Here is a 72,089-nt window from a genome sequence, read left to right as displayed (position 1 = left end):
TGTGTTTATTTTTGATATGTTCCTAGAGAAAAATTATGTTGAAAGATGTTAGTAGCAAAGATGCGGATTGGATCCGTGATCTGAGGATTATCCTCATTGCTGCACAGAAGAATTATGTCCTTGATGCACCGCTAGGTGACAGACCTATTGCAGGAGCAGATGCAGACGTTATGAATGTTTGGCTAGCTCAATATGATGACTACTTGATAGTTTAGTGCACCATGCTTAACGGCTTAGAATCGGGACTTCGAAGACGTTTTGAACGTCATGGACCATATGAGATGTTCCAGGAGTTGAAGTTAATATTTCAAGAAAATACCCGAGTTGACAGATATGAAGTCTCCAACAAGTTCTATAGCTAAAAGATGGAGGAGAATCGCTCAACTAGTGAGCATGTGCTCAGATTGTCTGGGTACTACAATCGCTTGAATCAAGTGGGAGTTAATCTTCCAGATAAAATAGTGATTGACAGAATTCTCTAGTCACCATCACCAAGTTAGTAGAACTTCGTGATGAACTATAGTATGCAAGGGATGACGAAAGTAATTCCCGAGCTCTTCGTGATGCTGAAATCGACGAAGGTAGAAATCAAGAAAAACATCAAGTGTTGATGGTTGACGAGACCACTTCAAGTGTTGATGGTTGACGAGACCGCTAGTTTCAAGAAAAGGGCAAAGGGAAAAAGGGGAACTTCAAAAAGAACGGCAAGCAAGTTGCTGCTCAAGTGAAGAAGCCTAAGTCTGGTCCTAAGCCTGAGACTAAGTGCTTCTACTGCAAAGGGACTGGTCACTGGAAGCGGAACTACCCCAACTATTTGGTGGATAAGAAGGATGGCAAAGTGAACAAAGGTATATTTGATATACAGATTATTGATGTGTACTTTACTAGTGTTTATAGCAATCCCTCGGTAATTGATACTGGTTCAATTGCTAAGAGTAGTAACTCGAAACGGGAGTTGCAGAATAAACAGAGACTAGTAAAAGTGAACAAAGGTATATTTGATATACAGATTATTGATGTGTACTTTACTAGTGTTTATAGCAACCCCTCGGTAATTGATACTGGTTCAGTTGCTAAAGAGTAGTAACTCGAAAACGGGAGTTGCAGAATAAACAGAGACTAGTAAAAGGCGAGGTGACGATGTGTGTTGGAAGTAGTTCCAAGATTGATATGATCATCATCGCACACTCCCTGAACTTTCGGGATTAGTGTTGAAACTAAATAAGTGTTATTTGGTGTTTGCGTTGAGCATGAATATGATCTGATCATGTTTATTGCAATACGGTTATTCATTTAAGTTAGAGAACAATTGTTGTTTTGTTTACATGAATAAAACCTTTATGGTCATACACACCAACGAAAATGGTTTGTTGGATCTCGATCGTAGTGATACACATATTCATAATATTGAAGCCAAAATATGCAAAGTTAATAATGATAGTGCAACTTATTTGTGGTACTGCCGTTTAGGTCATATTGGTGTAAAGCGCATGAAGAAACTCCATACTGATGGGATTTTGGAATCACTTGATTATGAATCACTTGATGCTTGCGAACCGTGCCTCATGGGCAAGATGACTAAAACGCCGTTCTCCGGAACTATGGAGAGAGCAACAGATTTGTTGGAAATCATACATACAGATGTATGTGGTCCGATGAATATTGAGGCTCGTAGCAGGTATCATTATTTTCTGACCTTCACAGATGATTTGAGCAGATATGGGTATATCTACTTGATGAAACACAAAGTCTGAAACATTTGAAAAGTTCAAAGAATTTCAGAGTGAAGTGGAGAATCATCGTAACAAGAAAATAAAAGTTTCTACGACATGATCGCAGAGGTAAAATATTTGAGTTACGAGTTTGGCCTTCAGTTAAAACAATGTGAAATAGTTTCACTACTCACGCCACCTGGAACACCACAGTGTAATGGTGTGTCCGAACGTCATAACCGTACTTTATTGGATATAGTGCAATCTATGATGTCTCTTACCAATTTACCACTATCGTTTTGGGTTATGCATTAGAGACAGCTACATTCACGTTAAATAGGGCACCATCAAAATCCGTTGAGACGACGCCTTATGAACTGTGGTTTGGCAAGAAACCAAAGTTGTCGTTTCTTAAAATTTTGGGGTTGCGATGCTTATGTGAAAAAATTTCATCCTGATAAGCTCAAACCCAAATCGGAGAAATGTGTCTTCATAGGATACCCAAAGGAGACAGTTGGGTACACCTTCTATCACAGATCCGAAGGCAAGACATTCGTTGCTAAGTATGGATCCTTTCTAGAGAAGGAGTTTCTCTCGAAAGATGTGAGTGGGAGGAAAGTAGAACTTGATGAGGTAACTGTACCTGCTCCCTTATTGGATCACAGAAATCTGTTCCTGTGACTTCTACACCAATTAGTGAGGAAGTTAATGATGATGATCATGTAACTTCAGATCAAGTTACTACCAAACCTCGTAGGTAAACCAGAGTAAGATCCGCACCAGAGTGGTACGGTAATCCTGTTCTGGAGGTTATGTTACTAGACCATGACGAACCTACGAACTATGAAGAAGCGATGGTGAGCCCAGATTCCGCAAAATGGCTTGAGGCCATGAAATCTGAGATGAGATCCATGTATGAGAACAAAGTGTGGACTTTGGTTGACTTGCCCGATGATCGGCAAGCAATTGAGAATAAATGGATTGTCAAGAGGAAGACGGATGCTGATAGTAGTATCACTATCTACAAAGCTAGAATTGTCGCAAAAAGGTTTTCGACAAGTTCAAGATGTTGACTACGATGAGAGTTTCTCACTCGTATCTATGCTTAAGTCTGTCCGAATCATGTTAGCAATTGCCGCATTTTATGAAATCTGGCAAAGGGATAAACAAAACTGCATTCCTTGATGGATTTATTAAAGAAGAGTTGTATATGATACAACCAGAAGGTTTTGTCAATCCTAAAGGTGCTAACAAAATATGCAAGCTCCAGCGATCCATCAATGGACTGGTGCAAGCATCTCGGAGTTGGAATATACGCTTTGATAAGTTGATCAAAGGATATAGTTTTATACAGACTTGCGGTGAAGCCTGTATTTACAAGAAAGTGAGTGGGAGCACTACAACATTTCTGATAAGTATATGTGAATGACACATTGTTGATCGGAAATAATGTAGAATTATTCTGCAAAGCATAAAGGACTGTTTGAAAGGAGTTTTTTAAAGAAAGACTTCAGTGAAGCTGCTTACATATTGAGCATTAAGATCTATAGAGATAGATCAAGACGCTTGATAAAGTTTTCAATGAGTACATACCTTAACAAGATTTTGAAGTAGTTCAAAATAGAACAGTCAAAGAAAGAGTTCTTGCCTGTGTTACAAGGTGTGAAATTGAGTAAAGACTCAAAGCCCGACCACGACAAAAGATAGAAAGAGAATGAAAGTCATTCCCTATGCCTTGGCCATAGGTTCTATAAAGTATGCCATGCTGTGTACCAGATCTATTGTATACCGTACACTGATTTTGGCAAGGGAGTACAATAGTGATCTAGGAGTAGATCACTGAACAGCGGTCAAAATTATCCTTAGTGGAATAAGGATATGTTTCTCGATTATGGAAGTGACAAAAGGTTCATCGTAAAGGGTTACGTCGATGTAAGTTTTGACACTAAATCTAGATGACTCTAAGTCTCGGTCTAGATACATATTGAAAGTGGGAGCAATTAGCTAGAGTAGCTCCGTGCAAAGCATTGTATACATAGATATTTGCAAAATACTTACGGATCTGAATGTGACAGACCCGTTGACTAAAATTATCTCACAATCAAAACATGATCACACCTTAGTACTTTTTGGGTGTTAATCACATAGCGATGTGAACTAGATTATTGACTCTAGTAAACCCTTTGAGTGTTGATCACATAGAGATGTGAACTATGGGTGTTAATCACACGGCGATGTGAACTAGATTATTGACTCTAGTGCAAGTGCGAGACTGAAGGAAATATGCCCTAGAGGCAATAATAAAGTATTATATATTTCCTTATATCATGATAAATGTTTATTATTCATGCTAGAATTGTATTAACCGGAAACATAATACATGTGTGAATATATAGACAAACAGAGTGTCACTAGTATGCCTCTACTTGACTAGCTCGTTAATCAAAGATGGTTATGTTTCCTAGCCATACACATAAGTTGTCATTTGATTAACGAGATCACCTCATTAGGAGAATGACGTGATTGACTTGACCCATTCCGTTAGCTTAGCACTCGATCGTTTAGTATGTTGCTATTGCTTTCTTCATGACTTATACATGTTCCTATGACTATGAGATTATGCAACTCCCGTTTACCGGAGGAACACTTTGTGTGCTACCAAATGTCACAACGTAAATGGGTGATTATAAAGGTGCTCTACAGGTGTCTCCAAAGGTACTTGTTGGGTTGGCGTATTTCGAGATTAGGATTTGTCACTCCAATTGTCGGAGAGGTATCTCTAGGCCCACTCGGTAATGCACATCACTATAAGCCTTGCAAGCATTGTGACTAATGAGTTAGTTGCGGGATGATGTGTTACGGAACGAGTAAAGAGACTTGCCGGTAACGAGATTGAACTAGGTATCGAGATACCGACGATCGAATCTCGGGCAAGTAACATACCGATGACAAAGGGAACAACGTATGTTGTTATGCGGTCTGACCGATAAAGATCTTCGTAGAATATGTGGGAGCCAATATGGGCATCCAGGTCCCGCTATTGGTTATTGACCGGAGACGTGTCTCGGTCATGTCTACATAGTTCTAGAACCCGTAGGGTCCGCACGCTTAACGTTACGATGACAGTTTTATTGAGTTTTGATGTACCGAAGGAGTTTGGAGTCCCGGATGATATCGGGGACATGACGAGGAGTCTCGAAATGGTCGAGACGTAAAGATCGATATATTGGACGACTATATTCGGACTTCAGAAAGGTTCCGAGTGATTCGGGTATTTTTCGGAGTACCGGAGAGTTACGGGAATACGTATTGGGCCTTATTGGGCCATACGGGAAAGAAGGAAAAGGGCCTCAAGGGTGGCCGCACCCCTCCCCTTGGTCTGGTCCGAATTGGACTAGGGAAGGGGGGCGCTTCCTTCCTTCCTTCTCTTTTTCCCTTCCTCTTTTCCTATTCCATATGGGAGGTGGAATCCTACTAGGACTAGGGAGTCCTAGTAGGACTCCACACTTGGTGCGCCCCCTCCTAGGGCCGGCCTCCTCCTCCCTTACTCCTTTATATACGGGGGCAGGGGGCACCCCAGAGACACAACAATTGATCCTTGAGATCTCCTAGCCGTGTGCGGTGCCCCCCTCCACCATATTACACCTCGATAATACCGTTGCGGAGCTTAGGCGAAGCCCTGCGCCGGTGGAACATCATCATCGTCACCACGCCGTCGTGCTGACGAAACTCTCCCTCAACACTCGGCTGGATCGGAGTTCGAGGGACGTCATCGAGCTGAACATGTGTAGAACTTGGAGGTGCCGTGCGTTCGGTACTTGATCGGTCGGATCGTGAAGACGTACGACTACATCAACCGCGTTGTGATAACGCTTCCGCTATCGGTCTACGAGGGTACGTGGACAACACTCTCCCCTCTCGTTGCTATGCATCACCATGATCTTGCGTGTGCGTAGGAATTTTTTTGAAATTACTACGTTCCCCAACAGCTATGTATTGGGAAAACGAATAATAGGATGACGCGTGTAGGCAGCAGCAGCCAAGCTTGTGAGGATGTCCTTGTCCGTCGCTCCGCAAGGCAGGCAGGACATTCCCCTGAGCCATACCAGCCACCTCCATCTCCACCGCCACATCCGCCTTCCACTGAGCAAATCCTGCGATTGTTTGAAGAAAGAAGGAGCAATGATCTGCTGGAAATATTGAAAAGGGTGCAAGTTATGGTTGGGCAGAATGGAAACCAGAATGGTCATCACTCCAAGCTATCAGATTTTCAGCAAACCAAGCCTCCCAGCTTCAGCCAAGTTATTGATCCATTGGACGCCGATGATTGGTTAAGGACTATTGAGAGGAAACTGGAGATTGCTCGCACTGAAGAGGGAGACAAGGTTCCCTTTGCAACGCATTATCTCGAAGGAGCTGCCGCTATTTGGTGGGATAATGCTAAGGCCATATGGCCCGCAGACAAGGAAATTACTTGGACTGAATTCAAGGATCAGTTTCGCAAGTATCATATTCCCACCGGGATTATGAAAATCAAGCAGCGCGAATTCCTCGCCCTCAATCAAGGCAGCATGACAGTCAACGAGTACCTGAATAAATTCAACCATTTGGCTCGCTATTCTCTCTACGATGTGGCCATAGAAGAACAGAAGATCGACAGATTTCTTTGAGGACTGAATCAGCATCTCAGGTGCACCCTCAGAATGTTTGATTTTCCGAACTTCCTGGCTCTGGTGAACAAGGCCCTCATTGCAGAAAGGGAACACAAGCTCCTACACGACAACAAGCCAGCTATTAATGACCACAAGCGCAAATTCGAGCCGAAGAAGGATATGCAACCAGTGCAGAAGGCTCGTACTTGGCAACAGACTCAGGTTGAGTATAAACCCAACTGGCAGCAGAATGTCAACAAGACTACCACTCAAGTCAAGAATATCGTGACCAGTCCGGTGCGCGAAGATTGTCAGTGCAACAATTCCTGTTTCAGCTATGGGCAAACAGGACATTACGCCAGACAGTGCCCCAAGAACAACAAGCAAACAACTCCAATCCATCCGCAAGTCAACTACATGGAGTCGCATTCCGCCCTAGAGATGATCCAAGGGCAAATCCATCATATCTCCGCAGACGAAGCCCAAGAGGACCCGAAAGTCGTCATTTGTATGTTCCTTGTTAATAACATACCCGCCATAATTTTATTTGACTCTGGGGCTTCCCACTCTTTTATTTCGCGGAGTTTTGTTGCCCAAAACAAATTTCCTTGCTCGATTTTGGGAAAACACATGCTGGTACAATCCCCGGGATCCCTGCTCAGAAGCAATCTAGTCTGCCGCAATTTGGAAATTTACATCAAGGGCGTCAAGTTTCCAACATCTCTGATAATCATTGATTCTAGCAAATTGGATATTATTCTAGGCATGAATTGGTTAACCCAATACCAAGCATGCATCAACTGTGCAACCAGAGAAGTTACCATGAGAAATACGGAAGGTCGCACCATAAGTTTTTATGCCCGCAAGAGCATACCCAAGAAGGATATGATTTTCACAGCCATGGCAGAAGAGGTGGAATTAATTCCAGCGGTCAGTGAGTATCCAGATGTATTTCCTGAAGAATTACCAGGCATGCCGCCAGACAGAGAACTGGAGTTTGCAATTGACTTGGTGCCTGGAACCGCACCAATACACAAGAAATATTATCGGATGCCTTCCTCAGAATTGGTGGAATTGAAGAAACAACTGGATGAGATGCTGCAGAAAGGATACATCCGCCCAAGCTCTTCACCATGGGGATCACCAGCGATATTCGTGGATAAAAAGGATGGCAGTCTACGAATGTGTGTGGACTACTGACAGCTGAATGACGTCACCATCAAAAACAAGTATCCACTGCCAAGGATTGATGATCTGTTTGAGCAACTCATTGGGGCCAAAGTATTCTCCAAAATTGATTTGAGGACCAGATATCATCAGCTCAAGATAAAGAAGGAGGATATTCCCAAGACCGCGTTCACCACTCGGTACGGTCTTTATGAGTATACTGTTATGTCCTTCGGCCTCACCAATGCCCCAGCCTTCTTCATGCATATGATGAACAAGGTGTTTATGGATTTCTTGGACAAATTTGTGGTGGTGTTCATTAATGACATCCTCATTTACTCCAAGAGCAAAGACGAACACAAGGAACATCTCCGAGCAGTTTTGCAAAGGCTTCGCGACCATCAACTTTATGCCAAGTTCAACAAATGTGAGTTTTGGCTCCAGCAAGTTGGATTTCTTGGGCATGTCCTCTCGGCAGAAGGAATCTCAGTGGATCCAAGCAAGGTGAAAGATGTACTTGATTGGTCCGCACCCACGACAGTCTCAGAAATCCGGAGTTTCCTTTGACTAGCCGGATGTTATCGCCGTTTTATTGAAGGATTCTCCAAGATTGCCAAGCCAATGACCGAGCTCCTAAAGAAGGATAAGAAGTTTGAATGGACTGAGGACTGCGAACGGAGTTTCAATGAGTTAAAAATCAGGCTGACGTCAGCACCAGTATTGACACTTCCAGACATCTACTGCAGTTTTGATGTCTACTGCGACGCATCCAGGAAAGGGCTTGGATGTGTACTCATGCAAGATGGCAAAGTTGTGGCTTATGCATCCCGACAACTGCGACAACACGAAGGAAACTATCCCACCCATGATTTGGAATTGGCCGCGGTGGTGCATGCTTTGAAGATCTGGAGACACTATCTGATTGGAAAGAAGTGCCAGATATTCACCAACCACAAGAGTCTCAAGTATATATTCACTTAGCACGATTTGAACCTTCGACAGCGAAGATGGCTCGAGTTGGTTAAGGACTACGACCTCGGAATAAATTAACACCCGGGCAAAGCTAATGTGGTGGCTGATGCCCTCATCCACAAACCAGCCAACCTTAATGCTCTCATTGATTCATTGCCTCCTGAGCTTTATGAAGAAATCACTCAGCTCAATTTGGTGATCACCGATGTCCGTCTTGCCAACATATTGGAAGTTGCCCCTACTCTCGAAGAAGAAATCCGCAGTGCTCAGGCAGATGACAAACTATTGAAAATATATGTCCAGAAGATGCACAAAGGCCATGCACCGAATTTCTCTAGGGATCAACAAGGTACGCTAAGGTTCCGAGGAAGGATTTGCATACCCAACCTCGAAGGTCTGAAGAAGAAGATATTGGCAGAAGCACATGAAGCGCCATACTCAATTCACCCAGGTGGTACCAAAATGTATGAAGACCTTCGTCGGGTATTCTGGTGGGATGGAATGAAGAAAGACATCGCATACTTTGTGGCCTGTTGCGATATATGCAACAAGGTAAAGGCGGAACACCAAAAACCAGCCGGACTCCTCCAACCTCTGCCAGTATTCCAATGGAAATGGGATGATATCTGCATGGATTTCATCACCGTATTACCAAGGTCTCACCGAGGAAACGACGCAATATGGGTCATAGTGGACACCTTAACAAAGGTGGCACATTTCCTTCCCATCAGGACCACCTATCGTGCGAATCAACTTGCACAATTATATGTGTCACGAATTGTCAGTCTGCATGGAGTACCCAAGACTATCACTTCCGACAGGGGATCTCTCTTCACCTCCGCATTTTGGTCCCGACTACATCAAGCCTCGGGGACTGCTCTGAAGTACAGCACGGCTTATCATCCCTGGACAGATGGACAGACTGAGCGAGTAAATCAAATACTCGAAGATATGCTCCGGGCATGTGCTTTGGCCCAAGGAACCAAGTGGGAAGACTGTCTGCCCTACGCCGAGTTTTCCTACAACAACAGTTTCCAGACCAGCTTAAAGATGTCACCCTATGAAGCTCTGTATGGCCGGAAATGCCTCACTCCGTTGAACTGGTCTCAAACTGGAGACAGCAGTATTTTCCGAACTGATTTAATGCTCGAAGCAGAGAAGCAAGTCAAGGAAATCTGAGACAGACTGCAGTTGGCTAAATCACGACAGAAGAGCTACTATGATGCCAAACACCGTCAGATCAGCTTCGAACCCAGAGAACACGTATATCTCCGAGTCACCCCTATGAAAGGAGTCAAGAGGTTTCAGACCCGTGGAAAATTGGCACCAAGATACATCGGTTCGTTTCCAGTCATGGCCAGAGTCGGAACAGTTGCATATCAGTTGGAATTGCCACCGGAACTATCAGAAGTACACAATGTGTTTCATATCTCGTATCTAAGGAGATGCATCTCGCCACCGGAGAAAAGGGCTGATATGGTAGAGATAGAATTGGCTAAGTATTTGACTTATGAGGAAAAGCCAATCAAAATATTGGATCAGACAGAAAGGGTCACTCGCAGCAAAGAGATAAGGTTTTACAAGGTTCAGTGGGAGCATCACACCGAAGAGGAAGCAACCTGGGAAAGAGAGGAATTTTTAAGGACTGCATACCCAGAATTGTTTTCCCAAGCAACCGAATTTCGAGGACGAGATTCATCCTAAGTGGGGGAGGTTTGTGACAGCCTGGATTTTGCATTCTCTCTTTTTCCGGACTTGCCTTCTCTCTGTTTCCGGACTTGGTTTTTGCCTTGCCTTGATTTGGGTTTTGGAATAATTTCAAATGGACTTGTCATTTGGGCATACCCTTGACTTTCACCCAAGTGACCTATCTTCTCCTCCTTCAACCTTATTTCTCTGATAAACCCCCAAAATAATCAAATGAATATTTTTCTTTATGAAAAATATTCATTTTCCTCTGTGAGACTCTATTCAGAAACTAGTGCTCCAAAGCAACCCGCATTTTTATTGCTCCCAAAAATCTGAAATAATTCCTAAATATTCTTTGGACCTTGGCACACCTTCCCAAACAAAAATATTGCATGACTTTTTGCAATATTTTTGCTATAGAAAATAATCTCTCTTCTGGCCCAAAATTTCAGATTGTACAGCAAGTGCATTTTTCCTTGATCTTTTGGCCCTGATCTTTCTTGAGCTTAATTACCCTCCTAAGAAAACCTAAACCCCAGGAGATCAGCCCAAATGGCCATCTAGAAGCCAGCTTAACTTGGTGACCAAGTTTCTGGTCAGAAACTTGCCAACTTGGTTGCGTCAAGTCTGGTCGGCCTCGCTATGTGTTCTCAACGTTCCTAGACTAAACACTGCATGGACTAGAGCATAGACAAGGTTTGGCAGCGCTTGGACGTCGTCTTGACCATGCCAGGGCGGTGACCGCGTGAGGACACGACGCTTGGCATGCGTTCGACGCGCTCTGGATAGCGCCAACGCCTCTGTTCGGCGCGTGCTCGAGCCAGCGCTCGCCGACGACTGCCGCGCCGCGCCACCAGCCCCGACCCATCATCCTTGACCCCTCCCTGGTGCTCGCTGACGCCGCAGCGAGCACGGGCACATCGCGGCCAAAAGCCACAGTGCGCATGTGCCCTTGTCCTCTTCCCCCTCTGTGTCATGTGCTCGTCCACGAGCGTGGACAGCTCCCGCATTGACGTTGCAAGCTTGCCCCCTCGCACTGGAGCATTTCGTCGCCATTGGCTGGCTTCCAGAGAACTCCAGCGGCGACACGATACCCCCCTCGCTCCTGCTATAAATAGGGCCTCCCTCCTCGATTCCTAGCCACGCACCACTCCTTACCACCTCCACGAAAACGTAGAAGGGCCACAACACGGTCGGGCAGCCCTCTGGCTGTCTCCCCCGGCCAGAGAACTCCAGCGACCTCCGCAGCTCGGCCACCTCGCTCCGGTGCCTCTCAAGCTCGACCAACTGCTCTGGCGTGGCATCGGGGGTCCTCTGGTGTTGCCTGGACGCTGCTAAGCCCCTGGAGTTGCCTCTCACCGTCGCCTTCTTCCTCTCCGGCGAATCCCATCCGCCACCGTAGCTTGCGAGCTTGACCGCGAGCAGCTCCGGCCATCCCACGGCAAGCCACGGGTACGGGCAGGTGCGCCGTGAACCCAGCTTCATTTCTATCCCTCTCATCTAGCCCCAAACCCCTTCCTCGCCGGCGTAAGCTCCGGCGAAGCGCCGTCGCGCTCGGATCTCGCGCCCCCCTCTCTCTCCTAATGTGTGGGGCCCAGCCATCAGCCTCACCACTCGCGCCCGAAGCGGTACGAGTGGAGGCGCACTTTGCTTTTATGCCTTCGACGTCACCCCCCAGGAATTTCTGTTTAATTCAAATTTAATCAGAAATTCACCCAAACTTTGACCAGCCACCATTTCTAAACCACAAGTCTAAATGATTTGATTCTTTTTGCATTGTCTTTGTTTCAGAAAGCTCTAGAAGCACACCAAAAGGTGGATTTTTCCTTGCTGCTTAGAATTTCTGGTGCTATTCAGAGAGGTTTTTGATATTTGTTTTTGTAGTTTTTAATTATTTTCAGAAGGAGAGACTTGCCTTGAATCCAACCAAGAGGGGTGTGATCCTCCTCTACACTTAGTAAAGCCACACCAGCATTTGGATGGTGTTATTTCAATGTCTATGATTTTCTACTTGAATATGAGTTTTAATTTGCATTTAAAATTTGATAAATAAATTTTGTTAATTGCTAGTTACTTTATCATGCTTGATATGCTTGTTTTAGTTACTAGTAAATTGCATGAACTTGTTTGGTCAAGTAGAATAAAATTTTGCATTAGTTATATTGTTATGGTAGAAAATGATACTTCTTTTATTAAGTGATGTTTTCCTATAAATGATGAGCTAATAAAAATATTGCTTGATGATAAAAATGAATTAGGACCAGTGAAGTTTTTGACCCTGAGTATTGCAAGATAATTATGTTGATAAGTTTGATCCATATCCATGTGTTGTTTGCTTTACATGTCGATTAGTTACTTGATTACGTCAAAGTGTGATTGTTATTTTTAAAAAGTATTTGTCAAAGTTAAACCTGATTAAGTTCAACTTGAATATGATGTTGATCACATCATGGTGCCACTGAATCAGGTTTTTTATTCAGTGCGACCACATTTACCTTGTGGGAAGGTCTTAATTCGGTCCTTTGTTGTGCCTCTCACCGGTGCCTCCCGCGAGGGAAGGTTATGGGCGTGCATACCCTGGACCGGTAAGCAGACATAACCTTGTGTGTTGGTTTTTGTTTTTATGATACCTTGTCCCCGGTTGGGACCGTTTTGCCACGACAGTGGCCGTTGGTGCCTTTGGTAGGCACGGGGCCACCCAAGACCTAGCCCTGAGAGGGAGTTGGTCGGAGTGGCCGGGAGAGTGCCATGACAAAGGGAGGGTTTCGTCGGAACGCTTTGGTCCACCCGAATGGGAGTGCGAGGCCAGGAGTTCCGTAGTGCGGGTAAAGTGTGCTACCTCTGCAGAGTGTATTTAATCTATCGATAGCCACATCCTCGGTTATGGGCATAGCTCGGAAATAAGTCACACCATGGATCAACTTTTATAATTAACCTTGCAAACTAAATGATTGTTGTGATGCATTGTGTTTCGTGGTGATTCATGAACTCTTGAGTTGTTCATGAGTGGTTTGTTTCAGTTGTGTCCCTGGTATGGTCACCGTTTGGTTATGAGGTAACCGTCTGGTAAGCGAGTCTATGAGACTCGGTGCGCGTATTGGTTTCATTGCATATTTAGTAGTTCTTGTATTGCATTAATTTGATTAATTGTCTTGATATTGTCTGTCATCGTGCTTATGTTTATTGTGAGCTTGCAAGTGCATTCAATGTATTAACCTGGCGTGCCATGCCAGCTTTCAGGCAAGTCAGTTCGCATCGGAGCGCATCTCGCGTCTAGGCCGTGTCCACATCGGTGTCCCTGTGCTATGGAGTTTCCACTTCGTCGTTCTTCCGCTGCCGCGTAGTTCGTGTGATCGAGGCCCTCGTCATGTTCATTAAATAATGTACATACTGTTCAGCAGCACCGTGTGTGCCGCTTGGCCTCGTATCTCGATGTAATATCAGACTTATGTAATCCGCTAGCATCAATAAAGCGGTTGTTTCTGTACCATGTTGTTGTGTATTGCCAGAAGACTTGATGTCTGGGCTGGCAATGCAAGGTAAACTGGTTGCTCTGAGCCGGGGTACCACAACACTCCAGCGCCACCGAGAGAGAGAGGGAGAGTCTCTCCCCATTGTGCTTCCTCCTCAATGGCCTCCCCCTAAATGGGGAGAGGTTCTCCCCCTGGTCCTTGGCCTCCATGGAGATGATGGCCCCCTCCGGGATCCTCCTCCATGGCCTCCGGTGATGATGGCCACATCCGGTAGGGTGCCGTAGAGGGCCTAGATTGATTTTTCATGGCTACAGACGCTTGCAGCGGCGGAACTCCCGATATAGGTTTATATCTAGGGGTTTTGGTATTTATAGGAATTTTTGGTGTCGGTCTCGCGTCAATGGGGTCCAAGAGGCAGCGACAAGGTAGGAGCACCCTCCCAGGGGGTAGGGCGCGCCCCCTACCTTGTCGTTGCCTCGGGACTCTTCTGGTCCAACAATTGTGCTTCGGGGTTCTCTTTTGGTCCATAAATATCACCGTAAATTTTTAGCCTATTCCGAGAACTTTTATTTCTGCACAAAAAACGACACCACGGTAGTTCTGCTGAAAACAGCGTCAGTCTGGGTTATAATCAAATCATACCAAAGTTGTAAACATGGCATGAATACTTCATAAATTATAGATACGTCGGAGACGTATCACGGCGGCTGGAATTGTTTTTCATCAACTCCCCTTGGGTTTCTGGGATATTGGGGTATTTATAGAGCAAAGAGGCGGTGCGGAAGGCCACCGAGGTGGGCACAACCCTCCAAAGTGCGCCTAGGCCCCCAGGCGCGCCCAGGGGCACCCCTCCGGTACTTCTTCGGCCCATCTTGTGTCTTCTGGTCGAGAAAAATTCACCAAAAAGTTTCGCTGCGTTTGGACTCTGTTTTTTTTATTGATTTTCTGCGCAGTAAAAAACAAGCAAAAGAACAACAACTGGCACTAGGCACTATTACAATAGGTTAGTCCCAAAAAATAGTATAAAGTAGCTATAAAATGAATGTAAAACATCCAAGAATGATTGTATAACAGCATGGAAGAATAAAAAATTATAGATACATTGGAGACGTATCAACCACCCTGACCGAAGCAACGTTCGAGTCAAAGGGTGGGAGCACCTATGTTTCGAAGGTCGTGAGGTTTTCATATGCACAAGTTTAACTTTACAGAACAAGTATGGATAATAAGGAACTTATCTGTTTGGCTTGCCGGGGATCGCTACGTCAGCTTGTCTTTGTTTCTTCTATTCGGGACCAAGTCCGCGGTAAGAACCCTGCAATTTAGTGCAGACGAAAACAGAGCTACATGCAATCTTATCATCATGATCATGCTATGCTCATGATATGGTTATGCACGCATACAATTTCTTTGGGGCCTCCAGCGCTTCATTTATTTATCTGTTCCTTAGGGTCTGCGCCTGGCTTTGTACAAAGGGTTACATGCAACATCCACAAGGCTTGTACAAAAGGGTGGCTGCCGGGCAGGGCCCAACAGTCGCATCTTACGGGTAGAACTTACGGAGATGCTCAATGTTCCATGAGTTTTGCAACTAAATGCCATCTCCGGTCTCCAGACGGACTGTGCCAGGTCTGGTGACCCATACCACCTGGTAAGGGCCTTCCCACTTCGGCGTCAACTTGTCTGTACCCTTGGCGAAGGTCCCGGCAAGGCTGGCTGGCACTAATGGTACATTTACTATCAGTGTCATCCTCGACGACAAATAGGAAAGCGCGCTTGTTACCTTCCTGCGGGTGAATGTCGATGTGTTTGCCTGGCAAACATCTGATATCCCCGGTGTTCCTAGGAAGGTAATCGAGCACCACCTTGTTGTCTGCCCACATGCCCGACCCGTCAAGCAGAAGGTCCGGAAGCAAACTTTGGAGTCGTAGCAGTTTATTGCCGAAGAGATCAAGAAACATTAGGCAACTAGTTTGGTCAGAGGAGTATTGCATCCAACGTCGTTGGAAAATCCGGTGGTGGTGCGCAAGGGAATGGGAAGTGGAGGCTTTGCATATATTTCACGGATCTAAATAAAGCATGCCCGAAGGAGCCATTCTCCTTGCCGTGCATTAACTAGATTGTGGATTCCATCTCCGGGTGTGATCTGCTTTCCTCCCTGGATGCCTACTCCGGATACCACCAGATCTTCATGTCCAAGGAAGACGAAGAGAAGACTGTGTTCATAACCCCATGCGGCACGTACTGTTTTGTACGGATGCCCTTCGGGTTGAAGAGCGCCGGATCCACTTTCGCAAGAACAGTACAGGGCTTTGAATCCCAGCTGCACAGAAATATCGAAGCCTACATGGATGATATAGTAGCCAAAACCAAGGACATATTGACTCTCATTGAGGACTTGGAAGAGACCTTTGCAAATCTACACAATATCAACTTGAAGCTGAATCTGGAGAAGTGTGTGTTTGGCGTTCCTTCCGGCAAGGTACTTGGCTTCTTCATGTCCCACTGGGGGATAGAGCCCAACCCCGGCAAGATCAAGGCTATCGAGCAGATTCAAGCACCCAAGATAGTTAAAGACGTGCGGCGTTTGACTGGATGTGTTGCCGCGCTAAGCAAGTTCATTTTCAAGTCCGCCGAGTGCGCCCTACCATTCTTTAAAATCTTGAAGAAGCTAGGGCCCGTGGAGTGGACCCCGGAGCCAGGCGCTACGCTACAAGATTTGTAGACCTACCTTTCCTCTATTCCCACCTTAGTCGCTCCCAAACCACAAGAGCCGTTGCTGCTATACTTAGCGGCAACCAATCAAGTGGTTAGTGCAGCACTGGTGTTGCAGCGGGAAGTAGATGAGGCAGCAGCCGCAACCACCGTCCCCTCTAGAGAGGAAAGCAAACCCATCCCGGCAAGGTCGGATGCAGATCAAGACATGGAAGAGCAGGGCAACGGTGACAGTTCCAAGGTTGCGACAAGGAAGAAGGTGGTGTAGCGGCCAGTGTACTTCGTAGCTCCCTATTGCAGGGGGCTAGGTTGAGGTACTCTGGCGTGCTAAAGTTGATTTTTGGCCTCATCATGGCCTCAAGGAAACTGTGCCACTACTTCCAAGCCCACGAGATCACAGTTGTCACCTGCTTCCCCTTGCAACGCATACTCAGAAACCCCGAGGCCACTGGCAGAATAGTGGAATGGGCTTTGGAGTTATCTAGCTTTGGTTTGAAGTTTGAGAGCACGTCAACTATTCAGAGCAGAGCACTAGAAGAGTTCATTGCGGAATGGACGCCTACCCCTGACGAAGAAATGCTGGAGACAATTATCCCTGGCAAGGAAGCCCCCCAAGAATGGATCATGTACTTTGATGGTGCCTTCTCCCTACATGGTGCAGGAGCTGGCGTGCTTCTCGTTGCTCCCACTAGGGAGCACCTCAAGTACGTCGTTCAAATGCATTGCCCCCGGGAGAAGGCTACCAACAATATTGCAGAGTATGAAGGGCTCCTTGCCGGGCTCAGGATTGCAACAGAACTAGGAATCAACACGTTGATCATCCGTGGAGATTCGCAACTTGTGGTGAGGCAAGTTATCAAAGACCATTGATGGAGGCATACGTCGAGGAAGTGAGAAAGTTGGAGGAGCGCTTTGACGGATTGCAAACAGAGCACATGCCACGTGCGGAAAACATCATTGCTGATCATCTGTCAAAGTGCGCTGCGCAAAAACTCCCTGTTGAACCAGGGACTTTTGTTCTCCATCTGACTCAATCCTCGGTATCCCCGGCAACAATGGCCAGAAAGAGAAGGAAACTGGACTCTGGCAAGCCCCCCTGGCAGAGCTTCTCGAAGCCCTCGGCAGACAGGTTGGCGGGAGCAACTCCCCTTCGATCGATGAGCTGCAGCCTCCCGCCAAACTACCAATCTTCGTGGTTGACGCATGCGCTCTCGTGAACGAGGAGGTGCCGGTGATCCTCGTTGTCGAGCATCTGGCTTCAACTTGGGCACAACACATACTCCATTTCCTCCAAATAGGAGAACTTCTCGAAGAGCAAGAAGAAGCTGAAACAGTAGCCCGGAGGGCCAGTATGTATCAGTTCGTTGATGACACGCAATACAGAAGAAGGCCCAACGGTGTGAAATTGAAGTGCATTTGCCGGGAGGAAGGAAAGGAACTGCTGGCACAGATACACAAGGGTATGTGTGGCTCCCATATTGGATCGAGGGCCTTGGTTGGAAAAGCTTTCCGGCAAGGTTTCTACTAGCCCACGGCCCTCCAAGATGCAATTGAGCTAGTTACCAAGTGTGAGGCCTACCAGTTCCACTCCAAGAATATCCATCAGCCTGCTCAAGCTCTCCAAACGATCCCTTTGTCATGGCCATTTTCGGTCTGGGGGCACGACATCTGGGGCCCCTTCCCCCGTGCTACCGGGGGCTTTAAATTCTTGTACGTTGCAATCGACAAGTTTACAAAGTGGCTAGAGTGGCCTTTGACGGAAAAGGTTCAGCGGGGGGCTGGTCCCTATTTTGTACCTTTGTGCCCGGCAGGCCTAGCCCCGCGGCAACAAACTGAGGGCACCGGCAGGATAGCCTACCGGGGAAAACTTGTTTACTTTAATGTATAAAGGCATCTCACCTTTGCATGGATATGATACATGCACAAGTACCCGTCAACGCTTGTCTTTTCATTAATATGCTGATAAGCAAGTATAGATCTTATAGAACACAAACATGGATAAAGAAGATTACATAATTTAGACTAAAATTTGGCCAATGCCTACATATTTTAGACTGAAAAAAGATAAGTGCCCTGTAATCCCCTTTCTTGTCCCTCTCCTCCTAGGCACAGCGGTGGGAGGTGAAGAGGGCAAAAGGAGTGCCTGCGCAGAAGCCCATCCCGACAAGATCGGGAGTGGCGAGGCTGCAAAGAATGAGGACGGAGGGAGCAGCTCGGCAGTGCCCTGGTCACTTCCCCCAAGGCCAGCAAGAAGCCCCAGCTCAAGATCCGGCGAGGAGGGCCGCTAAAGCTCGGTCCGAAGACTGCTGGAGGAGGCGAACACACCAAGAGAGCGACCCCCTCCCCGGAAACCGTCCCGATGAGGCTGGTGATGATAGTGCTTGGGAGGGAGGGGAAGAGTGGAAAGACGAGGCAGCGGGCCGTCAATACGAGATGAATACGTTGGTGCCATTGTACTCTGACCTGACGACCTGCCACCCGCCTTCTCCATCTTCCCTCGTTTTTTCCTCACACCACTGCTCCAGGAAGATGCCAGACCTTCGGCCCGTCGCCTCCCCTGGAGAAACAGAAGATGAGGTAATGTCCAAGGCGCGCGAGGAGCACCACTCCCCACCTTGGCGGGGAGGAAGGCGCTGCTGTCTTCAACGATGACCCCGGCTCCGCTGGGGGGAGCAGTGTTGGGATTACCAAAGATCCCGAGCACCGCACCCCAGGCAGGCACTGGAAGCCCATGAGCTCCACCATCGTGATGACGGGCCTCGACGGCCTGTAACCAGGACAAGCGCTCCCCATCATACGAGCGACTCGTGTGGGGGCGATGGGCGTTTCACCACTCTAGGGAAGCGCAATGCCTCACTACAGGAATCAGGAACTTTCCCGTCAGCCAGGGTAGACGGCAAAGGCATGCCTGGCAGATGTCAAAGGCCTTTGCCGTCCGCCATCCGACGGCAACAGGTCCGGCTGAACGAGCTACGGCAAAGGCTTCTTTGCCGTCTGTTGGCGGACGACAAAGATGAAATAGTATTTGCCGTCCGCCAGTAGACGGCAAAGGACCTGAACGGCAAACGTGTCAGCTACAGGCCTTTAGTGGGTTAACAGCAATATTTTCCGTCTGCTGGCAGACGGCAAAGACCTTTGCATATTTGCCGTCTGCCAGCGGACGGCATAGCGGTCCACATGGCAGCACCTGGGGGGCTGGCCTATTTGATTTCTTTGCCGTCTGCTGGCTGACGACAAAGATGCAATGGTCTATACCGTCTGCCAGCGGACGGCAAAGCATCCAAATAGCCAGCCTATTGCCCCAGGTTGCATAGGTAGCTGACACGTGGCAGCTTGCCGTCTGCTGGCTGACGGCAAAGCTCTTTGCCGTCTGCCAGCGGATGGCAAAGAGCTTGTATAGCCCCTGTTTTTTCTGTTTTTCTTAAATTCATTCAATTTATACCTAAGCTGGGATCATAGAATAGATAGCAATTTTATTGCTAAGCTAGGTAAAAATGCTAAGTGTAGGTCATTTTAGAGCTAAGCTAGGTAAATAGGTCATTTTGGAGCTTAGTAAGGTTATTATGTCATTTTCGAGAAAAATAAGCTAAGTCTATATCATTTTGGAGGTAACAAAGATTATCATGCCATTTTTGACCTAAGTATGCTAAGTATGTCATAAATGAACTGAAAAAGCGAAGTATAGCTCATTTTTTACCTAACCTAGGTAATTATGCCATTTTGGAGGAAAATAAGCTAAGTATCCATTTGTAAAGCAAAACAAAAGAGAAAACTTACCCTCATCACAGCAAATGTGGTGAAGATCGCAACTAAGGTAACAATTGATCCAACGACATAATGATACCAAGCCTCATTATCAATGGCATATTTTGTAATCTTCTTAAGCTTCAGGCGCATTGCATCCATCTTCAAGCGCATTGCATTCATCTTCGTCTTGTGATCATCGACGACATCAGCAACATACAACTCCAATGTCATCTTCTCTTCTTCAATTCTTTTAATTTTTTCCTTCAAATACTCATTTTCTTTTTCAACTAAATTTAACTTCTCCACAAGAGGGTCGGTTTCAAATTTCGGTTCACATACCTCCTAGATTAAATGATCTCTATGTCAACTTGATGGCCATAATTGTCATAAATGCGAAATGCAGCAAACAGTTATGAAAGAGAATATACCACATCCGAATCATAAAGCAGGCGAGGGCCAACGGGGACGGACATCAAGACCATGGCACTATGTATAAGAAACAATCATGCAAAGTAATAAAATTATACATACCAACTATATAAATCATACAATCATACAAGTAACTATATAAATCAAGTAGAACATAAAAAATTGAATACCTAATAATAATCTGGATCATCGGGTTCAATAAATGATCCGGGATCAATAAATGCATCATCACCATCACTATCGGTAATGACGTGCTCATCATCATCATTAATAGATGCATCATCATGTGGAAGTCCACCTTTACATAATCGGTCAAGCATTCACAGGTCATCCATAGCACTAACCTCTTCTAGTTCAGGCTCTTCTTGTTCCAGCTCAGGGGTGAAGTCCGGTTCACAGTCGATGTCTACTTCAATGTTCTACGGTGAAGTAGAGCGGTTCTTGAAACATTTTTTTGAAAGACATGTTTCTTGGAAGAATTCTCCTTCATATGTGTCTGGGTTAATGTGAGGTTCATAATCCTCTTCATTGGGGGGAGGTGGTCTAACACGTGGCGACACTTCATAAACGACATCCCAACCATTGAGATTTGGATCACTTTGTCAGGCTCACGGTAGATAGAAAACTTGGATTGAATGTTGAACCATAATATAGACATCGGGAACATCCAAATGGGTGCTTTGTTTGATTTGCACTAGCCCTAAGTGTTCATGAGTCCTTCTAGTCTCCTTCGGCTGGAACCAATAACATTTGAAGACTACGATGTTTGGTGGGTTTGCACCATAGAATTGAAGTTCATAAATTGCTTCAACTCTTCCATAATACTCGATATCTCCTTCGCCGATAGCAGAGACACAACAATTTGTAGACTTTCGGTCGGCCATAGATAGCTCTTTGCCATAGGTACGAAAGCGATACCCGTTGATGTTGTATTTGTCAAATGAAGGGACCTTAAAGTCAAAACCATTAGCGACTTGTCTGAATTTGGCGTCCATTAACTCCGAATTAGCCTACAAGTTTAATATGAAAGGGATTGTTGCATTAGCCACAAATTAGATGAAGAAACGAAATGGTCTAATGGAAATTACCATTTGTTTGAACCAAGAGATGAAACCGGGATAGCCGCCTCCATGCTTTGCCAGAAGCTCGAACTCTTCGACAGAATCCTTTTGGATCACCGCTCCATACGAGAATTTGGTGACGTATCAACTGTATCAAAATTATCCAGGAATAAGAGCATTTCAAAGGAATTAGAAGTTGCGAAACAATGTACCGAGAACTTACTCGATGTACGGCCGCACTTCTGTTAGGTTGGTGAAGATATACAAAAAAATGATCCGCCATTCTTCAAAATCCAACATTAAGGAATTAGAAGCACCGTCTGGTGTGAGATCCCCTTTGAATATGTTGAGGTTGGATCCACCCTTTCTAGGGTCGTCAGCATTTTACCGAGGCTTCGGATTATGCAAATGACGATTTTTGGCTTCTTAGTGTGCTGTCATGAAGTTTGCCGCCTCCTCAGTAATGAATGCCTTAGCCATTGATGCTTCAATTCTACGTTTATTTTTACATTTTGCTCGTAGCGTCTTCTGCATCCTCTCAGTGGCGTAGCACCAAAGATTTTGTACAGCCCCCCCCCCCAATCTTGCCTTGGTTGGGAGATGCAAAATCAAGTGCTGCATTGGATTAAAGAAGCCTGGCAGAAAGATCTTCTCTAACTTGCAGATCAACTCCGGTGCCAACTCTTGCATTTCTTCTAGCAGGCCAGGCGATAGTTCTTTCGCACATAGAACACGGAAGAAATAGCTCAGCTCTGCCAGTACTAGCCATTCATCCTCAGGGACGAAGCCATGCAACATCACCGGCATTACCCGCTCAATCCATATGTGCCAATCATGACTCTTGAGACCAAATATCTTCAATTTATCAAGACTCGCTCCCCTCTTTAGATTCGCTGCATACCCAACAGGGAACATCAACTGCTGTTGCACCCACAAGATAATTTCCCTCATAGCTGGCCTTCCAAGATTGAACCATGCCTTTGGCTTCATCCAGTTCGGCTTTCCTTTCGGTTCTTTCATGTTTTGTAATGGCCCATCACATAGCGCCTCCAGATTGACTCTAGCCTTAGTATTATCCTTTGACTTCCCATCTATGCCGAACAATGTACCAATAAGTGCCTCGGCGATATTCTTCTCAGTGTGCATCACGTTGATGTTGTGTGGGCAAAGGAGTTCTTTGAAGTAAGGCAGATCCCACAAGCATGTCTTGTCAGTCCAGGCATGTTTCGAATTATACCCCTTGAAATACCCTGGACGCTCCGGATCTGGCTCGAGAGCGTTTAACTGATCCAGGGTCTCTTGGCCTGTCAACGCAGGTGGTGCAGAGTTTTTGGCAACTCTACCTCTGATGAAGTTCTTCTTGTCTTTCCTGAACTTATGGCGAGGATCCAGGAACTGTCTATGCATGTCGAAGCAAGAAAACTTGCGACCGGCCTGAAGCCAACGAAACTCAAGAGCTACCTTGCATGTGGGGCACGGGAACGTTCCATGCACACACTAGCCAACGAATAGCGCATACGCCGGCAAGTCATGCGTCGAGTAGATGTACCAGAAACGCATTATGAAGTTCCATTTGCTAAAGGCGTCGTATGTCTTGAACCCATTATCCCAGGCTTCTTGCAATTCATCCTTCAGCGACTGCATGTACACATTCATATTCTTCCCCGGATAGTTGGGCCTTGGAATTGTCAACGTCAGGAAAATGTTCTTTCTTTGCATAATCTGTCCGGGGGGAGATTGAGTGGAAATTCAAATACGGGCCAACAACTGTATTGGGCTGCCGTCAGACCAAACACACTGAACCCATCCGTGCTAATGCCGACTCGAGGATGCCTCGGATCTGCCGCTTTGTCATCATGTAATGCATCGAAGCTCTTCCATGCTTCACCGTCCATGTGTGCACCATCTTCAGCTTCCCATCTACATCTAGTTGGGTTCTTTTGCCCGTTTTGTGCCATGTCATCTGTCTCACCGTCTCATCGACCATGAAAAGACATTGAAGTCTTGGTACGATTGGCATATACTGAAGAACATTTACGGGGATTTTGTTCCGCGTCTTCTCACCCATACCGTTGTCTACCACAACATACCTGGATGACTTGCAAATGGGACAATAGTTCAAGTCCGCATACTAAAGCCTAAATAAGGCACATCCTTTCTCACAGGCATGTATCTTCTCATAGGGCATCTTAAGAGCGCGGAGGATTTTGTCTGACTGGTACAGGTTTGTAGGTAGTACATGGCCTTTGGGTAGAAAACGTCCAAATACTGTCATCATTGTGTTGTAGCATTCTCTGCCCAAATTGAATTGAGCCTTTAGATCCATTGTTTGTGAGATGGCATCCAGCTGACAAAGCTCAGTGTGCTCGTGGAGAGGACGTTTTGAAGACTCCAACATTTCATTGAAGGCCTTTGTAGATTCCTCCATCTCATCGTCCGAGTCCCGAGCATCATCAAAGTCTTGCACCATGTCTTGCATCCCGATACCATGCTCGTCGGTGCGACGACGAAGCACCTCAGCTCTGGCACGTTGGGCAGACTCGCCATGAAATGTCCACACTGTATAATCTGGCATGAAACCTCACTTCTGCAGGTGTTTGCCCATTTCATCCTCTGTCCTCTTGTGCCAATTGTTGCACCCAGCACAGGGGCACCATGTTGTCCTCTGGCCATTTGCAAATGCGGCTCTCAGAAACCCCTTGGTTTTTGTTAACCATTCAATGGTCATGTCTTTCTGACTAGTGTGACCGGTGTACATCCACGCACAATCAGTCATCTTGCCTAGCTACTGGACACATAAGAATATATTCATCAATTAATGGAGTTTGTCACTTTTATTACGTCCATGGAACCTAGACGCTAATAGGTAAAGATAGGTCCTAATCCCACCCGAGTATGTGTAGATTGGGTTCGTTTTCCCATGCTCTGCTCCGGATCCGACGCAAAATTTTAGCAGCACCTCCCCGCTGTTCTCATGATACACGTCTCGGCAATAAGCAGAAAGGATGTGTACCCGGAGAACAACAGGGAGGCACTGACGAAATTCTGCATCGGATCTGGAGCAGAGCATATGGGAAAACGAACCCAATCTACACATATACTCGTGATGTCCATGGATAACGTTGGACAATTCAAAAGAATCACGTTTATAAATAGGCAAATGCATGGATATTTATAGATGTAACCCTTTCGAACGGGAGACGCATAGTGGTCACGCATAGTGATGATTGAAGACACCTATAGCTAGCAAGTTTCATCGTCACGAAGACCGGAATAGAGAAAATGAAGGGGGGAGGAGGAGGTGTCATTTGTGCTCACCCACGAACGCAGGGGCAGAGCTCGTCGAACACTAGACCCTCGCAACGACGAAAAAACTGCACATTTAAATCAAAAGATGAGTAACATAGAAATTTTGTTTTTTCCGTCGACCTAACTAAATATTTACAACTGGACGAGCGGGTTAGGGGGTTCCTTGGCGTCGATGGAACCCTAAATAGCAAGTGTCATCGGTGAGAGATACATGTGGCGCTCGGCATTGAACACTAGATCCACATCTCACAAGTGAAGCCGGCGCCCGGCGTCCCGCAACAATAGTTCTGGTGGCCGATGATGGTCGAGCACCTTGGCGAATTTGTGTGGCAGCCTTTGCGATGAGGATTAAAGCCAACTTTTGAAATTTCAAACAACCAAACCAACTTGAGTCAGTTTGGGTGTTTCAAGTTTCAACACTTGCCTTTTAATCGTCATCGCAGAGGCTGCCAGACAAATTCTCAATGGTGTTCGACCGCTGTCGATGCCGAGAACTATTGCTGTGGGACGTCGGACGCCGGCGTCAGTTCTGGGATGTGGATGTAGTGTTCGACACCGACGGCTACATGTATCTCTCACCGGCGATACTTGCTATTTAGGGTTCCATCGACAACGAGGAACCCCCTAACCCGCTCAACCCCAGGCGCTCCCTTTTCCTACTTCTTTTTTTCATCTTCTACTTCTACTTCTTTTTTCCATCTTCTTCTTCTTCTACTTATTGTTCTTTTTTTTCTTCTTCTTCTTCCTCTTCTTCATTTTCTTCCTCTTCTTCTTTTACTTCTTTTTTTTCATCTTTCTTGTTTATTCTTAAAAAACAGAAAAAAAAACATAAACTAAACTATAAACTAAATGTAACCTAAAATAAACTAAATGAACCTAAACTAACCTAAACTAACCTAACCTAACCTAAACTAAACAAACATGCATGAACTAAATCTAAAGAAAAGAGAAAAAATCTCACCACGACGAGGGGCGGAGCGGCGGGGCGAACGACCCAGCGTGCACGTTTTCGATCGCTACATCTTCTACGACCTCGGACTGGTCTCACTCCCCGAGCGTCGACGCGAGCGTTTGTCATCGTCGACCCTAAGCTAGAGCCTGGGCCCTGACCCCAGTCTCTCCCCATCAACATGACAAAGGAGAAGGCAAGGGACGGAAAAGGAGAGGTGCGTGGATGAGCACTTCTACTCCTCCCCGCTCCGTTTTATAGGCAGATAGGGGCTGGCTCTTCACCCCCACCGAGAGGGGTTCTTTCTGGTCCAACCCGTCCAAACCACCACCGATAGCCGGCTCCGATCGCTGTCTCCTCCCACCAATCAGAGGAGATCGGGCCCCTGCCATGGCACCCTCTCCGCACCACGCGCCTCCGTTACCTACCCCACTCAATGCATGCAGCATACGTGGCAAGGGATAGGGATGTGGTGGGAAGAGTGAATTGGCAGTTACTCCCTCGTGCGTTAAAGTCATTCATGGGCCATTACAGACATGGCCCCACTACAATTGGCGTTATGCGACACATGAGAAAACTGGAAGCTGGCCCGAGCACAAGTTAATGAAGAAGCAAAGAAGATCTCAAAGGACAAGCTACTGCAACCTCCTCGCCTGTGTACTAGATAGGGCCTACCCCGACGACACCCGATAGTGTGTTTAGGCTAGGCCCGGGGGCTCCTGTCGATGCAACAAACCCCAGGTGTATTGCCCAGACTATACACAGGCTTAAGAGCAAGGTTGTAGCATCCAAGACCATACCAAGCAGAACAGATAAGCTCTTTGATAAATCAAATGGCGGATCAAGAAGACCAAGACCAACCAAAGGAGCAAGATATCACTAAGGAAAAACCTACCTTGTCGGGCAGGCGAGCCTGGCGGGATCGAGGTTATCCCAAGGACAAATCTCAAGACTGCCCAGGCAAGTTTGCCGGGGACGCTGAGGGTGGATTACCCCACCAAGGCTCCACCGCTCCACCTCACAGCAACGCAAGTCACCGATCAGTGCGGTGTCGAGCCCCCAAGTGACTAAGTGGCCGTCGTTTGGCACATGGCAGCCATTTCCGAAGGAAATCACCTCCAAATGACACCCGTCCAGGGACGTGTCACGCGGGCAGGCGAGAAGGTGGCCGAACGGCACGGCAAGGCTTGTCGGGATCCGGTACGATGTGACACTAAGCGGTGCATTTAATGCACCTTGTCCTGTCTACAGAGTTAGGTATGATAGCATTGTTTGCTATCTAATCAATACGCAATGACTGATTTGCAATTGTTGTGACCCCTTGATCTACAAAAGAAGGGTCGTGGCAACCTTAGAAAGGATTCAGACCCTTGTATGCTCATACGCGCGTAGCTGCTCTCGCCCCGAGGCGATGTTGCCAGGCTAGAGCGCCGCGTCTCCACCACCGCCCTCTCATCAATCCACCAAAACAGGAGTAGGGTTTTACGCCTCACGGTGGGCCGAACTTGGGTGAAAACTGCCCGTGTGATCGCTGTCGTGCTGCTTTGCGCCCTCCGCTCATTGTGCAATGTGCCCTTCCCCCCAGCTGAACCACAAGGGGCTGATGGCCCCATAGGTGTCCGTGTTTTCCCACGACATTGTTGAGGCCAGCATCAATATTAACTCAATCGAACCATGGTGAATCTTTATCAAAGCATGCGACAACACCATGAGCACATATTGTCTTTACCGAATAATCTAGAATGTTTACAAATGAAAAATACCAAAAGAATAATGAATTTGGCTAAAATTCATGCCATGCTAGGATCCCTCACATATTAGTAAAGAGTGGTATTAAACATTTCCTCAAGCATGATTTGTTTATCAAATCATACATAAATAATAAAGAAACTGCAAAGGTGCTCTACTCGTCTTTGAGTAATATCCATAGAGATGGACTAGACCGTTGAATCTGAATAAAAGGTATCTAATCTCTTTAGCCGAAAAGATTCATTCTCATCGTAGCAGTAAGAAACAAATAAACGAGTCTATACAAAGCCACTGAATTAAAATCAACAATTAGGAGTTGTTTAAATATATGTACTTTTCTATGTACAAAATTGGGCCAAAAACACTACAAATGGAAGCAATAGTTAATCTCACCTTCTAACACATTAAAACAGCTCATCTGTTTCATGCCAGGACTACATTTGTAAGGAGACTAGTGATTTTATCGAAAAAGTTGTCCCTAGAAGATCCTGTGATAATATGACTGTTTGATTGTCTTTTCCCTTGTTTCCAAAAAATCCAGAAACTAGGAAGTGGGAGCAGTAGATAGAGCTGCTAGAACATAGGCTAGAGCTTCATTCACTGCAAAGTGAAGTTCAGCTCTAGTCTTGTCAGAAAAATGTTTAACCCGACATACAAATTTGTATAGAGAAACTGCAAGCCACTGATGAATAAATATTCAACCAATCATAAAAAGGCAACCTTCCTGAGTGGCATAAGTACAACGTTGGACCACTTCCCAATAGAAATCCTAGTTGAATGAAAATGTGGAATGAAGAGAAGCATCAGAGGTGTACCGGTTACACTATAAATAACAAACACACCTTATAAACCAAATATGTGATAGATAACATTTTGACTGCCACCAACACAAAATGGAGTGACAACATACAGTGTTATACAAGCCATAGTACGAAAGGCCCAATCTGTCACTAACAGGTTTGCTTCAGATAAATCCTGATGGAATATGTTAATAGAAAGTAGAGCTTTGTTTTTGCACGTGCAGCAATAGCAGAAAGAAATAACCTCATTGTTCAATGTTTAGTATTCCCTCCGTCCCATTAAATTAGTGTAGTGTCAAAAAACGTCTTACATTATGAGACGAAGGGAGTAGTTGAGGCCCAAGATGCAAACTCATGCAGTAGCATAATATTCATCTCCAGGACATCCAAAAGAATTTGTATTTGCATACCAATTACACAATGCCAGTAAATTCTTGTTCCAATTGAAACGTAGAAAAGTTTTTAATGTGCACTTCATATTGTTTCTCATGTTCCACAACCTATGAATGACCACCAGCACAGCGAGCTGCAGGAGGTTCCGCCTAGCGGAGGAGGTACAATCGAGCTTCTTCGCATCCGGTTACTGTGCTGCCACGTTCGTGACCACCTGCACAACGAGCTGCAGGAGGAAGAGCCGGTAGTAGAGGTGCTGCCGCTGCATATAGATTGCGTTGGTGCAGACCACATGCTCTCTTAAGATGAAGACTTACTCTATTCCTATATAACATTGTTTGCTTATTGTTCTTTCCCTGACATTTTTCCCTGTTCTTAATGCAAAGACAGTAACAAAAGGGTTAATTCCACATTTCTTTCCCTCACATTTTCCCTGAACCTCTATCTTTTCAATGCAAAGAAACACAAAGGTTTCAAAATTACATCTTCCTTACACCACGAAGATTAGTTTAAATTGCAAAATTGATTATAGAATTGGACAATGGGGTACCTTGGATGGAGCACGCGCAGACGATGTTTCAGCATACTCGGCGGAACAGCGAGATTGAAAGCTTCGAGCGCGGATGCAAATGATGTCTGACGACGTACATGAGGAGTTTGTTGTAGTCGATTCCTTGTCCCGCACCTACAAAAAAAACAAAGATGTGCACTAAAACTCGTGTTGAGTTGCAGAATTATACAGATTACATGTTTAAGAGTCACATACATCCTATATGACGTTCATACAATACAGGTTAAGTTGTACCTTTGCTAACACGATGTGCAAGCCATTGTTCTGGTTTCTGAACATAAGTAGCGAGTTACTCAAGTATCATCCCACCAAATCCTCTTAGGGTGCTTATTATGGCTTCAGAGATGTGGAGAAAACTGATTGGGATTTTCACTTGGAGATGCCTCTCATAAACCTGCTCACGCAACCAAACGCTAAATGTGTGGTTCCAGCATGACACCTTCCCTGCTAGCGAGGTTGCTCCCGCTAGCAAGCTCGCATTCATCATGTTTAGGTTGTGCTAATTATGCATGGGCTTCACAGTGGAGGCAACAATAGCAAGGTCGATGAAGAGCAAGAACGCCCATGGCGAGTTCACTCCTGCTGCACCTCCTTGACGGGGCCTCAGGGATCGAGCCACTGCAGGCACATGCTCACAGCTAGGAGGCGAGGAGGATTGAGGCTAGGAGCACGGGAGGCCATGCTGGTGTGAGCGATGCCTTGCGCTGTTAGGCTAGAGACTGAGGCAGCAACAATTAGTAACTAGTGTACGACACTCCACTTTAATTTGGCGAACCTAGGGATACATACAAATAAGTTGTCCCCGAGCGCGTGCTCGTTACCAGCCGCATGCCCAGCAACTCAGCATCCTCCGCTGGGTCACCACCTATGTTGGCTCCATGAGGTTGATGATGGAAATGCAAGAAGGTGAGTGATAACCCACAAGTAAAGGGGATCACAACAGTTTTAGAGGGTAGAGTATTCAACCCAAATTTATAGATTCGACACAAGGGGAGCCAAAGAATATTTGTAACTATTAGCAGTTGAGTTGTCAATTTAACCACACCTAGAGATTAAATATCTGCAGCAAAGTGATCAATAGCACAGTAGTATGATAGTTTGATAGTAGTAGTAGTAACAATAGCAGTGGTAACGGTAACAACACTAACAGTTTTGTAGGAGTTGTAATAGTGGCAATAGCAATAGTAACTTAGCAAGAATTATATGTGAAACGCTCGTAGGCATTGGATCGGCGATTTCGTTGGATAATATTCATCATATAACATTCATAACCTAGGGCAATACAAAACTAGCTCTAGTTCATAAATATAATGTAGGCATGTATTTCGTAAATAGTCATACATGCTTATGGAAAAGAACTTGCATGACATCTTTAGTCCTACCGACTCGTGGCAGCGGGGTACATAAGGAAACTAAAGGATATTAAGGCCTCCTTTTAATAGAGAACCAGAACAAAGCATTAACACATAGTGAATACATGAACTCCTGAAACTACGAACATCACCGGAAACTATCCCAATTATTTTCACCTTGGGGTTTACGGATCATAACACGTAATAGGTGCCTATAACTTGCAAGATCGGATCACGAAGATAGATATAATGGTGAAAATATAAACGGTTCAGATATGAAATCATGGCACTCGGGCCCTAGTGACAAGTATTGAGCATAGCAAAGTCATAGCAACTTCAATCTCAGAACATAGGATACTAGGGATCAAGCCCTATCAAAACTAACTCGATTACATGATGAATCTCATCCAACTCCTCACTAACCAGCGAGCCTGCGAAGGAATTACTCACTCCCGGCGGTGACCATCATGAAATTGGTGACAGAGGATGGTTGATGATGACGAAGACCGAGGATCCCCCTCTCCGGAGCACCGAACGGGCTCCAGATCTGGCCTCCGAATGAAGAACAGGAGGTGGTGGCAGCTCCGTATCGTAAAACGTGATGAAACTGCCTCTCCTATTTTTCTGGAAAAATAGAAGTTTATAGCGTCGGGATTAGGGTTAGCGGAGCCTCGTGGGCTCCACTACCCACCAGGGCGAGCCAAAGGAGGGTAGCGCGCCCTAGTGCCTTGTGGGGAGCTGCCCCCATCCAGTGGGTCTTGGTTCCAGTAATATTTATTTATTCCAAAAAAATTCTTGAAAAAGTTTCATCCAATTCCGAGAACTTTTATTTCTTCACAAAAACAACACCATGGTGGTTCTGCTGAAAACATCGCTAGTCCAGGTTAGTTTCATTCAAATCATGCAAATTAGAGTCCAAAACAAGAGCAAAAGCATTAGGAAAAGTAGATACGATGTAGACATATCAACTCCCCCAATCCTAACCCATTGCTTGTTAAAGAAAAACTTTTACAAACTCATTTGTTATTATTTCCACATATATGCTTAAATAGCACCCAGGTTTTCAGCAAAGATCATGACTAACCATGCCAACAATAACCATAGAAATTATATTAACTCAAATCAATGGCATAATCAACTAGCGAGCAATAATAAGATATCTCAAATGCAAACACTTTGTCAAAACAATCATGATATAATATGGCAATAATGGTATCTCGTAGCCCTTTACAAAGACAGCAAAACATAAATGCAGAGCACCCACAAAGTTCAAGCAACGACTAAACATTGTAATTCATGGTAGAAGAGATCCAGTCATGATGCACTCAACATTAACTATACACAATGCATGAGGATGACAATAGTGCTCTCAGGACTGCCGCTTGTTTGAGAGGGTGATGACTCAACATAAAATTAATATAACACGAAAGTAAATAGATAGGCCCTTCGTAGAGGGAAGTAGGGATTTGTAGCTGTGCCAGAGCTCGAAGCGTAAATCAGAGATAAACATAATTTGGGAGGTATACCCTTCCTGTCAACGTTACGACCAAGAGTTCTCAATATCTTCCATGCTAAACACATTAGCAGCGGTTCCCAAGCGGTAAAAGTAAAGTTTACTCCCCTCCACCATCAAACACAAGCCATGGCTAGTCAAATCCTCGGGTGCCTTCCATACCAACAACAGTCCGGGGGAGTTTTAATTATTTGCAATTTTTTATTTCGGGATTGGGCATCTCTATTACCAACCCCTCTCGTGCAAGGACGAGTGAATAAACACTATCATGAGAATAACCCGCTTAGCATGGAAGATACCGACCACCCCCTGTCGCTCCATGAGCCATCCAGGCACACAAAACAGATGTTCATTTGAATCTTTAGAGGTGTCACATGCAAATTTACTTGGAACGGCAGGGTAATACCGCATATAGGTAGGTATAGTGGACTCATCTAGAATAATTTTGGTTTAAGGATTTTCATGCACAAGCAGTATTCTCGCTTAGTACAGGCGAAGTCTTGCAAATAGGTTGAGAAGCTACCAGCTAGAGAGCGAAAACGGTCATGAACATGCATTATGAACAATCAACAATGAATACGAGCATGAGTAGGATATAAACACCATAAGCATATATATCGTGGAGGCTATGTTGGTTTTGATTCAACTACATGTGTGAACATATGCCAAGTCAAGCCACTTGAAACATTGAGAGGAGGATACCATATCATCATACTACATCACAATCATTTTAATGAATGTTGACATCTAAGATAAATCATTATCCACTCCTAGCTACTTAAGCATGGCATGATCAACTATAATCTCTAATTGTCATTGCGAACATGTTTAATCATAATGTGTTGAATCATGGATACTGAGTTAAACATATTTACAATAACAAAAACAAGTTGAGTTCATACCCACTTTTCTCTGCCACAGTCACTTCATCAAATATCATCATTATTGCCTTTCACTTGCATGACCAAATGATATGAAAATAATAATAGTGCAAGAGTGCTGTGGACTAAGCTGGAATCTGTAAACATTTTATTCATAGGAGAAGACAAAATAATATGGGCTCTTTGTTAGATCAACAATAATGCATACGAGAGCCACTCAACATTTTCAATGTGGTCTTCTCCTTAGTACGATTCAACAAAACAAAACAAAAGAATTTCAGAGAAACACACTGAAATATTTTGAGTTTTTAGTTTTTCTTGAAAAGGAAATAAAAGAAAGAAAAACAAAGAACAAGAAAAACTATTTACACTGGAAAGCTCCCAACAAGCAAAAGAAGAAATGGGAAATAATTTTGGGTTTGATTCTAATACTACAACTAAACTAAACTAGAAAGAAAAACCAAAAATAAGCAACACACAAGATGAAGAGAAAAAATAAATCTAGCATGGATAATACAATGAAAAAGTATTAACACCGACAAATGGAGTGAAATGTGTGAACATGAATGTAATGTCGGTGGAAATACGTACTTCCCCAAGCTTAGGTTTTTGGCCTAGCTTGGTAATCACCATCTGCGGCCTGGATAATAGTCAGAGTGATAACTCATGGAGGCTGGTGAAGCGGCCTCGTCAGCCCGTCGAGCAGCCTCGACCGCCGTGTTGTAATCACGCGCCTTGCTCTCGTAAATATAATATCTTCTTTTATTCTTGTAATCAAAGAGAGCAGGTGCAGGCAAAATAACAGGTATAATGTGTTTTTTTATTGAACATCAAATTATAATTATAGTTAGTGGTTGTAGCCTTAATGAACTTGATGAGGACATCAATACCATTGTTACACCCACATCCCCTACTGCTATACATACTGGAGCAATCACTAGAGCTCGCACACGCCAATTGAATTACCAGGTACTTCCGTTTCTTGGTAACAATTCTAATGTTCATGAGAATATGATGCTGCCTAAATTGGATACATTTGTGTCGATTACTAATGAAGGGCCTAGGATGGACAAGAGGGAATAACACTGAAGTAGAAACAAGCATGGAGATGAAGGCGTGCGCGAAGGGAACCAGAACGACGTTTCTAGTGCAGATTTCAGTACTTTGAAGCCTCCTTGATGACATACAAGGACATGGACGAAATATACAAGATACCCTTTCATACATTTCGTCCATAGCTTATAATAGGTGCTGCGCCACTTTATTTTTGTGCCAGGCCCATGTAATTTCGAAATACTTGAGTACAGGTTGTTTTTAGAGTCCGTATGTGTGGGGAAGCAAGAGTTAGGGTTGGTTTCGGATCCCTCCTGCAAGGGGTCACGAAATTCCCCTCTCTTCCTCCATATATATAGCCCTTAGGGCGTCCTTTAGACTTTGGGTTTGATTTAGATTAAAGTTCACCATAGCTGCAACTTCCCGTACTTCGTTTGTGTTCAACGACCAGACCAAGACGTAACAGAACCCCATCGTGAGCAATAAAGCTTTTCTCTTGTATTCACAATATCTAGATTGCAGTCCCAGTTTATTACTTGTTCTTTGTTTGCTTGCAGGAAATAGACCCTCGTGGTCAGATTGATCATGCTCTAGCATGGTCAATAACCTCTCGGAGTTGGTTTAGTGATTGCTAAGGCGCGACTTGCTCGCATGTTCGTAGTCAGATTGTCAAAGTCTACTCCTGCGAAAATGATAATCACCATCTCATTGAAAGACAGGACACCTTTGCCTCTATCAACTGGTATCACATATCCAGGTTACTCGGTGAGATTTTCCAGTTTTGTTAGTTTAGATCGAGTCTGTTCTTCATACCTACAGTCCACGAAAAAGCCAAAAAAATAGGGTTAGTTCATCATATCCGAACCAATCTGAGCTTTTGCATAATCTTTTTAGGGTTTTGCTTGGTTGAATTGGAGGTTGCATCATTGTATCGAGTTGCTGGTCTTAGCGTCTAGTACTTAAGAGTTTTTGAGTTCTGTCATAGTTTGTCATGCCGTCGCCGCACCATCTTCATTGCGGTTGCCATATACCACCACCCCATATCCGCCACTAATCCGTGTTCCTATACACCACCACATATCTGGGCTACAGATTGCAACAGAACTAGGAATCGAGAAGTTGATCATCCGTAGAGATTCTCAACTTGTGGTGAGGCAAGTAAACAAGGATTATCAAAGCCCATTGATGGAGGCATACGTCGAGGAAGTGAGAAAGTTGGAGGAGTGCTTTGACGGATTGCAAACAAAGCACATGCCATGTGCGGAAAACAGCATTGCTGATCGTCTGTTAAAGTGCGCTGCACAAAAACTCCATATTGAAATTGGGACTTTTGTTCTCCATCTGACTCAACCCTCCGTATCCCCGGCAACAATGGCCAGAAAGAGAAGGAAACTGGACTCCGGCAATTCCCCCCGGCAGAGCTTCCTGAAGCCCCCGGTAGAGAGCTTGGCAGGTACAACTCCCCTTCGATCGGTGAGATGCACCCTCCCACCAAACTACCAATCTTTGCAGTTGAGGCATGCGCTCCCGTGAACGAGGAGGTGCCGCTGATCCTCATTGTCGAGCCTCTGGCTCCAACTTGGGCACGATACATAGTCCATTTCCTCCAAACAGGAGAACTTCCCGAAGAGCAAGAAGAAGCTGAAAGAGTAGCCCGGAGGGCCAGTATTTATCAGTTCGTTGATGACACGCTATACAGAAGAAGGCCCAACAATGTGAAATTGAAGTGCATTGCTAGGAAGAAGGAAAGGAACTGTTGGCAGAGATACACAAGGGTATGTGTGTCTCCCATATTGGATCGAGGGCCTTGGTTGGAAAAGCTTTTGACAAGGTGTCTACTGGCCGACGGCCCTCCATGGTGCAATTGAGCTAGTCACCAAGTGTGAAGCCTGCCAGTTCCACTCCAAGAATATCCATCAGCCAGCTCAAGCTATCCAAACGATCCCTTTGTCATGGCCATTTTCGGTCTGGGGGCACGACATCTAGGGCCCCTTCCCCCGTGCTACTAGGGGCTTTGAATTATTGTACGTTGCTATCGACAAGTTTACAAAGTGGCTGGAAGTGGAGCTCGTGAGGAAGGTGACCGCACAGTCAGCTATCAAGTTCTTGAAAGGATTGGTGTGCCATTTCGGAGTACCCCCAGGATCATCACTGACAATGGCACCCAGTTCACAAGCTGCGCCTTCATGCAATATGTTCATGCCCTCAGAAGCAAGATCTCATTTGCCTCTATTGCCCATCCTAGAAGCAACGGACAAGTTGAGAGGGTAAACGCTGAAGTGTTGCAAGGACTCAAGACAAGAACATTTGATAGGCTGCAAAACTGTGGCACGCAATGGATTGACAAGCTGCCGGTGGTTCTTTGGTCCCTCCGTATGACACCAAATCGAGCTACCGGCCAGACTCCCTTCTCCCTGGTCTATGGGGCAGAAGCAGTTATCCCCACGAAAATCGTATACGGATTACCTCGAGTACTTGCCTACGATGAAGTAGCGCAAGAACAGCACCAACGTGACGACGCTGTGCTACTTGAGGAGAACCGTCTCCGGGCTGCTACGCGTGCTACACGCTACCAGCAAGCCCTGCGTCGCTATCACAGCCGCGGGGTTCATACCCGGAGTTTTGAGGAAGGCGACCTTGTCCTTAGGTGTGTTCAGTCCGCCAAGGGTACAAACAAGTTGACGCCAAAGTGGGAAGGCCCTTTTCGGGTGGTACGAGTCACCAGATCCGGCGCAATCCGTCTGGAGACCGGAGATGGCATTCAGTTGCAAAACTCATGGAACATTGAGCATCTCCGTAAGTTCTACCTGTAAGGCGCGGGTTTCGGGCCCTGCCCGATAGCCACCCTTTTGTACAAGCCTTGCCGATGTTGCATGTAACCCTTTGTACAAAGCCAGGCATAGACCCTGAGCAACAGATAAATAAATGAAGCGCTGGGGCCCCAAAGAAATTGCATGCATGCATAAGCATATCATGAGCATATCATGATCATGTAGATAAGATCACATGTAGCTCTGTTTTCGTCTGCACTAAACTGTAGGTTTCTTACCGTGGACTTGGTCCCGAAGAGAAGAAACGAAGACAAGCCTATGTAGCGATCCCCGGCAAGCCAAACAGATAAGTTCCTTCTTATCCATACTTGTTCTGTAAAGTGAAACTTGTGCATATGAAAACCTCGCCACCTTCGAAACATAGGTGTTCCCTCCCTTTGACTCGAATGCTGCTTCGGTCAGGGTGGTCGTAGTGGCCTTTGACGGAAAAGGTTCGGCGGGCGGTTGGTCCCTTTTTTGTACCTTTGTGCCCGGCAGGCCTATCCCCACAGCAACAAACTGAGGGCACCGGCAGGATAGCCTGCCAGGAAAACTTGTTTAGTTTAACGTATAGAGGCATCTCACCTCTGCATGAATATGATACATGCACAAGTACCCGGCAAGGCTTGTCTTTTTCATTAATATGCTGATAAGAAAGTACAGATCTTATAGAACACAAACAAGGATAAAGAAGATTACATAATTTAGACTAAAGTTTGGCCAATGCCTACGTATTTTAGACTGAAAACAATAAGTGCCCTGTAATCCCCTTTCTTGTCCCTCTCCTCCTAGGCACTGCAGTGGGAGGTGAAGAGGGCAAAAGGAGTGCCTGCGCAGAAGCCCAGCCCGACAAGATCGGGAGTGGCGAGGCTGCAATGGACGAGGACGGAGGGAGCAGCTCGGTGGTGCCCTGGTCACTTCCCCCAAGGCCAGGAAGAAGCCCCAACTGTGTGAAATTGAAGTGCATTTGCCGGGAAGTAGGAAAGGAACTGCTGGCAGAGATACACAAGGGTATGTGTGGCTCCCATATTGGATCGAGGACCTTGGTTGGAAAAGCTTTCCGACAAAGTTTCTACTGGCCCACGGCCCTCCAAGATGCAATTGAGCTAGTCACCAAGTGTGAAGCCTACCAGTTCCACTCCAAGAATATCCATCAGCCTACTCAAGATCTCCAAATTATCCCTTTGTCATGGCCATTTCGGTTTGGGGGCACGACATCTGGGACCCCTTCCCCCGTGCTACTGGGGGCTTTGAATTCTTCTACATTGCAATCGACAAGTTTACAAAGTGGCCGGAGTGGCCTTTGACGGAAAAGGTTCGGTGGGGGGCTGGTCCTTATTTTGTACCTTTGTGCTCGGCAGGCCTAGCCCCGCGGCAACAAACTGAGGGCACCGACAGGATAGCTTGCCAGGGAAAACCTGTTTACTTTAACGTATAGAGCCATCTCACTTGTGCATGGATTAGATACATGCACAAGTACCCGGCAAGGCTTGTCTTTTTCATTAGTATGCTGATAAGGAAGTACAGATCTTATAGAACACAAACATGGATAAAGAAGATTACATAATTTAGACTAAAGTTTGGCCAATGCATACATATTTTAGACTGAAAAAAGATAAGTGTCCTGTAATCCCGTTTCTTGTCCCTCTCCTCCTAGGCACTACGGTGGGAGGTGAAGAGGGTAAAAGGAGTGCCTGCGCAGAAGCCCAGCCCAACAAGATCGGGAGTGGCGAGGCTGCAAAGGACGAGGACGGAAGGAGCAGCTCGGCGGTGCCCTAGTCACTTCCCCCAAGGCCAGCAAGAAGCCCCAGCAAAAGATCCGGCGAGGAGGGCCGCCGAAGCTCAGCCAGAAGACTGCTGGAGGTGGCGAAGGCACCAAGAGAGCGACCCCCTCCACGGCAAGCGACCCGATGAGGCCGATGATGATGGTGCCTAGGAGGGAGGGGAAGAGCGGAAAGACGAGGCAGCAAGCCGGCAATACGAGACGAAGGTGTCGGTGCCATCGTACTCCGACCTAATGCCTTGCCACCCACCTTCTCCGTCTTCCCTTGTTTTTTCCTCACACCACTGCTCCAGGAAGACGCCGAACCCTCGGCCCGTCGCCTCCCCTGGAGAAACGGAAGAAGAGGCGACATCCAAGGCACGCGAGGAGCACCGCTCCCCACCTTGGCGGGCAGGAAGGCACCGCCGTCTTCAACGATGACCCCGGCTCCGATGGGAGGAGCAATGCTCGGATTACCAAAGATCCTGAGCATCGCACCCCAGGCAGGCACCGGAAGCCCCAGGAGCTCCACCGTTGAGATGACGGGCCTCGGCGGCCTACGACAAGGACAAGCGCTCCCCATCAGAAGACCGGCTCGTGTGGGGGCAACGGGTGTTTCACCACTCTGGGGGAGCGCAACGCCTCCCACACGGCAAACGACCCAGCGCGCGCGTCATCGATGGCCGCATCTTCTACGACCTCGGACCGGGCTCACTCCCCGAGCGTCGACACGAGCGTCGACATTGTCGACCCTAAGCTAGAGCTTGGGTCCTGACTCCAGTCTTTCCCCATCAACATGAGAAAGGAGAAGGCAAGGGCCGAAAGAGGAGAGGTGAGTGGATGAGCGCTGCCGCTTCTCCCCGCTCCCTTTTTATATGCAGAACGGGGCTGGGGGCTGGCTCTTCACCCCCACCCCAAAGGGGTTCTTTCTGGTCCAACCCGTCTAAACCACCACCGACGGCCAGATCCGATCACTATCTCCTCCCACCAATCAGAGGAGACCGGGCCCCTGCCATGGCACTCTCTCCGCACCACGCGCCTACGTTACCTACCCCACTCAATGCATGTAGCATACGTGGCAAGGGATAGGGACGTGGTGGGAAGAGTGAATTGGCAGTTACTCCCCCGTGCGTTAAAGTCATTCATGGGCCATTACAGAGATGGCCCCACTACAATTGGCGTTATGCGACACACGGGAAAACCGGAAGCTGACCCGAGCACAGGTTAATGAAGAAGCAAAGAATATCTCAAAGGACAAGCTACCGCAACCTCCTCGCCTGTGTACTAGATAGGGCCTACCCCAAGAACGCTCGACAGTGTGTTCAGGCTAGGCCCGAGGGCTCCTGTTAGTGCAACAAACCCCATGTGTGTTGCCCAGACTGTACACAGGCTTAAGAGCAAGGTTGCAGCATCCAAGACCATACCAAGCAGAAGAGATAAGCTCTTTGAGAAATCAAAGGGCGGATCAAGAAGACCAAGACCAACCAAAGGAGCATGATATCACTAAGGAAAAACCTCCCTTGCCGGACAGGCGAGCCTGGCGGGGTCGAGGTTATCGCGACGCTGAGGGCGGATTACCCTGCCAAGGCTCCACCGCTCCACCTCACAGCAACGCAAGTCACCGATCGGTGCGGTGTCGAGCCCCCAAGTGACTATGTGGCCATCATTTGGCATGTGGCAGCCATTTCCGAAGGAAAACACCTCCAAATGACACCTATCTAGGCACGTGTCACGCGGGCAGGCGAGAAGGTGGCCGAACGGCACGGCAAGGCTTGCTGGGCTATGCTACGATGTGGCACTAAGCGGTGCATTTTATGCGCATTGTCCTGTCTGCAGAGTTAGGTATGATAACACTGTTTGCTATCTAATCAGTAAACAATGACTAATTTGCCATTGTGGTGACCCCTTGAACTATGAAAGGAAGGCCGTGGAAACCTTAGAAATGATTCGAACCCTTGTATACTCGTACGCGTGTAGCTGCTCTAGCCCTGAGGCGACCTTGCTGGGCTAGAGTGCCGCATCTCCACCACCGTCCTCTCATCAATCCACCAAAGCAGGAGTACGGTTTTACGCCTCGCGGTGGGCCGAACCTGGGTGAAAACTACCCGTGTGATCGCTGATGTGCTACTCTGCACCCTCCGCTCTTTGTGCAATGTGCCCTTCCCCCCAGCCGAACCACAAGGGGCTGATGGCCCCATAGGTGGCATGTTTTCCATTGACATTGTTGAGGCCAGCATCAATATTAACTCAATCCAACCATGGTGAATCATTATCAAAGCATGCGATAACACCATGAGCACATATTGTCTTTACCGAATAATCTAGAATGTTTACAAATGAAAAATAACAAAAGAATAATGAACTTGGCTAAAATCCTAGCCATGCTAGGATCCCTCACATATTATTAAAGAGTGGTTTTAAACATTTCCTCAAGCATGATTTTGTAAACACATAAATAATAAAGAAACTGCAAAGGTGCTCTACTCATCTTCGAGTAATATCCATAGAGATGGAATGTACCGTTGAATCTGAATAAAAGGTAACTAATCTCTTTAGCCGAAAAGATTCATTCTCATCGTAGCAGCAAGAAACAAATAAAAGAGTATACAAAGCCACTGAATTAAAATCAACAATTAGGAGTTCTTTAAATATATGTACCTTTCTATGTACAAAACGGAGCTAAAAACACTACAGATGGAAGCATAGTTAATCTCACCTTCGAACACATTAAAACAGTTCGTCTGTTTCATGTCGGGACTACATTTGGACTAGTGATTTTATCGAAAAAGTTGTCCCTAGAAGATCCTGTGATAATATGACTGTTTGATTGTATTTTGCTTTGTTTCCAAAAAATCCAGAAACTAGGAAGTGGGAGCAGTAGATAGAGCTGCTAGAACATAGGCTAGAGCTTCTCCACTGCAAAGTGAAGTTCAACTCTAGTCTTGTCAGAAAAAAGTTTAATCAGGCATACAAATTTGTATAGAGAAACTGCAAGCCACTGACGAATAAATATTCAACCAATCATAAAAGGCGACCTTCCTGAGTGGCATAAGTACATTGGACCGCTTCCCAATATAAATCCTAGGGGAATGAAAATATGGAATGAAGAGAAGCATCAGAGGTGTACCGGTCACACCATAAATAACAAACACACCTTATAAACCAAATATGTGATAGATAACTTTTTGACTACCACTAACACAAAATGGAGCGACAACATACATTGTTATACAAGCCATAGTATGAAAGGCCCAATCGGTCACTAACAGGTTTGCATCAGATAAATCCTGATGGAATATTTTAATAGAAAGTAGAGCTTTGTTTTCGCACGTGCAGGAATAGCAGAAAGAAAAAACCTCATTGTTCAAAGTATAGTATTCCCTCCATGCCATAATATAAGACGTTTTTTGACATTAGTGTAGTGTCAGAAAACGTCTTACATTATGAGACGAAGGGAGTAGTTGAGGCCCAAGATGAAACTCATGCAGTAGCATAATATTCATCTCCACGACATCCAAAAGAATTTGTATTTGCGTACCAATTACACAAAGCCAGTAAATTCTTGTTCCAATTGAAACATAGAAAAGTTTTTAATATGCACTTCATATTGTTTCTCATGTTCCACAACCTATGAATGACCACCAGCACAGCGAGCTGTAGGAGGTTGTCCGCCTAGTGGAGGAGGTAGAAGCAATCGAGCTTCTTCGCATCCGGTTGCTGTGTTGCCACGTTCGTGACCACCCGCACAACGAGCTGCAGGAAGGAGAGCCGGTAGTAGAGGTGCTGCCGCTGCATATAGATTGCGTTGGTGCGGACTACTGGCTCTCTTAAGATGAAGACTGACTCTATTCCTATATAACAATTTTGGTATTGTTTGCTTATTGTTCTTTCCCTGACATTTTTCCCTGTTCTCAATGCAGAGACACCAACAAAAGGATTAATTCCCATTTCTTTACCTCACATTTTCCACTAAACCTCTATCTTTTCAATGCAAAGAAACACAAAGGTTTCAAAATTACATCTTCCTTACACCATGAAGATAAGTTTAAATTGCAAAACCGATTATAGAATTGGACAATGAGGTACCTTGGATGGAGCACGTGCAAATGATGTTTCGGCATACTCGGCGGAACAACGAGATTGAAAGCTTCGAGCGCGGATGCAAATGATGTCTGACGGCGTACATGAGGAGTTTGTGGTAGTCGATTCCTTGTCCTGCACCTGCAAAAAACAAAGATGTGCACTGAAACTCGTGTTGAGTTGCAGAATTATAAAGATTACATGTTTAAGAGTCACATATATCCTATATGATGTGCATACAATACAGGTTAAGTTGTACCTTTGCTAACACGAAGTGCGAGCCATTGTTCTGGTTTCTGAACATAAGTAGCGAGTTACTCAAGTACCATCATACCAAATCCTATTATGGTGCTTATTGTGGCTTCAGAGATGTGGAGAAAACTGATTGGGATTTTCACGTTGAGATGCCTCTCGTAAACGTGCTCACGCAACCAAATGCTAAATGTGTGGTTCTAGCCTGACACCTTCCTTGCTCTTAGTGAGGTTGCTCCCGCCAGCAAGCTCGCATTCATCATGTTTACGTTGTGCTAATTTTCCATGGGATTCACAGTGGAGGCAACAATAGCAAGGTCGATGAAGAGCGAGAACGCCCATGGCGAGTTCACTCCTGTTGCTCCTCCTTGACCGGGCCTCAGGGATCGAGCCGCTGGAGGCACATGCTCACAGCTAGGAGGCGAGGAGGGTCGAGGCTAGGAGCACGGGAGGCCACACTAGTGTGAGCGATGCCTTGCGCTGATAGGCTGGAGACTGAGACAACAACAATTAGTAACTTGTGTAAGACACTCAACTTTAATTTGGCGAACCTAGGCATACATAAAACGAAGTTGTCCCCGAGCGCGTGCTCATTACCAGCCGCATAACAGCAACTCAGCATACTCCGCTGGGTCACCACCTATGTCGGCTCCATGAGTGTCGCGGGATATCCGCGGCCACCTATGGGACCCGGCGGCCCCTTGCTGGTTCGGCAGGGGGACGTCGCGTTGCACAAAGAGTAGATCAGCGCACGGCAGCACGACAGAGAGCACACAAGCAATTTACCCAGGTTCGGGCCGCCGCGTGGCGTAAGACCCTACTCCTGCTTTGGTAGATTTATGGTGGAATGAGTGTGGTGGTGCGTAGTACACTTGCCCGGCAAAGTATGCCTCAGGGCTGCAGCGACTACGCGCGTATGGTGGCTTAGGTTCGTCAGCTTTCCAACCTTCCAACCCCTTCTACGAGTGCCATGGGCCTCCTTTTATAGATTAAGGGGTCACCACAGTGGCAAAGTGGTCATTATCCACTGATATGATAGCAAACAGTGCTACCATACCTAACTCTGCGGGCTGACTGTGTCACATCACTTGTTGCCTGGCAAGGCCTGCCGGGTTATCCTGCCAGCTCCGTGCCTGTTCTCTTGATACGTCGCAGGATGGGTGTCATCTCTGGGTTTCTTCTATAGGGAATGGCTGTCATGTGGCGAATAGTTGCCACTTAATCATCTTGCGTCTTGGCACCGCACTGATTGACGGTGTGGGTCATGCTTGAGTGGTTGGTGGGGTGGTTCGACCCCCATGAGCCCTGGCAGGCTCTACCGAGGAGTCTTGGCTGCTTGCTTTTGGTGGTGGCCTCGCCCCTTGCCGGGCTCGCCTGCTCGACAAGGGAGGCCCTTCTCTTGCTGATATCTCGCTCCTCTGGCTTGATCTTGGCCTTTCTGAGATGCGTATTTGTTTTTATATCTCTTGGTTCTCCAATCTTTGTCTTGAGCTGGTGCTTCAATCTTGATCTTGTGCCTATGCATAGTTGGGCAACAGACCCAGGGTTTGTTTCACCGAGAGAAGCCCCCGGGCCTGCCCCGAACACGCTGCTGAGCGTCGTCGGGGTAGGGCCTAATAAGTGCACAGGCAGGATCTCCGAAGGGGTTGGCCCCTTAAGGTTTCCATTGTTGTTTTATTAGTCTTGACCTCAGTGCAGTTTCCGATTTCCCCGCGCGCGGTGTAAAGCCAATAGGGTGGGGCTGCTCCAGTGATGGCACATGAATGACTTTAACGCACGGGGTAAGAACTGCCAATTTACTCTTCCCACCGCGCGCCCTTATCCTTTGTCCACGTATACTGCATTCATTGCTCGGGGTAGGTAATGGAGGCGGGTGGCGCGGGAGAGCATCTTGGAGAAGGCCCGTCCGCCTTGAATTGATGGAGGAGGGCAGTGGTCACCCGTTGATGGAGCAGCTGCCCCTCCCCGCCCGGCCTATAAAAGGGAGGGGCGGAGGAGGGCAGAGTCATCCATTTCTGCATCCCCCTTCTTCTTCTCTTGTTTTCTACTTCCGCCAGCGATGCCGAAGAGAGGAGCCTGGGGCCAGCCCCCGGGCTTCCGCTTGGGGTCATTGTCGCTCCATGCTGGTACTGGCGCTCGGGTAGCGAGCCTAGTCCTTGGCATGGTGAATCCCTTGGTCTGTTCGAGGTTCAACTGGGAGGCAGGGCAGGAGATCGTTGGTAATCCCAGCATTGCCCCTCCCGGAGGCCTTGGGGCTGTTGTCGATGAGGGGCGCCTCTTCCGGTCCGCCGGAGCAATGGTAGCGTCGCATGCCCGTTGTGGGTGATGCCGCTACCGTCCCTATCCCTTCCCCATTTTCTTCCCTTCTTCTTTTTGTTCGGGGAAGGGCGGCGGGCCTTGCTCGTCACCTTGCACAGCTCCTGGGTGCTCACCACCTGTGGACCACGGCGGATGACCACTCCACCGGTCCCTTCGTCGCCGCCCTCACCCAAATGCTCCTTTTATTATCCTTTCCCTCTCGGCTTAGCGCCCTGAGAAAGAGGAGCAGAGAAAGGAGAAGAGGGGTTATAGGGTTTTTATCTTTTTTCAATCTTAAACTAGCCGGCACTATCCAAATTTTAATCCAAATAATGTAATCTCTGAAGTCCATCTTTGTGTTCTGTAATGCTTGTACTTGTATAAGCATATGAATGAAAAAGATGAACCTTGCCGGGAACCCGTGCATGTATACGTCCATGCAGAGGTGGAGTGCCTCTTTAATGTAAATAAATGAGTTTTCCAGGTAGGATATCCTGCTGGCACCCTCTTAGTCTGCCGGAGAGCTACGTCTGGCGGGGAATAGACAGAGGGGCCAACCCCCCGCCAACTCCTTTTTATCAAAGGCTACTGCGACCATCCTGACCAAAGCAACGTTCGAGTCATGGATGGGAGCACCTAAGTCTCCAAAAGAGAGGCGAGGTTTTCTCATGCGAAGTTATAGCTTTACATAACACTAATGGACAAGAGGTAAACTTATCTGTTTGGCTTTGCCAAGGATCACTGTGCCGTGCAATCTTCTCGTCCATTGTCGAAGCCAAGTTCATAGCAGGAACCTGCAACTCCATGTAGATGAGAAATAATGCATGATGCAATCCTATCTATATGCATATGCCAATGCTCATGAAATTCGTATGCAGTGATCTGGGTGTGCTCGTGCATGCATGCAATCTTAGTTGGGGCCCCCCTACAACGTTCTTTATTTTATCTTGCACGGGGTCATCGCCCCGGCTTTGTACAAGGGGTTACATGCAGCTGAAGCAAGGCCTGTACAAAAGGGTGGCTGCCGGGCAGTGCCCGACAGCCTCGCACCTTACGGGTAGTACTTGCGGAGATGCTCAATATTCCATTAGTTTTGCAGCTGAGTGCCATCTCCGGTCTCCAGACGGACTGCGCCAGGTCTGGTGACTCGTACCACACGGTAAGGGCCTTTCCACTTTGGTGATAGCTTGTTTGTACCCTTGGCAGACTGAACGCGCCTAAGGACAAGGTCACCTTCCTGAAAACACCGGGCGTGAACTCTGCGGCTGTGATAACGACGCAGGCCTTGCTGGTAGCGTGCAGCACGCGTAGCATCCCAGGGACGGTTCTCCTCGAGTACCATAGCATCGTCATGCCGATGCTGATCTTGCGCTACTTCATTGTGGGCAAGCACTCGAGGGGACCCGTAAATGAGTTCCGTGGGGATAACTACTTCTGCCCCATAGACCAGGGAGAAGGGAGTCTACCCGGTAGCTCGGTTTGGTGTTCTGAGGGACCAGAGAACTCTCGGCAACTCCTTGATCCACCGCCTGCCGTGCTTCTGTAGCGTATCAAAGGTTCTTGTCTTGAGTCCTCGCAGCACTTCAGCGTTTGCCCTCTTAGCTTGTCCATTTCTCCAGGGGTGTGCCATAGAGGAAAATGAGATCTTGCATCCGAGGGCTTGAACATATTGCATGAAGGCGCGGCTCGTGAACTGGGTGCCGTTATCGGTAATGATCCTTGCCGAAACTCCAAAACGACACACCAATTCTTTCAAGAACTTGATAGCTGACTGAGCAGTCACCTTTCTCACGACAGTCAATTCTGGCCACTTTGTAAACTTGTTGATGGCAACGAACAAGAATCAAAGCCCCCGATTGCTCGGGGGAAGGGGCCGAGAATATCGAGCCCCCAGACTGAAAATGGCCATGATAGAGGGATTGTATGAAGGGCTTGGGCAGGTAGGTGTGTTCTCTTGGAATGGAACTGGCAGGCTTCACATGTCGTGACGAGCTCAACTACATCTTGAAGGGCCGTGGGCCAATAGAATCCTTACCGGAATGCTTTCCCAACTAAGGCCCTTGTTCCAATGTGTGAGCCACACATTCCTCTATGAATCTCAGCCAGCAGTTCCTTTCCATCCTCCCGGAAGACACACTTCAATTTCACACCGTTAGGCCTCCTTCTGTACAGAGTGTCATCGACAAACTGGTACATACTGGCCCTCCAGGCTACTTTCTCAGCTTCATCTTGGTCACCGGGAAGTTCTCCAGTTTGGAGGAAGTGGACAATGTGCCTTGCCCAAGTTGGAGCCTGGGGCTCGGCAACGAGGACTAGCGGCACCTCCTCTGCTGCGGGAGCACCAACCTCGTTCGCGGGGTCCGTAGGCCCGGCTGGAGGGGGTGGTCCGGCAGGCTGTGAGGAGATGTTTCCGGTAGGGTCTTTGCCGTGAGCGGACGACTCGACCGGGAGAGGCTTATCGTAGTCCAGCTTTCTCCTTTTCCGGGCCATTGTGGCTGGTGATACGGAGGGCTGGGAGAGATGGAGAACAAAAGTTCCTGGTTCCACAGGAAGCTTCTGCGCAGCACACTTTGACAGGTGATCAGCTATGCTGTTTTCCGCACGGAATACGTGCTCTGTTTGCAACCCATCAAAGTACTCCTCCAATCTCCTCACTTCCTCGACGTATGCTTCCATCAATGGGCTTTGATAATCCTTGTTGACTTGTCTCATCACAAGATGTGAATCTCCTCAAATGATCAACTTCTTGATTCCCAATTCTGCTGCAATCCTAAGCCCGGCAAGGAGCCCTTCATACTGTGTTGTATTGTTGGTGGCTTCTTCCCGGGCAAAGGGCATTTGGACGACGTACTTCAAGTGCTCCCCGGAGGGGGCAACAAGAAGGACGCCAGCCACTGCACCTTGTAGGGAAAAAGCACCATCAAAATACATAATCCATTCTTGGGGTGATTCCTTGCTAGGGAGAGCTGTTTCTGTCACTTTCTCATCAGGGGTTGGCGTCCATTCTGCAATAAACTGTGCCAACGTCCTGCTCTGAATAGTTGACATGCTCTCAAACTTCAAAGTAAAGCTGGATAACTCCAAAGCCCACTCCACTATTCTGCCCGTGGCCTCAGGGTTTCGGAGTATCCTTTTGCAACGGAAAACGAGTGACAACCATAATCTCATGGGCTTGGAAGTAGTGGCGCAGTTTCCTTGAGGCCATGATGACGCCAAAGATCAACTTTTGCACAGAATACCTTGATCTAGCCCCTTGTAACAAGGAGCTAGCAAAGTACGCTGGGCACTGCACCACTTTCTTCCTTGCCGCGTCCTTGGGGTTGCTCTCGTTGCCGTGCTCATTGCTGCTCTAATCCTTTTCTGACTCTGTCGTGATCTGGCCATTTTCTACCTCATCTACTTCCCGCTATGCTACCAAGGCCGCACTGACCACTTGGTTTGTTGCCGCCAAGTAAAGCAATAACGTCTCTTGGGGTTTGGGTGCAACCAAAGTAGGCACAGACGATAGGTAAGCCTTCAATTCCTGCAGAGCTGCATCTGCTTCCGAGGTCCACTTTATAGGCCCTGCTTACTTCAAAATCTTGAAGAACGGCAGGGCACGCTCGGCAGACTTGGAAATAAATCTGCTCAGCGCGACAACGCATCTTGTGAGGCACCTCACATCCTTAACTGTCCTTGGCACTTGGATCTGCTCAATGGCCTTGATTCTTTCGGGGTTGGCTTCAATCCCCCGATGGGACACGAAGAATCCAAGTAGCTTGCTGGAGGGAACACCGAATACACACTTCTCTGGGTTAAGCTTCAAGTTGATCTTGCGCAAATTAGCAAATGTCTCTTCCAAATCCTGGATAAGGGTGGCCTTATCCTTGGTTTTGACCACGATGTCGTCCATATAGGCTTCTATATTTCTATGCAACTGTGCCTCAAAACCGATTTGAACTGCTCTTACAAAAGTGGACCCGACACTCTTTAATCCGAAAGGCATGCGGACAAAGCAGTACGTACCACATCCAGAAAGATTAGCAAATCACAACCTAAAGTGGAATCCACAATCTAGTCGATGCGCGGCAAGGGAAATGGGTCCTTTGGGCAGACCTTGTTGAGATCTGTAAAATCAATGCAAAGCCTCCATTCCCCATTTGCTTTCCGGACCACCACTGGATTTGCTAACCATGTAGGATGCAGTACTCCCCTGACCAATCCAGCTGCCTCTAGCTTCTTGATTTCCTTGGCAATGAACTCCTACCGCTCGAAGGCCTGCTTCCCGACTTTCTGCTTGACGGGTTAGGCGTGTGGGCAGATAGCAAGGTGGTGCTCGATTACCTCCCAAGGAACACTGGGGATATCAGATGGTTGCCAGGAAAACACATCGATATTCGCCCGCAGGAAGTCAACGAGTGCGCTTTCCTATTTGTCATCAAGGGTGGCGCTGATTGTGAAAGTACCATCAACGCCAGCCAGCCCTGCCGGGACCTTCTTCACTTGGGGTGCAGCAACCTTGGATCTCTTGCTGTTGGAATACTCCGACACATCGTCAACGGGTGCCGTGCACTCGGAGGGGGCACGCTTCCCGGACTCCCTGCTGGAGGCCCTACAATCCTTCTTCTTTCCTTTGCTTTCCTTGGCGAGAGCTGCTGCTGCCGCAGCCTCTGCCGCAACTGCATCCGGGTTCATCTTGTACACGCAGATAATTGCATCCTTCTCATCTGATGGGATGGTGATGACTCCCAGTGGCCCAGGCATCTTCAAAGTGTTATAAGCATAGTGGGATGCAGCCATAAACTTACCCAGGGCCGGGTGTCCCAGAATCCCATTGTACGGCAGGGGGAGATCAACCACATCAAACACAATCTTCTCAGTCCGGTAGTTCAATTCTCCCCCAAACGTCACCGGCAACGTAATCTTCCCCTTGGGACGGCTCCTGCCGGGGTTGACTCCTTGAAACGTGCCGTTAATCTCTAGCTCTTCTTCTCCTATTTGAAGCTTGTTGATAACTGCCGGGGAAAGCAGATTCAAGCAGGCCCCGCCATCCACTAACATTTTTGGGACCTTGAGGTTGCGAATTGTTGGGGAGACCAACAATGGAAAACACCCTACTGCAGTGGTGCAGCCGGGGTAGTCCTCATCAAAGATGATGGGCGTGCGAGACCACTTGAGCGGCTTCCGGGCCTCTGGCGCTGGCTCCATAGCATTGACCTCTCGTGCCCATCGCTTGAGTTGGCGATGAGAGGTGTGCAAAGATGCACCCCCATCAATGCATAGGGCGTTAGTGGCCTTCTGATATTCCTGCTCACTAGTTTCCTCTTCATTCCCTTCATCACTCACATCATCACAGATTTCCTTCTCTTGGCCCCTGGCGGGTTTTCCTTGGTTCCGAAAGGGTTTGTCGGGGCGATTTGCTTCACCGCCTCGGCCCTTACCGCCAGTAACATTCTGTCCTTTCTCCTTATCACGCTTATCATACTCTGCCCTCTGTTTCATGACGAGCTGTTCAACTTGATAACACTCCTGAAGTTCGTGGCCTTTGGTCCGGTGGATCTTGTAGTACGGACCAACACCTTTCCCAACTTTTTCAACGGCAGCGGCTTCCTGACAAGCAGCACACGCGATAGCTTCCTTGCCGAGGGCCTCAGCCTTTGCCTTCTTGCTGGTACTAGGCGTGCCCGAACCTTCTACAGTCATTACTGCCTTATCTCTTGGTTTCTTATTGCGCTTCTTGTTCTTTCTCTGACTGGTTGATTCATTATCATCCTTTGAATCAACATTGATGCAATCCTCCTCTCCAGGAAACTTCCTTCCTTCCTCCATCCGAGCACACTTATCCACTAGTGTGTACAGCTCCTTCACAGTCTTGGGCAACCGCACATTCATCTTGGAACGAATGCGACGGTTGCGCACATTGGACTGGAAGGCTGCTATAATGGCTGCCGGATGGATATTTGGAATATTTCTATGAACTTTACTGAATCTCTGTAAATACGTACGGAGGTTTCTCCTTCCTTCTGCTGGAGAAGCTGCAGGTCGCTAGGACTGCCGGGCTCTTGGTGGCCACCGGTGAAGGCACCGATGAACTCGTGGCACAGATCTGCCCATGACGAAATGGAGTTCTCCGGCAGGTGCATCAGCCATGACCTCATGTTGTACTTGAGGGCCAAAGGGAAGTAGTTGGCAAACACCTTCTCGTCTCTTCCCCCGGAAGCTTGAACAACGATGGTGTAGATGCTCGGGAACTCTGCCGGGTTCAGCCTCCCATCTTATTTCTCAGGTATCTCTGGCTTGAACGTGCGAACGGACGGCCAACAAACTTGCCGCAGCTCTCGTTTAAAGGCAGGGTAGCCGACCTCGAAAGGTAGGCACCCGCCAACACCGAGCGCAGGCTCGTCGACGTTGAGGCCGCCGCACCTGTTGGTCTGGCAAAGGTCGTCATGGCGCCGATCTAGGGCGACGTGCGCGTCTCCCTACCGCCTATCCTCCGGGGATCGACATTGATCTGGATGTACTCGAGGGTCAGAAGAGGCCATCGAGACGTCGTCGGGGTCTTGATTCTGCTGCGCTCGCGTCGGCTATTGCCGTGGGGACTACACCGTGGGGACAACCCCCTCCGTTCGGCCAGCAGTACAGGCGGTTGCTGTCGCTTGGGGAGGTCATGGCGGGCCGGCTCGCCGTGAGACCCCAGCCTCGGTGAAATCGAGCAGGCTCTGGATGGTGGCTCGCCATTCATCCATCTTCTTGGATGCCGGTGGAAACTTCAATAGTAGCTGAGCTCACGACATGGCCTCCGTAGCTGTGCTTGGCATATATGTTGATGACGTCGACCGTACCGTCGCCTGGCTCCTGATGGTGCCAGCGGCGGCGACAGTGGTAGTGTCGCATCCACGCAGTTGTGGAACGACCACTTGGGCAGCGGGGTTGCGCGGCGATCGTGCTCGAGGGTCAGTGGCTCCGTTGGGCGTAGCGGTCTGGTCGGCTCGCTCGAGAGGAGGCACATGCGCCGTGACCGCCCCCGTGCCGGGGGTGGCCGGAGGACGATGGCTCGCCTCGGACCGAGCGTCAGTCCTGTGGCTGTGCCTGCCGGTGGGAGGAGGGGGTGCGAGCGGAGTGACCCCCTCGCCCACGCCGTGCGGGGCGTGACCGTCAAGACGCTGCTGATGATGTTCTCCTCCAACATCTCCAGCCCCCGTGTCGGCCGCGGGGTGTGTGGTGACGGCGCCACCTGCTCCAGTCACACACACAGCAGCGTTCACATCCTCGCTCGCCTCCGCGCCCTCCGAGGCACTAGAGGCCGCAGGCGGCGGAGCCTTCGAGGTGGATGGATGGGTCGAAGGGCCCGACTTCTTCTTCTTGGGCGACATGGTCGATGATGACGTCGAAGATGAAGATGGCGATGAAGATGACGAGCTATGCACGCTTTCAGGTTCGCATAAGCGAGCCCCCTACCTGGCGCGCCAAAGATGTCGCGGGATATTCGCGGCCACCTATGGGACCGGGCAGCCCATTGCAGGTTCGGCGGGGGGACATCACGTTGCATAAAGAGCAGATCAGCGCACGACAGCATGGCAGAGAGAACACAAGCAATTTACCCAGGTTCGGGCCGCCACGAGGCGTAAGACCCAACCCCTGCTTTGGTGGATTGATGGTGGAATGAGTGTGGTGGTGCATAGTACAATTGCCCGGCAAAGTATGCCTCAGGGCTGCACTACACACGTATGGTGGCTTAGGTTCGTCAACTTTCCAACCTTCCAACCCCTTCTACAAGTGCCCTGGGCCTCCTTTTATAGATTAAGGGGTCACCACAGTGGCAAAAGTGGTCATTATCCACTGATATGGTAGCAAACAGTGCTATCATACCTAACTTTGCGGGCTAATAGGGTGCATCAAATGCGCCGCTTAGTGTCACATCACTAGTTGCCCCACAAGGCCTACCGGGTTATCTTGCTAGCTCCGCGCCTATTCTCTTGACACGTCGCAGGACGGGTGTCATCTGTGGGTTTCTTCTGTAGGGAATGGCTGCCATGTGGCGAATGGCTGCCACTTAATCATCTTGCGGCTTGACACCGCACTGATTGACGACGTGGGTCATGCTTGAGTGGTTGGTGGGGTGGTTCGACCCCCATGAGCCCCGGCAGGCTCTGCCGGGGAGTCTTGGCTGCTTGCTTCTGGTGGTGGCCTCGCCCCTTGCCGGGCTCGCCGGCCCGGCAAGGGAGGCCCTTCTCTTGCTGATATCTCACTCCTGTGGCTTCATCTTGGCCTTTCTGAGCTACATGTTGGTTCTTTATATCTCTTGGTTCTTCAATCTTTGTCTTGAGCTGGTGCTTAAATCTTGATCTTGTGCCTGTGCATAGTTGGGCAACAGACCCAGGGTTTGTTGCACCGACAATGAGGTTGATGACGAAGTGCAAGAAGGCGAGTGATAACCCACAAGTAAAGGGGATCACAACAGTTTTAGAGGGTAGAGTATTCAACCCAAATTTATAGATTCGACACAAGGGGAGCCAAAGAATATTTTTAAATATTAGCAGTTGAGTTGTCAATTCAACCACACCTAGAGATTAAATATCTGCAGCAAAGTGATCAGTAGCACATTAGTATGATAGTTTGATAGTAGTAGTAACAATAGCAGTGGTAACGGTAACAACACTAACAGTTTTGCAGGAGTTGTAATAGTGGCAATAGCAATAGTAACTGCAACAGCGCCAAAATTGGGTTATCAATTTTTGTGCTGTTATTCCTTCCTGGCACTCATTTTCAAAATCTTCCTCCTGAGTTTGTTGGATGACTCTGAGAATTCTTGTCATTTCCAACCTTTCCAAATCTTGCTCATGTCTTTTTCAGTGGGCAAGACCTCATTTGCATCAGCTCAAACCCTCTCAAACCCTAATTCCAAATTTTTGGAATTTGAATATGGCCTTTGTGATTACAAAGGAGCCATCATTTTCCTTGATCTGTTGATCATCCCATCTGTTCCCAGAGACCCTCCTATCCTTCTAATCCTTGGATATGCAATTCATGAGAATTGGTGGAGTTGATCTTTATGCCTAATCCAAGCTCTGGCAAATATATTGGCCATAATTAAATAAGGAAAATTGTCTTTTACCATTTTAAGCCAATATTGTATTTCTGGCACTTTCCAAAGGAACTACTATTTTTATAGCAGAGAAAATTCCCATATAAATTGTGGAGATTGTCCTTGCTATATAATCACTAGTTCCATCAAAACCCATGCTCCAAAGATCATAAATTGGGCACAAGATCCAATGCAAGTTTCTGCCTTCTCTTAAATTTTGCAAAGGAAGTGCTTTATTCCTAATTCCAATTGAGCTGCAATTTGGCAGGGTGATTAACCTTGATAAATCACCCAAGGATACCAAAGATGAGCTCAATCCATTCATCCTAGCTCCCTATGCAATTTTTCAAAGTTTCTGTTCAGATTGCTTGTCTGTGAAGGAAGTACCCTCATAGATGATCAAAATGAGCTGAAACTTTTCCAGCAGTCTCTAATGACCATATCCTCACCCTCCTCCAAAATTCAGATCACTCCATTGAACTATGTGAGCACAGGGGCAATTCTTGGTTTCTGTCCAAATTTTTAGTTTGTGAAGCAAGTCTATTTTATCTTGCTCCATTATGGCTGAAAATATTTCGAAGCCGTCTCATATCCATATAACCTATCTCCAACAAATTTTGGCTCATTTTATCTAGCCAATATTTTCCAAGAATTATTCCAAGTTTCTAGTCAGATGTGATGCTTGTGAAACAAGTACCAATTTGGAAAGTCCATTTGGTATGATCTTTTTGCAGCATCTACATATGACCAAATCATCAAGATTTGCAAAGTGGCAGCCCTATCCAACACTCCTAGTGAGTGCTTCTTCCTCATTTGTTTTCTGGGCCATATTTCCTAGTTGCACTGCAGCTATGTTAAATACTTGCCCAAATCCCTTCTAACTTTCCAGGACCGTAGTCCTTGCTACCCTAAGCCTCCTAGACATCAAGTTTGCCACTTAACCTCTCTGGTTTAGTCTCTAGAACATGGCCAAGTTTGCAACAGCAAACTTGTCGAGCTCGTGTCCCTCTGCTCCCTTCATTTCTGCTTGTGCCATCACCTCTTCTTTAATGAGCCTTGGAAGGACTCCATTGTTGACATGGTTTGGCACTAAGTAGACGACCAGAGCGCGTGTTGTCGGTGGTCTCGCCACTGTTGGCAACAGAAGCGCCGCTCCGGCCGGTTCTGGCTTGTCCAAGCATGTCACACAGCTCCCCCTCGACGTCGTCTTCCCCCTGGAGCTTGTTCCCCCTTTGTTTGCTTCCTCGTTGAGCTGTCGCCGTCGCCGAACACAGTACGCGCCCGTGCACCGTCGTTTCCTCGCGTCTGTCCTCTTCTTCTTCTCGTCCGCAAGCGCTGCTCGACTCCGTGACCCTTTGGCGCTCGTCCGCGTCCTCCTCGTCGCCTTGCCGCCCCTCCCCGTGACCCTTGGCCGCACGTGTCCGTCGCCGGCGCACGGACACGTAGCCGCGCCGCATGTCACCTCGCCCCCTCCCCCTCGAGCTGTCCCCGTGGCTATAAGTAGAGCCCTTGACGCCCTCGCAGTCCTCAACGCCTCCGAGAGCATCTCCCCGAGCCCAGAGCTCCTCTCTGACCCCTCCCCATCGCCATGGCCTTCGCCTCAGGCTCTGCTCGATCTCGGCGATGCCACACCCCTCTCGTCGTTCCACCTCCACCACTGCCTTCCCCAAGCTCCGGCGAACCTCCCCGTAGCCTCAGCCCCGCCGTTTCCCCACCGGAGCCCCCTATTCGCCGGAGGCCGAAGCCCTGCTCCGGCGCCCGCCTTACTACTCCCTCCCTTGTGATCCTCGGCAGCAGCTGACACCACCACGGGATGCGCCTCTCCGCCCTGATCTTCTCGGTAGGTCGCGCCCCCCGAGAGGTGGCCGGACGCGCCGGCGATCACCCTCGGGGTGGTCTCCTCTCTCGGCCTGGAGCGCGCCCGAACGTGAGGTAGAGGAAGGCCAGGCCAGTCCGGCCCCTCCTCGCGGACCCCAACTGGCAGCCACTCAAGGCCGGCCCCGCTCCGCCACGTCAGATTAGTGGAGACGTACTCACCAGAGTACGCTTTCCCTTCGCAAAAACGCCTTTCGTCTCTTCTTCAGGTCAGAATACGTTTTCCTCTCAGGAAAGCGTATTTCCTTTGTACTTCAGCTCAAAGAACGTTTCTCTGTGCAGAAAACGTATTCAGCCCAAAGGCGCGTTCAGTTTTTCCTCCAGGGGCCTGTTTGCTGAGAAAAATTCACCGATCGGTCCCGGAGCTTCAACCCTTCGTATCTCGACAACCGTAACTCCGATTGAGGTGAAACAAACGCTCACGTCTTCGTCTCGTCAAACTCTTTCCGTTGGTGTCATTTTCATTATGCTTTCACACAATGAAAATGACCACTTTGCCCTTGCACGTAAGCAGCCCCCTCCGAGAGAGAACTGTTTCCAGCAAATCTTTCCGCGATCGTTCCGCACTTTTTCCCGGAGTATTTCTCGACCCCAGGCAAGCCAACCTCTTATCATGAGCCCCGAACTTGCATGTTGACTTTTCTTGCACCTCATGTGTGTGTTTAGTTGGAGTAGTTTCTTGTCTGTTCCGTCTACTCTTATTTTAGTCATGCTATATGTTTTTGTTATCTGTCTTGCATGTTTATGCTTTCATAAAATAAGTTGACATGCTAGTTTGTTGTTGTTACTGATAATATCATGCCGCTGTGTAGTTTAGTTTCATGTTACTTTTAATGATGCTACGATAATTCTGTTGCACTGATAAGTTTGCTAGTACTTGGGATTGCCATGTTTCGCATGCTATCATTGTTCTTTTGAAATGCTTGATGTTTTGTTACTGCATCAGTATGTTGCATGTTAGTTGTTGCATTCATGTTAATAATGCTCACATGATGATTGATGATGGAGAAGTTAATAATATGACTTAATAACAAACCTCCTCCGTCATCACTGGGATATCACAGTGCCACCCAAATCGAGCTTTCTCCAGTGCAACCACATTTACCTTATGGGGATGTCCTAGCTGGGTCTATTGTCATGCCTCTCGCCGGTGCCTCCCGCGTGGGAAGTTTATGGGCACACGCTACCCTGATCAGGTAGGCGGACATAATCTTGTGTGCTCGTTTTTGTTTTTATGGTACCTTGTCCCCGTTTGGGACAGTTTTGCCACGATGGTGGCCGTTGGTGTCTTTGGTAGACACAGGGCCACCCAGGACTGAACCCCAAGGGGGAGTTGGTCGGAGTGGCCGGGAGAGTGTCATGGCAGTAGCTCGGTTTTGTCGGAATGCTTTGGTCCACCCGAATGGGAGTGCGAGGCCAGGGTTCCGTAGTGTGGGTAAAGTGCGCTACCTCTGCAGAGTGTATGTTTACTCTATCGATAGCCGTGTCCTCGGTCACGGGCACAAGTTTGTAGTAGGTCACACTATCGGGTCTTGGTCAAAATGGAGGATAAACCTAAAATAACTAAGTTGATGATTAATGTGTAATAAAACAATGTGATGACTTGGATATGGGAAATTCGTGAGAAGTCACGATGATGTGTTGATATGACCCCAAGACGAGGTCTTGGTAAGTCATGCGTGTGCTCCGAGGAGCCGTGGCAGAGTAAGTGATTGTTGCATAAGGTTAATACAACATGTCTTCACGGGAGGTAACTGGTAGTTTATTTTAAGCATAGTTTCATGATGCCATGCCATGTTTTGATATGCTATGCTTTGCTGTTGATATGGTAGAAGTAAATTTGATATGCTATGCTAGTAGATGCTATGTTGTTGTTCATGCTTAGTTTGATTTATGATTATAGTTAATATCATGCCATTCTTAGAAGTTATGTTGAAGTAGACTGTTGCATATGCTGGGTTCTTGCTTTGTCATCTGTTTGTTTGGATGCTATGTATTTGGTTGTCTTGCAAGTACTTTCAATGTACTGACCTGGCGTGTCATGCCAGTTTTGTAGGTCGTGCCCAACTAGTTCGCTTGTTCCGTCATGCTAGGCCGTAACCTTGACAACACTGTGAGTTGTGGAGCCCAACCTGAGTTGTTATGCTGCCAAACCAAGACCTCCGCCGCCATTTAGATAGACTTCTGCCGCCATTTAAATAGCCTTAGGGCTATGCCAGATAATTGTATTCATCAATGATGTAATCATATACACATGTATTTGATGAATATTATTGTACCTGGAATGTTGTATCATGGACCTGTCGTGCGTCAGGTGTTATCTTGGGCTGACGTGCAAAGGCCCCCTGCTCCATGCAGATCGGGGTGCCACAGGAGATGGTATCAGAGCAGCCAGGCTGGCGTAGGTTATCCTAGTAGTAGATCATCGCTACCTTTAAACCTTAATGACCCTAAGGGATTTGACCTATCCCTGGCATCCGGCATGGCCACTGTGAATCAACAGGTGGTGCAGTCGGGACCGACACGTCCTCAGCCCGTTGTCCCCGCCTAGTTATCCGTGGATTGAATAGCAACCCTATCTTTTCTGGTCGGCCGCACCGCTTTCCCTTTGCCATTAAGGGAAAGGGGCCACACCATGCGGGCATGTCCTGCATAGCTGCCTATAAAAGCCCCCTTTCCGCTAGCCGTATCGCTCACCCCTCAGTCAGCCATGTCCCTGCAGAAAAGCTTAGCTAGTAGCTCCCCAGCCATGACTAGCAGCTTCAAAGCTTCCAAGTATTACACCCGCAGCTGTGCCATCAACCACACTGGCTTTCCACCCCTTCTTACCGAGATGCTCACGAAAGCCTTTGGATGTAAGGCTAGCCCCGATTACTTGGTGTTTCAATCGGCACCCGTCCCTCACCTTCATCGCTTTGATGCAAGAGTGCACATCAGCCTAGGTCCCGCAGTAGATGGCCAGCCATTGGTTTTTCAGGGTAGAGCCATGCCTACCACTGATTTAGCCATTCAGGCCGCTGCTCTGGAGGCTATCCTACACCTCCGAACCAAGTTCCCGCATGTGGCAAAGACGCGGGAGTTTTGCTTTTTCCCCATTGTGGAAGAAGCAGGAATGCAGCCTTCTCCCTCTATCCAAGGAGATGACCCCGCAATCGCTCGTCTGGTGCAGTATATCACTGCCCAGGGGATGATGATTTCAAAGATGCTTGCCGAGTTTAGAACCATGGACAAAGATGTGGTACGAGTCGTCAAGGAAGCTTACCGTGAGGCTCGTAAATTCACATCTCAAGTCGTTTGCCCAACGCCATCCGAACCAGTTCTATCCTCTCAGCCTGTGCTGTGGCCCAAGCCAAACATCATCACCCTCGACAAGGCTCTTTTACGGATCCACCAGCAGCATTTGCTTGGATCAATTTTGGCCACACCCCTAGCAGTAGAAACCCAACCCATAGTGTTGTCGGACGATGAAGATGGAGATTGGCTCAGTCTTCGTCCTCCAGGAGAGCCCCAGCAAGGCCAGTCCTCTGCATGACCTCAGTCGCGCAGTGAGATGATTCTGCGAGTAGGTCAGTCAGTCTGTTCATCCTCGATATGAGGATAGACCTGTGTATCCCAGAGTAAGTAGTTTCGTTTAGCGCGTAGAGCGTTCGTGCTTTGTTGTATGCTGTAATCCGTATGCTGTCTATGTTTTCGTGCTTGTTTTTGTTTGTCTCTCTGTCAAGCAGAGATGTTTGACAGGGTTGGCAATGTGTTGCTAACAAGATTTTAATCAGTATGACACATACACTAAAAACAACATTGGCTCGTCCCGAGTCTAATAAAATATGCGCTCGTGTAGGTATATGTATGCCAGGATTACATATACCCACTAGCATTAAAACACCTTAAAATGATTTGTGTGCTGTGTTTTCATTGCATGTTTGTTGCATTGGTCTATTTGTTAGTTTGTTTGTACTACATACTACACGCATACCCGGTTCACCCACGAGTACATTCGGGCAGTACTCAGGGGAATGCAAAGTCACATATCCCTCTGTATCTGTGCATACCCCGTGTGCCAGATTTCCCGATCCAGAGCCTCGCAGAGGCATTTCGGTCTCGCAGTTCCTCGTCTCTAATTCTTTTTCCCGATTTCATTTTCGGAGGAACACTGCCAACTTTATTTCATTCGATCTAGTTCATCTACCACAATACAGATTTCAGCTCCGATTCTACCTCTACACCTACATTTCGTGGAGCTATCCGCGAAATTTTCCCATACCCCAGTGTGTTTCCGGAGCTGGTGCAGCCACCTCACCTGCATTTAGACCCCACCACCATCATCTCTGCCTTGCGTGGTGCAGGCAAGTCGCCATCACTGCTCCATCGCAGCACGCGATCACTCCGCCGGCACAAAGCGATGGAGTATCAAGCATGGCGGAGGACCACCTAGTGCACCATCTTCTCCCGCATCTCGAGCCACCGCACCTAGCCACGCGTTGTCCCGAAACCGATCATTCCTGATGAGGATCAGCAGGAGAAACCACTATTCATTGGGGTGCATCCAGTAATTTTTTCGGGAGTCTGGTCTCGAGTGCCCCTAGCCGTGGAGGTAACCCTGTTTTGCTCATATCTCTCTCTAGGTGTACCAATTATCGGTACCCAACTCGTTGAAATCTGACCGAAGGGTTCAAAATTTACCCCGAGGTTTTCCCTGGAGTAGTTATCTTTGCAATTGTGCTGTAACCCTAGGAATCTCGAGGACGAGATTCTTTTTCAGGGGGGAAGAGTTGTAACAGGCCCAAAATTGGGTTATCAATTTTTGTGCTGTTATTCCTCCTGGCACTCATTTTCAAAATCTTCCTCCTGAGTTTGTTGGATGACTCTGAGAATTCTTGTCATTTCCAACCTTTCCAAATCTTGCTCACGTCTTTTTCAGTGGGCAAGACCTCATTTGCATCAGCTCAAACCCTCTCAAACCCTAAATCCAAATTTTTGGAATTTGAATATGGCCTTTGTGATTACAAAGGAGCCATCATTTTCCTTGATCTATTGATCATCCCATCGGTTCCCAGAGACCCTCCTATCCTTATAATCCTTGGATATGCAAAAATATTGCTAAGTCTTATGCAATATTTTTGAATTATGATTTATTCCTTTTCTTGCCTTTCCGAGGAATAAAATCCAAAGGCATAGCTAGCCATCTCCTAAATTCATGAGAATTGGTGGAGTTGATCTTTATGCCAAATCCAAGCTCTGGCAAATATATTGGCCATAATTAAATAAGGAAAATTGCCTTTTCCTATTTTAAGCCAATATTGTATTTCTGCCATTTTCCAAAGGAACTACTATTTTTATAGCAGACAAAATTTCCCACATAAATTGTGGAGATTGTCCTTGCTATATTATCACTAGTTCTATCCAAACCCATGCTCCAAAGATCATAAATTGGGCACATGATCCAATGCAAGTTTCGGCCTTCTCTAAAATTTTGCAAAGGAAGTGCTTTATTCCTAATTCCAATTGAGCTGGAATTTGGCAGGGTGATTAATCTTGATAAATCACCCAAGGATACCAAAGATAAGCTCAATCCATTCATCCTAGCTCCCTGTGCAATTTTTCAAAGTTTCTGTTCAGATTGCTTGTCTGTGAAGGAAGTACCCTCATAGATGATCAAAATGAGCTGAAACTTTTCCAGCATTCTCTAATGACCATATCATCACCCTCCTCCAAAATTCAGATCATTCCATTGAACTATGTGAGCACAAGAGCAATTCTTGGTTTCTGTCCAAATTTTTAGTTTGTGAAGCAAGTCTATTTTATCTTGCTCCATTATGGCTGAAAATATTTCCAAGCCTTCTCATATCCATATAACCTATCTCCAACCAAGTTTGGCTCATTTCATCTAGCCAATATTTTCCTAGAATTTTTCCAAGTTTCTGGTCAGATGTGATGCTTGTGAAATAAGTACCAATTTGGAAAGTCCATTTGGATTGATCTTTTTGCAGCATCTACATATGACCAAATCATCAAGATTTGCCAAGTGGCAGCCCTATCCAACACTCCTAGTGAGTGCTTCTTCCTCATTTGTTTTCTGGGCCATATTTCCTAGTTGCATTGCAGCTATGTTAAATACTTGCCCAAATCCCTTCTAACTTTCCAGGACCGTAGTCCTTGCTACCCTAAGCCTCCTAGACATCAAGTTTGCCACTTAACCTCTCTGGTTTAGTCTCTAGAACATGGCCAAGTTTGCAACAGCAAACTTGTCGAGCTCGTGTCCCTCTGCTCCCTTCATTTCTGCTCGTGCCATCACCTCTTCTTTAATGAGCCTTGGAAGGACTCCACTGTTGACATGGTTTGGCACTAAGTAGATGACCAGAGCGCATGTTGTCGGTGGTGACCACGGGGCAATGCAGGCCAAAACGGTGGTCTCGCCACTATTGGCAACAGAAGCGCCGCTCCGGCCGGTTATGGCTTGTCCAAGCATGTCACATAGCTCCCACTCGACGTCGTCTTCCCCCTGGAGCTCGCTCCCCCTTCGTTTGCTTCCTCGTTGAGCCATCGCCGTCGCCGAACACAGTACGCGCCCGTGCACCGTCGTTTCCTCGCCTCTGTCCTCTTCCTCCTCTCGTCTGCAAGCGCTGCTCGACTCCGGGACCCTCTGGCGCTCTTTCGTGTCCTCCTCGTCGCCTTGCCGCCCTCCCTGTAACCCTTGGCCGCGCGTGCCCGTCGCCGGCGCACGGACACGTAGCCGCGCCGCATGTCACCTCGCCCCCTCCCCCTCGAGCTCTCCTCGTGGCTATAAGTAGAGCCCTTGACCCCCTCGCAGTCCTCAACGCCTCCTAGAGCCTCTCCCCGAGCCCAGAGCTCCTCTCTGACCCCTCCCCATCGCCATGGCCGCCGCTTCGGGCTCTACTCGATCTCGGTGATGCCGCATCCCTCTCGTCGTTCCACCTCCACCACTGCCTTCCCCAAGCTCTGGCGAACCTCCCCGTAGCCTCAGCCCCGCCATTTCCCCACCGGAGCCCCCTATTTGCCGGAGGCCGAAGCCCTGCTCCGCCGCCCGCCTTGCTGCTCCCTCCCTCGTGATCCTCGGCGGCAGCTGACACCACCACGGATGCGCCTCTCCGCCCTGATCTTCTGGGTAGGTCGCGCGCCCCGAGAGGTGGCTGGACGCGCCGGCGATCGCCGTCGGGGTGGTCTCCTCTCTCGGCCTAGAGCGCACCCGAGCGCGAGGTAGAATAAGGCCAGGCCAGGCAGGCCCCTCCCCGCGGACCCCACCTGGCAGCCACTCAAGGCCGGCCCCGCTGCGCCACGTCAGATTAGTGGAGACATACTCACCAGAGTACACTTTCCCTTCTCAAAAACGCCTTTCATCTCTTCTTCGGGTCAAAATACGTTTTCCTCTCAGGAAAGCGTATTTCCTTTGTACTTCATCTCAAAATACGTTTGTTTGTGCAGAAAACGTATTCATCCTAAAGGCGCATTCAGTTTTTCCTCGAGGGGGCTGTTTGCTGATAAAATTTCACCGATACGCCCCTAAGCTTCAACCATTCGTATCTCGACAACCAATGCTCACGTCTTCGTCTCGTCGAACTCTTTCCGTTAGAATCATTTTAAGTATATTTTCACACAGTGAAAATGACCACTTTGCCCTTGCACGTAAACAGGCCCCTCCGAGTGATGAGGATATCAATACCATTGTTACACCCACAACCCCTGCTACTATACATACTGGACCGATTACTAGAGCTCGCGCACGCCAATTAAATTACCAGGTACTTTCATTTCTTGGTAATGATTCTAATGTTCATGAGAATATGATGCTGCCTAAATTGGATACATTTGTTTTGCTTACAAATGAAGGGCCTAGCTTGGAGAAGGATGAACATTGGAGCAAGAACAAGCATGGAGTTGATGGCATGCGCAAGGGAGACAAGAACAGAGTTTCAAGTGATGATTTCAGGACTTTGAAGCCACCATAATGAGTGCATGAAGCCTTGGACGAAATACACAAGATGTCACTTCATAATTTTCGTCCAGAGGCTATTCTAGGTGTTGCGTCACCTTATTTTGGGCCAGGCCCATGTAATTTCGAAATACTTCAATATAGGTTGTTTTTAGAGTCCGTATGCGTGGGGAAACAAGAGTTAGGGTGTGTTTCGGACCCCTTCTCCAAGGGCCACGAAATTCCCCCCTCTTCCTCCATATATACAACCCCTAGGGCATCGTTTAGACTTTGGGTTTTGTTTGATTAAAAGTTTGCCATAGCCGCAACTTCGCGTACTTCGTTTGTGTTCAACGACCAGACAAAGGCGTCACAGAACCCCACCTTGATCAATAAAGCTTTCCTCTTATATTCGCAATATCCAGATTGCAATCTTAGTTTCTTGCTTGTTCTTCGTTTGCCTACAGGAAACAGACCTTCGTGGTCAGGTTGATCGTGCTCCGGCGTGGTCAATAACCTCTCGGAGTTGGTTTAGCGATTGCTAAGGCGCGACGTCCTCGCACGTTCGTAGTCGGATCGTCAAAGTCGACTTCCTCCAAAACGATAGCCACCATCTCATCGAAAGACGGGACACCTTTGTCTCTATCAAGTGGTATCAGATTTCCAGGTTGCTCGGTGATATTTTATAGTTTTTCGTAGTTTAGATCGAGTCTGTTCTTCATACCTATAGTCCACGAAAAAGCCAAAAAAATATTAGGGTTAGTTCATCTTATCCGAACCAATCTGAGCCTTTGCATAGTCTTTTCTGTATTTGCTTTGTTGAATTTGCGGTTGCATCGTTGTGTCAAGTTGCTGGTCCTAGCATCTAGTACTTTAGAGTTTCGTGTTCTGTTCACAAGTTGTCACGTCGCCGCCGCACCATCATCATCACCGCTACCATATACCACATATCCACCGCCATCACGCTAATCCGAGTCCACCTCCATCACAGATTCGCCACCAGTCCGTGTCCCATTGCCCTGCAAATATCCGCCACCAGTCCGAGTTTCCACCAGATTCATCTCCGCCACCGGTCCTAGTCCGAGTCCAGTAATTATTGCTTTGTTCTCGATTTCCAGATCACGCGATACTCCGAGTCGTGACAGAGTAGGACTCCCCAACTTCCGAGCCATCCGCAGAAGAAAAATAGTTCCAGTTTCAAAAAAAACTAAGTCTGGAAAATTCTGGCTAGGCAGTTTTTAGGACATTTGTAGACTTTTTCGAAAAAAATTGTTGCGGAGCAAAATAAAAGAGGAAAAAAAGTGCAAAAAAAGAGTGAAAAAGAAAAAAATCAGAGTGTGCTCCTCCCTTGTTTACGTGCAGCGCCGTGATTTTGTTAGTGTTCTAGGCTCGCGTCTCTAGTATGGTCTAGCCTAGGACCAGCACAGTACCATCGTTGAGCGTTTATTCAACTTTGCATCTCTGAATTGATTATTGCTGACCCTTTTTGCTACCATATTATAAGCCTTCCCAGCTCCACATACATCTACATCGTGCGTTTGACTCTCCCTGGTAATCGCTCTATCCAAGCTTTGAGAGTTTTGACTACATCGGTTGCCGATCACCGCCTGCTGCTGGGTAAGAACTGGTAAGAATTTGAGATTTGCTTGATGGATTTGTGGCACCCACCACCACCACCACCACTTGTTAGTAGTCTATAGGATCATATTTTTGTGTGTTTCTATTGCTCCTAACCATGCCAGGATCACAAGCCGACGAGATTGACTGGGAGAACTTAACGAACAAGGAGCTTCGTGATAAGTTTCAGCAAATGATGACTCAACAGGTGCAAGATGTGCTGAACAATTTTGAAGAGGCCATGGAGAAGATCACTGGCCTTGAGAAGACGTTCGAAACAAAGTTCGATAACAGATTTAATGAACTGCTTGCGCGTTTTCCACCACCGGCTGCACCTGCCGCACCTCTGCAACAACAACAACAACAACAACCTCGGGAAACAGCCCTCCGCCGAGCGAGTCATGTCCCTCTTCAGCCTGGCCAAACTACTGGTGCTGCTGTTGATACTTCTGTGGCTCCTGCTGCTGATGTGGAGGAGGATGATTATGCGCGAGATTACGAGGATGAGGTTGATCAAAATCAGAACTACGTGCAACCACCAGCACCACGACCACCAGGTCGTCCACACGCAAATAATGGCAATGTTAGGGCTCCCCCTCAGGTACGAGATCATGACCATCTCCTTAAACTAAAATTGAATATTCCACCATTTGAGGGTAGATATGTTCCTGATATATATCTTACTTGGGAGTTAGAAACTGAACAATGATTTACATGTTTACAATATCCTGAGGAGAGACGTGTTCCTGCTGCTGTTTGTGCTTTCACTAGCTTTGCATGTGTTTGGTGGTCTGAACATTGTAGATTATATCCTGTTCCAGCTACTTGGGTTGCTTTGAAAACTTCTATGCGTACTCGTTGGGTTCCACCATATTATCAACGTGAATTACTTCAAAAATTGCAGCGCTTAAGACAAGGAAAAAATTCTGTAGAAGAATATTATCAGGAATTACAAACTGGCTTGATTAGATGTGATATTGTTGAGGAGAATGAAGCTATGCTTGCACGTTTTATGGGTGGATTAAATAGAGAGATTCAGACCATTCTAGATTATAAGGATTATAATAATATCACTCGTTTATTCCATCTTGCTTGTAAAGCTGAACGTGAAGTGCAGGAACGACAGGCATTGGCGCGAACTAACTTTTCTGCAGGTCGACCTTCATCATGGACACCACGTGCATCATCTACTTCCACTGCACCATCACCTCCTTCAGGTGCCACCTCCAACCGTGATACAAGAAAGCAGGCACAACCACCACTATCTGCCAAGAGCACACCTGCCGGGCCTGCACAGAGCTCTTCTTCTTCCATGGCGTTAACAGGGCACACAAGTGATATTATTTGTCGTCGTTGTAAGGGAAGAGGACATTTTGCGAGAGAATGCAAATCTCAGCGTGTGATGATTGCTACTGAGGATGGTGGGTATGAGTCCGCTAGTGACTATGATGAGGAGACTTTGTCTCTTATTACACTTGAAGAACACGGTGGAGATGATTCTGATCATGAGACGCAATACATGGCTGCTGAAGATGCTGACAGGTATGAATGTTTAGTTGCTCAACGTGTTTTGAGTGTGCAGGTTACACAAGCTGAGGAAAATCAGAGGCATGATTTGTTCCATACAAAGGGAGTTGTGAAGGAACGTTCTATTCGCGTCATCATAGATGGAGGGAGCTGCAACAACTTGGCTAGCATGGAGATGGTGGAGAAGCTATCTCTCACCGCAAGACCACATCCACATCCTTACTACATCCAATGGTTCAACAACAGCGGCGAGGTTAAGGTAACACGTACTGTTCGGGTGCATTTTAGTATCTCTACATATGCTGATTATGTTGATTGTGATGTGGTACCTATGCAAGCATGTTCCTTATTACTTGGTAGACCATGGCAATTTGATAAAAATTCTGTACACCATGGTAGAAACAATCAGTATACTCTTGTTCATAAGGATACAAATATTACTTTGCTTCCTATGACTCCTGATTCCATTTTGAAAGATGATATTCATAGAGCTAATAAAGCAAAACAGGAGAAAAATAAGAGTGAAAATCAGATTGTGGCAAAAGAATTTGAGCAACAAATGAAATCTAATAATAAATCATCTAGTGTTGCTTCTGAAATTAAATTGAAAAGTGCATGTTTACTTGCCACCAAATCTGATATTGATGAGCTAGTTTTTAGCAAACCTGTTTGCTATGCTTTTGTGTGCAAAGAGGCATTATTTTCATTCGAGGACGTGCCTTCCTCTTTGCCCCCTGCAGTCACTAACATTTTGCAGGAGTTCACTGACGTCTTCCCACAAGACGTGCCACCGGGATTACCACCTATTCGAGGGATTGAGCATCAAATAGACTTAATTCCCGATGCATCGCTACCCAACCGTGCACCATACCGTACCAATCTAGAGGAGACGAAGGAGATTATGCGTCAAGTACAGGAGCTGCTCGACAAAGGTTATATACGTGAATCTCTTAGTCCTTGTGCTGTTCCTATTATACTAGTGCCTAAAAAGGATGGTACGTCGCGTATGTGTGTTGATTGTAGAGGCATTAATAATATTACTATTCGTTATCGTCATCCTATTCCTAGGCTAGATGATATGCTTGATGAATTGAGTGGCTCTACAAGATTCTCCAAAGTTGATTTGCGTAGTGGATACCATCAAATTCGTATGAAATTGGGAGATGAATGGAAAACAGTATTCAAAACTACGTTTGGTGTGCCAAATACTATTGTTTCAGATTGTGATACTAAATTTCTTAGTCACTTTTGGAGATGTTTATGGGCTAAGTTGGGGACTAAACTGCTTTTTAGTACTACTTGTCACGCCCAAACTGATGGTCAAACTGAAGTAGTCAATAGAACATTGTCTACTATGCTTAGGGCTGTTTTGAAGAATAATAAGAAAATGTGGGAAGAATGCTTGCCTCATATTGAATTTGCTTATAATCGTTCGTTGCATTCTACTACTAAGATGTGCCCTTTTGAAATTGTGTATGGTTTCCTACCTCGTGCACCCATTGATTTGTTGCCTCTTCCATCTTCCTAGAAGGTTAATTTTGATGCTAAACAACGTGCTGAATTAATCTTAAAAATACATGAGTTAACTAAGGAAAACATTGAGCGTATGAATGCTAAATATAAACTTGCTAGAGATAAGGGTAGAAAACATGTTGTCTTTGCACCTGGAGATCTTGTTTGGTTACATTTGCGTAAGGATAGGTTTCCTAATTTGCGCAAATCAAAGCTAATGCCACGTGCTGATGGTCCTTTTAAGGTGTTAGAGAAAATAAATGATAATGCATATAAACTTGAGCTGCCTGCAGATTTTGGGGTTAGTCCCACTTTTAACATTGCAGATTTGAAGCCTTATTTGGGTGAGGAAGATGAGCTTCCGTCGAGGACGACTTCATTTCAAGAAGGGGAGGATGATGAGGACATCAATACCATTGTTACACCCACAACCCCTGCTACTATACATACTGGACCGATTACTAGAGCTCGCGCACGCCAATTAAATTACCAGGTACTTTCGTTTCTTGGTAATGATTCTAATGTTCATGAGAATATGATGCTGCCTAAATTGGATACATTTGTTTTGCTTACAAATGAAGGGCCTAGCTTGGAGAACGATGAACATTGGAGCAAGAACAAGCATGGAGTTGATGGCATGCGCAAGGGAGACAAGAACAGAGTTTCAAGTGATGATTTCAGGACTTTGAAGCCACCATAATGAGTGCATGAAGCCTTGGACGAAATATACAAGATGCCACTTCATAATTTTCGTCCAGAGGCTATTCTAGGTGCTGCGTCACCTTATTTTGGGCCAGGCCCATGTAATTTCGAAATACTTCAATATAGGCTGTTTTTAGAGTCCGTATGTGTGGGGAAACAAGAGTTAGGGTGGGTTTCGGACCCCTCCTCCAAGGGCCACGAAATCCCCCCCCCCCTCTTCCTCCATATATACAGCCCCTAGGGCATCGTTTAGACTTTGGGTTTTGTTTAGATTAAAAGTTTTCCATAGCCGCAACTTCGCGTACTTCGTTTGTGTTCAACGACCAGACAAAGGCGTCACAGAACCCCACCTTGATCAATAAAGCTTTCCTCTTATATTCACAATATCCAGATTGCAATCTTAGTTTCTTGCTTGTTCTTCGTTTGCCTACAGGAAACAGACCTTTGTGGTCAGGTTGATCGTGCTCCGGCGTGGTCAATAACCTCTCGGAGTTGGTTTAGCGATTGCTAAGGCGCGACGTCCTCGCACGTTCGTAGTCGGATCGTCAAAGTCGACTTCCTCCAAAACGATAGCCACCATCTCATCGAAAGACGGGACACCTTTGTCTCTATCACCGAGAGAGAACTGTTTCCGGCCAATCTTTCCGCTTTGTACTTTGTCTCAAAATACGTTTCTTTGTGCAGAAAACGTATTCAGCCCAAAGGCGCGTTCGGTTTTTCCTCGAGGGACCTGTTTGCTGAAAAAATTTCACCGATACGTCCCTGAGCTTCAACCCTTCGTATCTCGACAACCAATTCTCACGTCTTTGTCTCATCGAACTCTTTCCATTAGAATCATTTTAATTATGTTTTCACACAGTGAAAATGACCACTTTGCCCTTGCACGTAAACAGGCCCCTCCGAGAGAGAACTGTTTCCGGCAAATCTTTCCGCGATCGTTCCACACTTTTTCCCGGAGTATTTCTCGACCCCAGGCAAGCCAACCTGTTATCATGAGCCCCGAACTTGCACGTTGACTTTGCTTGCACCTCGTGTGTGTGTTTAGTTGCAGTAGTTTCTTGTCTGTTCCGTCTACTGTTATTTTAGTCGTGCTATATGTCTTTGTTATCTGTCTTGCATGCTTATGCTTTCATAAAATAAGTTGACGTGCTACTTTGCTGTTGTTACTGATAATATCATGCCTCTGTCTAGTTTAGTTTCATGTTAGTAGTATCGATGCTATGATAATTCTGTTGCACTGATAAGTTTGCTAGTACTTGGGATTGCCATGTTTCGCATGCTATCATTTTTCTTTTGAAATGCTTGATGTTTTGTTACTGCATCGGTATGTTGCATGTTAGTTGTTGCATTCATGTTAATAATGCTCGCATGATGATTGATGATGGAGAAGTTAATAATATGACTTAATAACAAACCTACTCCGTCATCACTCGGATATCACAGTGCCACCCAAATCGAGCTTTCTCCAGTGCAACCACATTTACCTTATGGGGAGGTCCTAGCTGGGTCTATTGTCATGCCTCTCGCCGGTGCCTCCCGCGTGGGAAGGTTATGGGCACACGCTACCCTGATCAGGTAGGCGGACATAACCTTGTGTGCTCGTTTTTGTTTTTATGGTACCTTGTCCCCGTTTGGGACCGTTTTGCCACGACGGTGGTCGTTGGTGTCTTTGGTAGACATGGGGCCACCCAGGACTGAACCCCAAGGGGGTGTTGGTCGGAGTGGCTGGGAGAGTGCCATGGCAGTAGCTCGGTTTTGTCGGAACGCTTTGGTCCACCTGAATGGGAGTGCGAGGCCAGGGTTCCGTAGTGTGGGTAAAGTGCGCTACCTCTGCAGAGTGTATGTTTAATCTATCGATACCCGTGTCCTCGGTCATGGGCACAAGTTCGTAGTAGGTCACACTATCGGGTCTTGGTCGAAATGCAGGATAAACCTAAAATAACTAAGTTGATGATTAATGTGTAATAAAAGAATGTGATGACTTGGACTATGGGAAAATCGTGATAAGTCACAATGATGTGTTGATATGACCCCGAGACGAGGTCTTGGTAAGTCATGCGTGTGCTCCGAGGAGCCGTGGCAGAGTAAGTGATTGCTGCATAAGGTTAATACAACATGTCTTCACGGGAGGTAACTGGTAGTTTATTTTAAGCATAGTTTCATGATGCCATGCCATGTTTTGATATGCTATGCTTTGTTGTTGATATGGTAGAAGTAAATTTGATATGCTATGCTAGTAGATGCTATGTTGTTGTTCATGCTTAGTTTGATTTATGATTCTAGTTAATATCATGCCATGCTTAGAAGTTGTGTTGAAGTAGACTGTTGCATATGCTTGGTTCTTGCTTTGTCATCTGTTTGTTTGGATGCTATGTATTTGGTTGTCTTGCAAGCACTTTCAATGTATTGACCTAGCGTGTCATGCCAGTTTTGTAGGTCGTGCCCAACTAGTTCGCTTGTTCCGTCGTGCTAGGCC

The sequence above is a fragment of the Triticum aestivum genome, chromosome 2D (genome assembly GCF_018294505.1).
Source record: "Triticum aestivum cultivar Chinese Spring chromosome 2D, IWGSC CS RefSeq v2.1, whole genome shotgun sequence".
NCBI classification, from domain to species: domain Eukaryota; kingdom Viridiplantae; phylum Streptophyta; class Magnoliopsida; order Poales; family Poaceae; genus Triticum; species Triticum aestivum.
This window is presented reverse-complemented; position numbering follows the sequence as displayed.